This window comes from Pinus tabuliformis, chromosome 8 (genome assembly GCF_031772625.1).
Source record: "Pinus tabuliformis cultivar Carrire ecotype Pingquan chromosome 8, CPIR1, whole genome shotgun sequence".
Lineage (NCBI taxonomy): Eukaryota > Viridiplantae > Streptophyta > Pinopsida > Pinales > Pinaceae > Pinus > Pinus tabuliformis.
Window position 1 is genome coordinate 802,075,872 of NC_142294.1, and position 72,089 is coordinate 802,147,960.

General features: G+C 37.0%; 1 pseudogene; it reads right to left on the minus strand.

Moving 5' to 3' along the window:
- Nucleotides 1-2,009: 2,009 nt before the first annotated feature.
- LOC149238011 (uncharacterized) lies at nucleotides 2,010-46,172 on the minus strand (annotated as a pseudogene).
- Nucleotides 46,173-72,089: the final 25,917 nt, after the last annotated feature.

The window sequence follows — 72,089 nt, forward strand, 5'->3', positions numbered from 1 at the left end:
TATTGTTGTGCCCTTACATTATTAATGTTATGTCGTCTCTGTATTGTGACCCCTTAGACTCATATATATAGAAAGGATGTTTTGTCATTGGATTCAAGAATTGTTCATTTGTGTAATGTAAAGGAGTTTGCCCCCTCGGAGAGGTTGATTTTGAATTCGTTGATCTATCTTTTCTATATTTATGTGAGTTGGTTGCATAACAAAGTCTTAGTGAAAACACTGAAATTAGATACCTATTGGGTGTATCTAGCTTATCATATATAGCTCCCTCCATTGAATTTTTATATGAATCTGGTGATCTTAAAGACACTAAGCTAGGTTTAATAAAAAAACCAGTCTTCCTACCCATCTTTTTTCTCCCCATATCATCCTCAATCAATCCATATACAAAAACAAAGAAATTTTCTGACTTAATGATGCATTAGCCTGAAAGTTGGTTGCTAAATAATGTAGCATGGACTCAATCTTAACTTTTTCTTTTGGTGTAAGTGTTCTATGAATATTTCATCTAATAAGTACTAGCAATGAACTAGCATGCATAGAGAAAGTAATACTCCGAGCAATTAACCACGAAATTTCAAAAGATTTGGTACTCCTTGTCTCCTTCATTTTGAAGGCAATTTTTCAACTTGCTTTTCTTCAACAACTTATCCCATGATATCATTTTTTGAAACTTCTAGAAGTTGTTGCACACAATAATAAATATCTCCAATGTCCAAGGAAGATGAAACTTTCGATAGGATGAAATTGACAGTATATCCTAAAACATGCAATTCATAACCCCTTGTTAATATTGTATGTAGTGTTTTTACAATGAACTGCAAATACTGCGGTCCTAATTCCTTCGCACATGTAGCTAAGGAAGCCCTGGCCTCATCTCTTACAAAATGAGGGTGGCTATTCAACATATTTACAATATTTTTTATAATACAAGCAAACTCTAATTCCATTGTTTCCAAAGGCATAAGTTTCAATAACTTCACTGAAAAACGACTAACTAAAATATTAACCACATTTGAGTGAGATATCATCAACTTATTTATCTCAGGTAGAACATACTTTTGCAGACGTTCTTGTATTTTAGGGGAGATAATATTTTTGTTATCACTATTCCTCCTTAATTCCATATATGGCTTATCAAATTTTGTTTAACCACTCTCAATTTGATGATCATGTTTTTCAGGTTCTACACTTGAGGACATTCCATCAATAAAATGAAACTTATCCTTCATAGAACAAATCAACCGTATAAGTATATTTTTATTATCTTCCTCAGGGAAGCCATCATTTGAAATGCTCTCATCAATAAACTAAATTAAGAGTCCCATATTATGAACAACATACAAGCAAGGGTTTATAAGAAATAATTCACAACATTTCCCTCCCTCACAACATTTTGGTGAGTTCATGTAAAATAACATCAGTGGAGCAATCCAAATACTCTAAGCAAATTAAAAATATGTGAGTTGATAGTTTATTCTCAACAAATACGTTGGATATAACATCTTTTTAGCATGGAAAATCTCAGTGGTCATGTGTAATTTCGTGCTTATTAGGCACACATATTTTCACAAGCAGAAGCTTATGAACTCCACAATGCTCTGCTTGTGAACTACGCAATGCCCTTATTTTTCCCCAACTAGTTTCAGGATTAATTTTTTTTTTACAGAATCCCATTCACAATAATAGAAAACAGCCATAAATTTAACAAGATAAATGGCATATACCTAAATCTAATATAACTTTGATATTTATTTCCAGATACTTCAATTAGATGCAGCTAAAGAATGAGTTCTTTTAAGGTTAAATTCATACATAGTAAAAGAAAAGCTAATGTACATAGAAATAATTGTTTTATTTAACATCACTATTGAAATTTCAAAGGAACGAAAAATGTGTCTCAATATAACATACTTGCTAATTGAATTAATTTTGAACTCATGTTGCAGTGGGGCACTCTAAAAGAAGTTGCAAGGTTAGAAATAGTGAAAAAAAAAAAACAATTGCGATTAGAAATGGTTTGACCAATATTTCCTTGTTCCAAAAACAATTTTTCCTTCTTCAAGCATGATCCCGATGCAATGAAAAGAGGTTAGAATGTGCCATGCTATTTGACCTGCTCATTTTTTTCATATGGAGTGCACTACTAGTCAGGTCATGTTGTGGTGATGAGCATCCATCAAAAGATGACATAGAAATTAATGATTTCTATTGTTAGAGAGAAGAATCAAAATATGACATAGAACTGAATGACTTCTTTTGTTGGAGAGGAGAATGATGGGGTTAATTCTTAGCTGGACAGGAAAAATTTGCAGGAACCCTAAAATCAACAAGAAAAATAAGGGTTTTGCCTTAAAGAAAATGGGAAAAGAAGCAAAGAAACATGGATTAAGTGTTGTATCAAGAAGACAGGTAAACTAAACTAATTAAACATGGTATTAATATTACAGAGCTTAATCAATACCTTCCATTACGATTTTCCATAAATATTTCCAAGGATGCTTTGCATGCTAGTGGTAGTGCTGGCATAAAACAAATATCAAATAAGATAACAATAAATGAATGAAATTCTATTAATATCTATGTATACATATTCTCATTCATTGTCCACTTAACACCTACTGCCGAAAGGCAGGCCAACCTATTATTATATCTACATTAGTCCCCATATATTGTAACCCCCCATCATGGTTATAACAAATTATGACACCATGAGCTAAGTCTAATATCCTAGGAATATAGAGCTAAGTAATTAGTCTTCTGTATCGTCGTTACCTATTGGTACGACAACATTGGGTGTTGATTTCAGGACAAATTTTTTTTTTTTTCACATTCTTGTTGGTTGCTACTAGCCTCATTTTTTTGATTTGATTCTAATTCACCATTACTTGATGATACTCCAATAGACTGGCCAAGTTCAGAACATAATTGGGTCTTTTGGGGATGAACTTGTGGAATATGCATAAGGGGCTTATGAGGTGGACCATGTGGAGTCATTGAAGTCAGTGCATTTAGCCGGACAGAGAAAATATTAGGTGTGGTTGGTGTTGGCATTATGATACAAGTGTTGTCCTTGGTGGCAACTCACTCACAAGTCAGTTCAGTTTTGATGAAAGGCAATCCACGGTGTAACAGGTCCATTCAAATGTAACAGGGCATTGGTACAGAAAAACAGGAAGATGGAACTAAAGTATACTAATCATAATGAGGAAGTTGAAGGTAAAGGATGGTGAAAAGTAGTTCAAGTTGTATACTCAGGTCCACTTAGCCAAAATAGCATATACACGCTGGTTCACAAAACAAAAAGATCGTATACATATACATGCACTTTCAAAAGAAGAAAAACGTGTATATGTTGGAAAATCAAGGAAATTCAAGAGGAGACAATACCAGGGGTCAATACCATGGTATTAGCCCATAATATTGAGCGGAATAATGACTATTTGATCTTGTCCAAGAATACCACAGGTCTAAAGTGGTTTTGGTCCGAAGTATTGAGAAAGGCCTAAAACTATATAAGGAGGAGAAGATCATGAGGCTAGAGTGTGCAAGTGAAAAGGGTTTCTAAGGAATACTTATATTTGAAGTATATTTTATGTTGCGGGAGCTATGTTTGTGATTTGATCTGAAATTTTTTTTGCACCTTGAATTCAATGTTGGATGAGGATCATGAGACCTAAAATGAATTATCATTGAATGGTCTGATATTGGTTGGGCCAGATTTGATTGTGTACACCTGTTTTATTCTTTAAATGTCATGATATGAGTTTATCTGAAGTCTGCAATAGAAGCGAAGTTATGAGTTAATATTTGAATATCTATACACTGGTTTGTCTTGGTAAAAGTGCGTGTACATGCAAGTTATACTCTTCCAAGTAGCGTATACAAAATGAAAGCCTATTATTCAAGATATGATTGATATATCTGATCAGTTATGGTGTTTTATTATTGTCTGTCGATGAAGTCTTCTTAGATCTGAATGTAAAACTGAATGCATAAGGAGTTTGATGTTTGATTGATTGATTGTATAAGTGAGAAGGGTGATCTTTGCTACTACCTGTGTAAAGCTATATAGATTGATAGTAGATGTTCAGTATATTGCTGGTTGGTATAGACTTGATTCAAAAGTTTTTAAGTTTCAGTAGTTTTGAAGGTATATGCAGGTTTCATTGTAGGAAGTAGCGTATACACAAAGGTTGGGTTCAGTAAAGTAGCGTATACATTCTAATGCATTATTTTTGAGGTTGAAACTGGTTCTGAATGATAATGTAGGTTTTTGGGTTCAACACAGTGTTCTGGTGACAGTGATCTCATTGTTCATATTAACTGATTATTAATGGATGCAGTTTGAAAGTTCTGATGGGTCCAACATGAAAATTTGATGAAATGAGGCCTTCATGTGTATTGTTGTGTACCAGGAGCATCCAATGTGAAAATTTATGAAATGTGGTCCCCGAAGGAAAAGAGAAGGTCATAGCCTTTTGTAGGCCGGTGCCTACGTACTACTAAACACATTGGCTAGTACAAGAGCTAGGGGGTTGTAGCTACCTTCCAGTAGAAATTGGAAAATGAGAGAATGTTGTAGCCTTCTACAGGTGGGTTCCTGCATACTAGTATGAGTCTGCACCAGTACAAGATTATAAACTGATTTTCTTATTATTAAAAGAAGACAGAGACGATAGAAATGGGTGGTTTTCACCCACATTGGGTTTCCACCTTAAATCTTGGCGTTCATGTGTGTTGCTTATGTGTCATGGTTTATTATGTTTTTACTGCATTGTTTAAAAGTTATTGATGCACTGGTTAAGGATCAATGCATGATAAATTAACTATATCACATGTTCTCTGGGTATATGTTGGTTTCACTAATCACACTAGCATGTACACACTAGTTCACTTCACAGAAGTAGCATATATAAATATGTTTTGGAAATGAGAAATATTGATCTGATAATACTGATTCATCCCCCCTTTCAGTATTATTTCCAACAATTGGTATCAGAGCAGATCCTTCAGAAGAAGCTTGATCGCTTGAAGGAAGATCTTTCAAGATGAATAATCACGAAGGCATGGGATATACGAGACCACCAATATTCAATGGGAGCAACTTGGTATATTGGAAAATAAGAACCAGAGCCTATCTACAATCGCTTGGAGCCGATGTTTGGAAAATTGTGGAAGGAGGATATCAATTTCCAGAAGAAATACCTACAAACTCTGCAAGTAAGAAGTTATACAAAACCAATGCCAAAGCTATCAATACATTATTGGGAAGTCTATCAGAATCAAAATTTGTCAAAGTCATGCAGCTCAAGGTAGCCAAAGAGATATGGGACAAAATCATTCAGAGCTATGAAGGAGACTCTCAGGTAAAACGTAATAAACTTCAAACTCTTAGAATTCAATATGAAACTCTTTAGATTCATAGTGATGAGAGTGTTTCTAGTTACTTTTTACGTATAGATGAGATTGTTAACTGTATGAATAATCTGGGTAAAGAGATAAAAGAAGCTACTTTAGTTGAGAAATTTTTAAGATCTTTGTCTTCCAAATATGAGTCAAAAGTGTTTGCTATAGAAGAAAAACATGATCTTCAAACTATTATTGTGACTCAACTCCATGGAATCCTAACTTCCTTTGAAATGAGGAAATGAGGTCCATCAAATATAAGAGAAGCTGGCTTTAAAGCTTCAACAAAGGGAAAAGAAAAGGAAGAGCACAATGAACCCGGATACATTTCAGAAGAAGAAGATGAGGTAAATTTTGCCAAAAAGCTTCAATGGGTTTCCAGAAGATTTAGAGGTAAGTTACCATTCAAATGATTTGCTTGTGGTAGAGTTTTCCATTATGCTTCCAAATTTCCTCATAAAGATAAATATGGAAAGGGAAAGGAATATGCAAAAGGAAATAGAAAACAGGTTGTCAATAAAAGGAGTTACTATACGCATGAAGATAGTGATGGTTTATCCAATAGTGATGAAGATGAGAATGAACAAGATTATAGACTACTCATGGCTTATGAAAATTATGATTTTTTGGATTCCTTAGAAGAGGAAGATTTTCTTGAAGAAATCACAAATCTAAAAATCTGCTTAGAAGAAAAGAATATGATGATAGATATGTTGACACACCAAGTCACTGAAAGAGAAAAACACAATGAAAATCTAGAATGTGAAATCATGGGTCTAAGAAAAAAACATGAGAAGACAAAATCTCTTAATCTTAGATTTGCTAAAGGATCTGAAACTTTAAATGAAATCATCAAAGTTCAGCATTCTCTTTTGATAAAGACAGGTCTTGGATATACTGAAGAATCATCTCAATCACAAAAGTCATCAACCTCCACCAGAAGCTATCTTGATGTAGAAAATACCAGTGAATAGTATGTTAATCATCAACAAAGACCTAAAATTATCCATCAAGTAAATCATACTCAATTTACTCCAATGATGAATATTAGTAGAAGCTTCAACAAATAGGTAAACAATGCCAAAAGCTTCTATGATCGCAAAAATTTCTTCAATGGGAAATGATTTACATGTCATAACTTTGGGCATAAGGTTACTCAATGTGTTGTTTACAAAACCATCATGACTAGAGAAGCACAAAATCAAAGGAGTGTAACAGGAATCAAGAAAAGTTCTTATAATAACTTTTCTCCTCTTGAAAATGAAATAAAATGTTTGATTTGTAACAACTTTGTTCATGAAGAATTTGAATGCAGGAGCAAATTTCAACCAACACTTCAAAAGGAGAAAACATCATTAAATTCCAATATATTGAGAAAGAAGGAATCTTAATCAAAAAGATGTGGCACAGCTTTGTATGCACAAGGACAAGAAAATCAGTGGTACATCGACAGCTGATGCTCCAAACACATGACAGGTGATAAAGAGAAACTTCATTCATATAATGATTTAGAAAAGGAAAAGAATGTCTCATTTGGAAATGACACTCCAGTAGTCATTAAAGGTAAAGGTTATGTTTTCTTGAAAGAAAAGGTTAAAGCTGGAAATGTCATGTATGTAGATGTTTTAAAACATAACTTTTTGAGTGTCAGTCAAATGTGTGATCAACGAAATGAAGTTTTGTTTCGATCAAATAGATGTGTGGTTCGTGAGCTTGATACAGGAAATATCGTGATCAAAGGTACAAGAACTCCAAATAATTTATACATACTCAAAGGAGGAAAAAAACAATGTTATCTAAGCAAAATAGATGAAAACTGGCTATGGCATAGAGAAGATTAGGACATCTAAGCTTTTCTCAGATAAGAAAAGCATGCAGGCTCAAGGCAGCTCATGATCTTCCAGATATCAACATCCTAGAAAACACCATATGCAAACCATGTCAAGTCAGTAAGAAAACCAGAGTTCACTTTAGTGAAAAAGAAGGATCAGCAAGTAAGCCTCTTGACCTCATCCATACTGATTTATGTGGTCCAACAAGGAAAAAGTCACCTCATGGAGAAGAATACTTTATTTTATTTATTAATTATTTTTCCAGGATGTGTTGGATAGGTCTTCTAAAGCATAAAAATGAAGCATTTGAAAAGTTTAAAGCCTTCAAAGCTTTAGTTGAAAATGAATCAGATCAAAAAATCAAATGTCTCAAATCTGATCGAGGGGGAGAATTCATATCAGATGAATTATTTGACTTTTGTGAACAACATGGAATAAAAAGGCAATTCTCCATCGCAAGAACTCCTCAAAAAAATGGCGTGGTGGAAAGAATGAACAGAAATGTTCAACAAATGGCTCGAACTATGCTTGATGAATCTGGAACTCCTGCAATCTTCTGTGGTGAAGCTACATTTGCTACTGGGACTACTCTTAACAAAGAAAATGTTTAGGTAAATAGAAATCAAACTCAATATGAACTTTGGTATGGTAAGCCTCCTACTGTAAAAAAATTTAGAGTTTTTTGAAGCAAATGTTTCATCAAAAGGACCGATGAAAAAGTTGGTAAGTTTGAACCTAGAGTAGATGAAGGAATTCTTCTTGGTTATTCATCTAGAAGTAAAGGATACAAATGCTATAATAAGATACTTTGGAAAATTGTTGAAAGCATTGATGTTGTAATTGATGAAGCATGCAGAAATCTGGAACAAATGAAATCAATAGAGGAATATGACAATGAGGAATATGGGGAATGCTTTCCCACATCATATCAAAATGATATAGAAGAAGAAACCAATGAAGCACCAGAAGAAGATACAATAGATAGGGAACCATCCAGGTATGTTCAGAAGAATAATCCAGAATCTCAAATTTTAGGAGAAAAAGGGTCTAGAGTACAGACAAGAAGAACTCTTACAGGGACCTCAAATTATCTAGCATTACTATCCTCCACAGAACCTCAGAATGTAAATGAAGCCTACAAAGATGAATGTTGGGTCAATGCCATGGATGAAGAACTTGACCAAATTGAAAAGAACGATACTTGGGAGTTAGTTCCTAGACCTCATGATAAAAATGTTATAGGAACAAAATGGATTTCTAAGAACAAGCTGAATGAAAATGGAGAAGTTATTAGAAACAAGGCATGACTTGTTTGTAAAGGGTATGCTGAACAAGAAGGTATAGATTTTGAAGAAACTTTTGCACCTATTTCCAGAATTGAATCCATAAGGATGGTTCTTGCTCTTTCTAGTTTTTGAAAATTCAAAGTATATCAAATGGATGTAAAATCAACCTTCCTTAATGGAGAGTTAGAAGAATAAGTTTATATTGAACAACCAGAAGGATTCATTCTTGGGAATGATGCAAAACTTGTATGCAAGCTTAAAAATTATCTCTATGGTCTAGAATAGGCTCCAAGGGCTTGGTATTACCGCCTTGACAAATATCTACAACAACAAGGTTTCACAAAAGGTTTTGCAGATAGCAATTTATACACAAAGATTGAAAATGATAAACTTCTAATTATTGTTGTTTATGTTGATGATATAATTTTTGGTAGCAATGAAGAATCCATGAGTCATAATTTTGCTTTAGTAATGTAGAAAGAATTTGGAATGTCCTTACTTGGTGAACTTACTTATTTTCTCGGTCTACAAGTACAACAAACAAAAGATGGTATCTTTCTTTCACAAATCAAATATCTCAAGTAGATCTTGAAGAAGTACATAATGGAAGACTGTAAACCAGTATGTACTCCAATGGTAACAGGATGCAGTCCCAGTTCTAACAATGAATCACCAACAATGAACCAACCAACTTACAGATCTATGATTGGAATTTTTGTTTCTCTAACAGGTACCATACCTGATATCATGCATGCAGTAGGAATTGTTGGAAGGTTCCAAGAAAATCCAAAGGAATCACATCTTCAAGCGGTAAAAATAATTTTAAAATGTGTTGGGTTGTTGGGGTCTGACCCAGGTTTAGAGTTAATTAGCCAAAAAAATCCCAGTATTACTGGCCCTTTCAGCAACAGTCGGTGGAGGGTGGACTGAGGTCTCACTCGCAGTAGTATGGGAGGGTGCTAGAACCAAGTTTCTACACCCTCGAGATGTTTGATGAGTTCAACTAGTCCGTGGTTTGTCCCTGTGCACAGGTTGCTTTGCGCACTTTCCCGTTCCTCATGGCCTGATATACTGCCTTCGTGCATCCCTACCTAGGCGTTGAGCATCATGATCTATGTTATTACCCAAGACCTTGCTTATATACCAATGTTAGTTAATTATATTCGCCTACTTGAGTGATTTAAGTTATACTTAACCACATAAAAAATTCATACAAGTGCGTGTAGTAAATAAACAGTATAATTGAAAATTATGTCAATCATGCATTAAACCAAGAATAGATACACAAAATTATAGCAAAAATTCTCTTTATTGATTCTTTCCCCAATTACGGACTTGACTCACCCTACGCACTCAGTTGCAGGGCTCCGTGGACTCAACTGCGGACTACTAGGCCTTTGCACACTCAGCTGCAGAGCCTTCTCCTACTCTACGACCCAAATACACACTTTACTATGCAACTCAATCACTCAGACTTCTCTTGCTTCCTTCATTATTCCTTGGTTATCTTATACACTTAGAGCCTCACTCTATTTATACAATCCCATATTCCGCGAACCATGGGTGGGTCTATCCAGCCGACATTACATTACAAAACTAGGGTGGACAACCCTGTGACTTTATTATGACTTTGTGCACCGCGCTCGCAATTCATGAAGCTTTACAACAAGATTCGGTCAAAACATGGGCTTTAAGCCCCAAAACACGCCTTGGGGGGATTCCATGCCCAAAAATCCCCCAACACAAACATTGTGACTCACTCTCAAGTCACTCTATCAATGCGATGATCTTTGCATGGAGTCCCTCCAACTATTCTCGAACTGCGCAGAGGTTAGCAATGCATTAAGATGTTGCTTGATGGATTTGCTGCATTCATTGTTCTAAGACCTCTGTGTCCGAACTACTTCTCTGTGTTTGTGCCAGCATCCCCTGCATTTGGTTATAGTCCTGCGCCTTTGTCCGGATCCTTGGAGTGTGAAGACTGTGCTTTTGCCAGCTAGTCAGATAGCCTACCCCCCTTGTAGGGCTTTAAGCGGCTACCATTCACTTTGCCTAGGAAAGGTTCTCCATTTAGTTTGACTAGTTATACTATGCCTCCATCTGTGACCTCTTTAGAAACGTATGGTCCCAGCCAATGCATTCCGAACTTTCCCAAGAATTTTTCAAACTTACTGTCATACAGCAGCACTAAGTCATTTACCTTGAAGGTGCGCAACTTAATATGGCGATCATGCCAGGAATTTCACACTGCTTTTGTACCTACTAATGAAAACTAGCCAGGAACCATTCCTCCTCGAGTTATTCCAACTACGCGAGCCTTTCTTCCAGAGCTTCGTTGTCCATCATACCTATGAGCGTTGCTACGCACAGACTAGGTATAATATACTTCATTGACATGACAGTTTCCACGCCATAAACTAACCGAAATGGTGTTTGTCTCGTCAATTTCTTGCACGTTGTCCTGTAAGCCCATAGTACTGCAGGTATGTGCAAGTCCTAATCATTTCACTGCTCATTTTACACTTTGGTTAGCGCAGTCTCCAGTATTTTGTTGAATGCTTCTACTATCCCATTGGCTTGTGGGTGATACAATGTGCTTTTCTGATGATACACATGGAACTCTTTTGTTACCACGCTGATGGTTTCATTCAGGAAATGTGAACTGCAATCACTCATTAAGATTTTTGGACAACCAAATCGAGTCAACACATGTTCAAGCAAAAAATTTGTAGCTGTAGTGGCCGTGTAGTCTTTGACTGGCTGCGCTTCTGCCCAATGAGTCAGGTACTGCATCGCGGTGATGATGAATCATGCACACGCTTTTCCCTGAAGTTTGATAGATCCTACAAAGTCGATTGCCTACTTTTCGAAGGGCTGCATCGTCATTTGTGGATTCAAAGGTATCTCATCCCTCCATGATGGTTTACCTGTCCTTTGACATATATCATAGGCCTTACAGTGTGCTTTTGAATCCTGATGAAGAGTTGGTGACCACAGCCCTGCGCAGAGAATATTTTGCATGGTTTCTCGTCCTGCATAGTGTCCTCCTGCAACACCCCCATTTTCTTCTATGAGGATTTGACTCCGTTAAAATTTAGGTATGTATCTTCACAGTATCTCATCATTTCCCATTTTGTATAGGTGTCTTGTGATGACAGAAAAATCAGCTGTGCGCAGCACCAGTTCCTTCTTCTGCTAGACGGAGTATTCCTTCGGTGCGGTCCCAGTTGTCATAAAGTGGATTATATCTTCAAAGTGCCCATCCGCGATGTGTACAACAAAGAGCTATGCATTAAGTAATCCTTCCTCCAAACTGGTAGGTTCCTTGCCCGTCTTAATACACGACAGGTGATCCAGTCCTCGGTTCAGGCATCCAGGCTTTACCAGGACTTCAAAGTCATATTCTTGGAACAATAAGAGCCACCTGCATATGCGCCCCCCCAACATAGGTTTATTGACCAAGTATTTCAATGAAGAATGGTCTGTATTCATCTTGAAATGTCCTCCTAGCAAATAATGTCAGTATTTTTGGAGCACGTACACCATAGAAAACCCCTCGAACTTGGTGGTGGAATAGTTCTTTTCCGCTTTGGACAACTTGTGACTTACAAACGCGATAGAATGATCCAAGCCCTCTCAACCCTCTTGTGTGAGCACTGCGCCCAACACTATGCATGACACATCAACATGGACATGAAATTCCACATCCCATTTTGAGAAGAGCAAGCTTGGAGCGGAGGCCAATTTCTCTTTTAGTACATACATACTCTTCATGCAATCATCATTCCAACAGAACGTGACATCATTTTTCAATAGTTTCTCCATTGGCGGGGTGATCTGGGCATAGCTTTTAATGAACTTCCTGTAGTACCCCATATGTCCCAAGGTAGTGCGCAACTGTTTAACGCTTTGCGGTACTTCCAAATTTAGAATTATGGCAATCTTCGCAGGGTTTACCATTAATCCCTGTTTGCATACCACATGTCCTAACAAGTTCCCAAAGGGAACGAGGAACGTACAATTTTTAAGGTTCAACGCAATTTGGTGTCGTCGGCAAGTATCCAGCATCAAGTGTAAGATCACTACATGGTGCTTGACCAATCCAAATACAGTGCAATCATCCAAGTAGACCTCCATAAATTTGTGGATATACTCTTTGAATGCTGCAACAACTATGAGCGAAAATATGGCCGGTGCATTCTTTAACCCAAACGACATAATGGTGTATTGAAAGCAACCCCACTCAGTCATGAAGGTAGTCTTGCTCCTATCTTCTAACACGATTTTGATCTGGTGGTACCCTGAGAACCCATTAGTAAAGGAATATGCTTCTTGCCCACCGACATTTTCCAATACTTCGTCTGTGAACAGAGTCGGGAATGGGTCGTGCACATAGGAGTCATTCAATTTCCTAAGGTCCACGCATATTCTTATCTCACCCTTCTTCTTCTTCTCTTGTACTACCATAGTGCTTACCCAATCAGATTCTTCCACTGGCTCAATGATTCCCACGGTGAGCATTTTTTCTAGTTCTACACAAACCTTTTCCTTGTACTTCGGATTCAAGCAGTAATGCCTGTGCTTAATTGGCTTCGCGTTGGGTTTGAGGGTGATCTTCATCATCGCTAAATCACCAACGATTCCCTTTAAGTCCATGATCTTGGCTGGGAATAAGTCTTGGTACTCGCAGAGTAACTCAGTGACCTTATCCATCATGGCATCATCCCAGTAGTCATTGAGCATTGCATACTTTGGTTCAGCCTCCATATCAATGTTTACCTACTTTGTTTTTACCAACACGGTAATGTCAAGGTCTCCAACTAGTGGCCCTTGAACCTCACAATATCCTTCAGTTTCTAGAATGTTAACTTTGCATGGATCTTCATTGTCTTCCTCAATGTTTACATTGTAACACTCCAACACATAGCTCAGCTGGGTCTCACATTCAAGCTGAAGCACTTCCATTGGCTCCTGGGGTATTTTAAAGATAGTTGCTTTTACTGCTTGCAACGCATCATCAACAATATCTCACCATCAATCCTCAAATGTGAAGGTTAAAAGGAATCCTTTGCGCAAGATATCCCATTCATTTGTGCCATGGTGGAGCTCCATTTCTATATACCAATTCATGGGTATAATATTCAGGGTATGATAGAACATGTGCACCCACTCAGGTTGGGCTCTTCCCCATAGACCTTGGTCCACTTCACGAGGTGTGCTCGTGGGTCATCTCATCCATCATACTTGCCTTTTAACCTCATCTGAGGCTTCCCAAATTGTAGGTGCATCATCCTTCTACATTTGTGCCAGTCCTCAAAACTTTGCTGGTGCGTACCCCACCACCTTGTGGGCGTAGCACGCAGTACCCATTTAAAAGCGTTGAAACACTATTGTTCTGGCACTTCTTTTTCAAATTTGTTTAGGAACTCCTTGACTTCACCTAATCCATCATATGTAGGCAAATCCCTTACCTCTCTTGCTACGCAGTGCAGCGACCTTGTCATCATGTTACAGTTGAGCGTGGTTACCTCGTGTAACCGGTTCTGCCATCGTTCTATTTCTTCATCACAATCTGATGTGCAGGAGCTTTCACGCTCCCAAGATATTCAACTATCCACAGTGGGATTTACCTAGTCTTGTTCCCGTGCGATTATCTTGTAGATGCAGTCCAAATTGTCATCGTTGTCGTTGTCGCGCACTAGTTCTGTGTAGTGCGATCCTTCTGTCGGGTCTAAAGGTACCACTACACGCAGTGAATTTTTCTCAAAAATCATCTTGCGCTTCTTTAGATTTATCACTCCATTCATGTCAGTGGCCCAATCTATTCCTAGTAGCACGAGATAGGGATTACTGTCATCAACAATCTCTATCACTTCGAAATCTGCTAGCGCACTCACACCTTCGATATCTACTGTGATTCCCTAAAATATTCCCATAGGTAGTATCTTTTGTTGGTTCGCCATTTTCAGTTGGATAGGAGACCATTGCAGTGCAGACCTTCCCATGTGCTTCCATGTCTGCTTTGGCAGGACGTTCGCATCCGATCCTAGATGCAAAATCACTTGATCCATTTCATATTCCCCAATCCGCGCGAACAATCTCATCTCCCTTCTTGTTTGCGTCGTGTACTTCCCGAACTTCCAGACTATGCATGGTTCTCCTAGCGTAGTCCCGACACATCTAGTGATGAGTTCTTGCAGCCCCTTCACAACTTTTCTATCGCGCAGCAGCTTCATGCATGTCTCCAAGAATGTAGTGAGCATCAATGGGTCCATTTCTGGCTCCAGTCTATCTTTACTACCTAAAGTGGAGGCATCTGCGAAACTCCTCTTAGCTTCCATGAATGTCTCCTTAGCGCACTCCAATTAAAATTTTGGTTCCTTTGTTGGAGCCTTGCGAACCCAAGTACTCTCTCCTGACTGCCTACCTTTGTCATCCCCTCACGTGATAGCACTCCAGAGCATGATATTTACATTCGGGTCTTCCTTGCGCACCTCAAACCTCATCATTTCCAGGTTCTAAGTCGGGGGAGGTTGGAGTGCTCCTTTATCATGTAAACTTGCTATCAGTGTGGGATAGTCCTCTGTCTCATGATCAAACTGCGTACAATATAAGCATGATGGTATCGTTGGATTTGTACAATCAGGGCATAATTCCCCTATCCTCCGCAATTATAACATATCAACCATCCTCGACCTCTTCCCGGTCCCATTCAACCTTGACCTCGTCTATGCCCCTGAAATCCAGTGCCTACCATTCCTGCATTTTGATATAGGGGTTGTGTTTTGGCCTGAACTCTGTAGGTAGTTGTCCGATCCAGCATCATTTCATAACTTCTATAGGTGCGCTCAACATGGCCTATTGACTTGTAGAAATTACAGAACATCTGTTGGGAATTCTGCATATAATTCTCTAATAGATGGTAGTTATCTACAGTGTACTTCCCTCCTATCTGACAAATCGTGCACCACAATGCAGGTGTCGGGCTTGGTCCTACTTATGCCTCTAGTCTCATTGGCATTGGTCCTCCTCCCGTGAGGTAATTTGCAAACACCGGGCAATGGTCCTTGTCGTGTCCCTGGCCCTTGCACTTTACGCACCATACCTCGTTATGCACTTCTAGACGAGCCATCGTGGCTTGTTTCAAAATTTGCATCTCAAGGCATAAGTTCTTCAACTGCGTGTGAATCTGTTGGGCTCCTAGGATAGGATCTTGTATCGGAGTCTCGTGCAATCTCATCACGACCTCCAAAGCTTCAGCTTAAGCTGTTATCCTCTATTGTGACAATGCATTCCATAGATGCAGGGTTAACAAGGCTACAAACCATTCACAGTGTTGCCCATCTGTTAAAGTCATGTTCGCTTCACGAATTGTGCACTTCAGTCTTTGATCCAACTCCCATGGGGTTTTGCTTGGTGTCATTGTGATTTCCTTGAATCTAATGATTGACTATGCCTCCTATTTTGGCCAACTGAATTCTTTGTTTAGTGCAGTATAGATATCCACTATCCCCGCATTCAGATTGTCATTGGAATGCTTAATGTACCAATTCAGCGCGCGATCCTTCAAAGCGCTGGCCAACATTACCTTCTTTATATTGTTGTCCATGACACCCTGTGCTTCCCATACCGCTTTTACCACGAACCAAAATTGGTCTGGATCTTCATTCCCTACTCCCTTGAACACTGGTAGCTTTATCGCGTTGGCCATACTGCTTCGTGGTGGTGGCGGAGGTGGTATGGGCAAAGTTGGGGGTGAAGATGGTGAAACTGGTGGTGGTCTGGGTGGGGGTGGTATGCATGGAATTCTCTGCTTTATTAGATTGATCACACTTATTGGTGAAACCTTCATGAGCTCTTCTTCGCCTCCTCAAGGAGGTGATATCAAGGGGCTAGTTTCTAGTTCTATGCTACCTTCATTTCTGTAGATCTTCCCACTCCGGATAGCCCCAAACATCAATTTATTCGCATAACCCGCTTTACACACAGTAGCAATTTAATCCAAGTGTTCAAAGATTTAACATAATTACCTTGTGATCCCTTGAAGAAGTGTCATTCTGCCTTGCTATAGCTGACTAAAGTATTTATCGTGAATTCAGTGATGAACCCTCCTATGATCCGATCCATCCAGTGATCGATAGTGCGCGTGATCTTATCTTTCGATGCTTCTAGTTTGCGCACCAATTCTAGAGTCCACACAATAGGTTTGTCAAGTTTACACCTTCCTTGGCCATCTTCTAGCTTTGCAATCCACTTGTACAACTCAGTAGGGAAGGATGCAAAGAAAATTTCATGGATTTCCATATATAAGAAGCAATCCAACCACTCTTCCTTCTTTAGTCACGGATTCCTATTTTCCTGCACCACGAACTCGTGAATCTTTCTGTCCAACCACTCTTCAATTCATTTCTTGGTCGGATTCCAATGGTATGACATTAGACATCGCTATGCAGATCCCAGTCCCGGCAACGGAACCATTTGTTGGCTTGTTGGGGCCTGACCCAAGTTTAGAGATAATTAGCCAAACAAATCCCAGTACTACTAGCCCTTTTAGCAACAGTCCGTGGAGCATGGACTGAGGTCTCACCCGAAGTAGTATGGGAGGGTGCTAGAACCAAGTTTCCACACCCTGGAGATGTCTGATGAGTTCGACTGGTCCACGGTTTGTCCCTACGCGAAGGTTGGTTTGCGCACTTTCCCGTTCCTCATGGCCTGATATATTGCCTTCGCATAGCCCTACCTAGGGGCTGAGCATCACGCTCTGCGTTATTACCCGAGACCTTGCTTAGATTCCAATGTTAGTCAATTATCTTGGCCTACTTGAGTGCTTTAAGTTATACTTGACCACATAAAACATTCATATAGGTGCGCATAGTAAATAAACAATATAATTGCAAATTATGTCAATCATGCATTAAACCAAGAACAGATACACAAAATTATAGCAAAACTTCTCTTTATTGATTCTTTCCTCGATAACAAACTCAACTCGCCCTGCGCACTCAGCTACAGAGCCTTCTCCTACTCTATGACCCAAAGACACACTTTACTTTGCGATTCAATCACTCAGACTTCTCATGCTTCCTTCAATATTCCTTGGTTATCTTATAGACTTAGAGCCTTGCTCTATTTATACAATCCCATGGTCCACGGACCATGGGTTGGTCTATCTAGCCAACATTACATTACAAAACTAGGACGGAAAACCTTGTGTCTCTATTATGGCTTCACGCTCCACGCCCGCAATTCGCGGAGCTTTACAATAAGATTTGGTCAAAACTTGGGCTTTAAGCTCCAAAAAATGCCTTGGGGAGATTCCATGCCCAACAAAATATCTTCCAGGAACTCAAGAATTTGGTCTATAGTATCCTAAAGATACAGATATTAGTCTTCATGCTTATACAAATGCAGATTGGGCAGGAAATGTGGATGATCGAAAGAGTATGAGTGGAAGAGAATTCTATATGGGTTCGTGATTGGTGTCTTTGCTCAGCAAGAAACAAAGTTCAATTTCCTTATCTACAATTGATGCAGAATATGTGGTTGTTGCATCTTGCTGCACACAAATATTTTGGATGATGCAAAAATTGCAAGACATTCAAATCACATGTACTCCACCCATCTCCATTCTATGTGATAATACAAGTGCCATCAGTATTTCGAAAAATCCTGTCATGCACTCCAAGACCAAGAAAATACCCATTAAGTACCATTTTCTATTAGAACAAGTGCTTGAACAAAGGGTTAAATTGGAGTATGTTCCCTCCAAAGAACAGGTTTCTGATATATTCACTAAACTGCTTCCTAGACATTTGAATATCTCAAACAAAAGTTGGGAGTACTTGCTGCATCATCATGCTGTTAAATCCAGTTTTGAGAGGAAGGTTATTATACGCAGGTTTCATGAAGTATAGTCACGTATACACGTGGGTTTCTATGTTTAAAGGAGCGTATATGTTTTCCTAATAGAAACACAATGGGTCAGCCTCTGATATGGGTGCTCTATTTAATATTCATGATTACAGTCTGACGATATGCATTGTTCATTGATTTTTATCTAACTAACAAAGATGCCTTGATGAATGACTTGTTGAAAATGCATAGGTAGCATAGGTTCAAGGGGAGCATTAACCTTCACACATATTTTTCATTGTTGGCATCATGGTTGCTAAATTTAGCTATGGCTTCAGATACTTATATCATTTATTGCATAAGCCATGTAAAGATCTAGGGTATGATATGACTTCTTCTGTCATAGTCTATGTTTGAATGATTCCTATTAGACATATGATGTAATTTGTATCCCCACTTTGCATGGGATGCATGATGTAATATTTGATGTATTTATGTCATGTATAAACAATTGGTATATCCCAACTTGGTTGGGTGGATGAGTCAAATATGGTGTATCCCGACTTGGTTGGGTGATTGATGTATGTATGAGTCATTGGTCATAGGGAGGTCATACTCAATTAGTTGAGTTATAGAGTCATGTTATTCTCTTGAAAAATATCTCTACAAACTCGACATGTACTTAAGGGGAGCATGGACAACATAATGTATATCAAATGGGGAGAATAGATTGGTCCACCCTTTGCCCTTGATGTCAAAGGGGTGAGTATTTTGGTGTTGCTTCTTATCTCTAACAGTTTCTACAACCTACAAATATCAACACCAGCATGGTTGCCATCAAGTCCAAAGGGGGAGATTGTTGGCATTATGATACAAGTGTTGTCCTTGATGGCAACTCACTCACAGGTTAGTTCGGTTTTGATGAAAGGCAACCCACAGTAGAACAGGTCCATTCAGATGTAACATGTCATTGGTATAGAAGAACAGGAAGATGGAACTAAATTCTACTAATCAGAATGAAGAAGTTGAAGGTAAAGGATGGTGAAAAGAAGTTTAATATGTATACGCAGGTCCACTTATTAAAAATGGGGTATACATGCTGGTTCACAGAACAAAAAGAGTATATACGTATACATGCTCTTTCATAAAAAGAAAATCACGTATATGTTGGAAAATCAAGGAAATTCAAGAGGAGTTAATACCAGGGGTCAATACCATGGTATTAGCCTACAATATTGAGGGGAGTAACGACTATTTGATCCCGTCCAAGAATACCAATGGTCCTAAGTGGTTTTGGTCCGAGTATCGAGAAAGGCCTAAAACTATATAAGGAGGAGAAGATCATAAGGCCAAAGTGTGCAAGTGAAAAGGGTTTCTAAGGAATACTTCTATCTAAATTATATTTTATGTTGCAGGGGCTATGTTTGTGATTTGATCTGAAATAATTTTTGCACCTTGAATTCAATGTTGGATCAAGATCATGAGACCTGAAATGACTTATCATTGAATCATATGATATTGGTCGGGCCAGATCTACTTGTGTACACTTGTTTTATTCTTTAAGTGTCACGATCTGAGTTTGTCTAAGGTCTGGAATAGCAGTGAAGTTATGAGTTAATATTTGCATATCTATACGCTGGTTTGTCTTGATAAAAGTGCATGTACACGCAGGTTCCACTCTTCCAAGTAGCGTATACAAAATAAAATCCTATTGTTCAAGATCTGATTGATCTATCTGATCAGTTCTAGTGTTTTACTATTGTCTGTCAATGAAGTCTTCTTAGATCTGAATGTAAAACTGAATCATAAGGAGTTTGATATTTGATTGATTGATTGTATAAGTGAGAAGGGTGATCTCTATTACTTCTTGTGTAAAGCTTTGTAAATTGACAGTAGATATTCAATATATTGCTAGTTGGTATAGACTTGATTCATAAGTTTTATGTTTCAGTAGTTTTGAAGGTATACGTAGGTTTGATTAAAGGAAGTAGCGTATACACGCAGGTTGGGTTCATTAAAGTAGCATATACAATCTGATGCATGATTTTTAAGATTGCAACTGGTTCTGAATGATAATGCAGGTTTCTGGGTTCAAAACAGTGTTCTGGTGACAATGATCTGATTGTTCATATTAACTGATTATTGATTGATGTAGGTTGAAAGTTCTTATGGGTCCAATTTGAAAATTTGATGAAACGATGCGTTCATATATATTATTGTGTACTAGGAGCGTCTAGTCTGAAAATTTATGAAATGTGGTCCTTGGAGGAAGAGAGAAGGTCGTAGCCTTTTATAGGCCGACGCCTACGTACTAGTAAACACATTGGCTAGTACAAGAGCTACGGGGTCATAGCTCCCTTCCAGTAGAAGCTGGAAAATGAGAGAAGGTTGTAGCCTTCTACAGGTGGGTGCCTATGTACTAGTATGAGTCTGCACCAGTACAATATGTAAACACATTTTCTTATTATTAAAAGAAGATAGAGACGGTAGCAACAGGTGGTTTTCACCCACATTGGGTTTCAATCTTTTTTTTTTTTGTAGGCTAAGGTGGTGCTCATTCTATTACATCGATCAAAAAGACATTACAACAGTTCAGAAAACAGTAAATGCCTGCCCTCTAGGGGAAACCAGGTCATAATGCCATCTGAAATACTTGATGGCAGCCCAAAAAAAATAAGTCCAAAGTCTAACGGAGTTTGCTAAATAAACGATGCAATCCTGCATCTTGCTACGACTATTACAAAAGCTACTGTCATAATGGGTATGCATTCTCCTATTTTTGACAGAAACAGAGCTAAAACTACAAAAATTATAACTAGTTCCAAACATATCTCGAATTAGACATGGTCCTTTGCAGGTTGCTGCAGCGCCTCTTCCACTTGATCCGTCTGGTCTCTGATAAGCATGTTCTGGATGACGTGCAGGTTCTCCTCCATCCTCATCATAGCTTCCTCTTGTTTCAGCATGGCCACTCTCAGAAAACTTAGCTCCAAGCGGATGTCCGGGCTTCCTTTGGATAAGTTCACCATCTCCTTCGCCACCTGAAGCAGCGCTTTGGCCAGGATTCCCTTCATCACCCAGTAGAGATGAAGGGACTGTTTGTAAAGAGACATTCGGCCTCTGGTTTGACCCGGGTCGTGCAACAGGAAAGTCCAGTCTTCAACTTCCTCATCAGACTGGTCTTGAATGGCTTCATCCTCAAGCTTCTGCATAACCTTACGAACCGCTTGGTTTGAATAACGAAGGAAGGCCTGTTCGGCTTTGCGCATCCGGTCCGTCACCGTCTCCTTCATCTTCCTGCTTCTTCCCGAGCCCCGCTTAGAAGATTCCCCCGCCTCCTTACCCTGGCCCTTACGACCGCGGGCTCTCTTGCTGGCCCTATCCTCCCCTTTGTCATCACCCTGCCCGCGTTGCCTCAGCCCATACCGTCTAAACGTCATTTCCTCGGCGCCCGCTGGTTTCGCATTCTCCGGCTCCGTTTCTTCCTCAACCAGGTGTTCATGCTGACGACCATTTTCCATCATCCTATCCGGGATAATGTCTTCATCCGAATTGTCCTGAACCTCCCAAACAGAGGAGGAAGGCTCCTCCGGCATGAGATTCTTGCCCTTTCTATCACTGGTATCCTTCCCACCGCCCTGTTGCTCCATCGCCTGACGCTGTCTCTGCCTGGTCTCCATGATTCCCAGGGAATCGTCACTCTTCAATCCCTGGTCTCCCGGACTATTCTCTGCAGTTTTATGGTTCTCAATGTAATCCGCCCCTCTTGCCAGAGTGTAGACCTCTCGTAAATCTTTCACCATCTCCCCGTTTCGATTATAAGGAGGTTCATTTGACGCGGAGGCGCAAGGGATACTGGTTAACAAATACCGCCGGTCACTCCCCGGAGAGCCACTACTCCTTGCCGTCTTGTCATTACTTATTTCTTCTAGTGTGAATTCTGAGGAGCCGTCTCCACCGCCAATCATCGAGCACGCTATAATAATCTCGCGTTGGGTGAACTGATTCCCAACCGTTTCTCCTGCCACCATAGTCCTGTCACCCCGGGCTAAATCCTGCGTCCTGCTATCTGGCATGATGGTTTTGATAACACCTGGTTTTATCATAATCATTCCTCTGACTCTCCACGAATCCTTATTAGGCCGATCCACTGGGCCAAGCATTATCCTCCGTGGCATGAGCATGATCCATCTTAATGAGGTCTGCCAGCTCCTTCCACTCTTGATTATGATCAATGGCTCTCCACTGACTATCAATTGAACTACCGCGACCATTGCAGCCCCGATTCGCCAACCAGTCTGCAGCCTGATTCCCTTTTCGCCGCACATGACTGATGATGCTGTAATCAATGCGTTTAATCAGGCTGGCTATTTCCTGGACGATGCCTGCGGTCCTCCAACTTTTGGTAACTTTCTCCCATCCCTGTCCGTTGTTGAGTCGCCTTATTATGTCCACAGCCAACTGCGAATCCCCTGTAATTTCTAGTTTGGGGTAGCCATTCCTGATAACGATTCGTAGACCTTGGTGCAGGGCCCAAAGCTCAGCCTCATTATTAGTCATTTGTCCCCCCCATTCAGCAAAGATCCATCTGACTTGGTGGTTACTGTCCCTGAAGATCCCTCCAAATCCAGCATCTCCCGGGTTGCCCTTCGAGGCCCCGTCAAAATTAAGCTTCATAAATTGCTCCTTCGGGTACGAGAATTTCTCTGGGCTCTGGGTTCTCATACCATTGCTGACCGCGCCTTTGTAATGGACCATTTCCAGTTTTAAATTGAGTTTGTTTAGAATGTCTTGATCTGCCTGAGTCGTCTTCCAGTCATCCGTTTCCCATTTTTCAACAAGAATGGTCTCTCTGGTATACTCCACCACCTGTGCCCAAACAACTTCTGAAGGTTTAGCCCCATTCTGGAATATCCTCCTATTCCGTTCTTTCCAAACCGTCCAGAGAATAAAAGTAGATATCAGGTTCCAAGCCCTCTGGACAACCCGGCAGTGGAACGTTTCCTTATTCCATTGAAGGATTGTGTCCTTGAATTCTCTTATGTTAAACCCTGGTTTGTTGAACAATTGCTTAGTTGATATCCATAGTCGTTCAGTATATGGACACCGAATCAGCAGATGATCTCTGTCTTCCTCGTCATTGTTGCAAAGATGGCATTGTGAGGGACCAATGAACCCCTTCTTGCGAATGCGATCCCATGTCAAAATTTTATTCTTTGTGGCTAGCCATACAAAAATAGACACCTTAGGCCACCATTTGGATTCCCATATGGTCTTCCATTCAAGTTTCTGACTTCTCTATTCTGAGATCCCATTAGAAAATAGGCCTCTTTGGTAGAGAAAGTCCCCTTCATTGAATTTCCCCACCGAAGTATATCTTGCCCCTGTCTAACTCTGAGTTTCCTTGATCCCATTTCTTTTCGGTAAGCCTCTTGAATATCAGGGGAAAAACCCTGATCCCATCTAGTCAGATCCTCCCAGACTCTCCAACCTTCCAGAGTATCATTTTCTTTCCAGTAATCCTTTACTTTCTGTCTATTCCTTGCAGTTTTGTCACGGACTTGGAGAAGGACTTGAATGTTGTTAAGCCTTTCTCGTTGTTGCCAGCTATCCTCCCAGAAGTTTGCCTCTGACCCTCCTCTGATTTCCCAGAAGGTGTGCTTGCCAATCAAATCTCTGTTTTGAGAGGCAAGTTCCCAAACATTGGAGCCTCGGGGCATTTCTTGCATTTTTAAGATGTCAGCCGGAGAGTTGGGTATCCTGTATTTAGTCCTCCAAATGGTTTTCCATAGATCACTTCCTCCGCTAAGCCATCTCCACCATAGCTTGGCTCCCAGGACTTTGTTTAAAATTTCTGGGTCTCTTAATCCTAACCCTCCTTGTTCTTTTCTTTCGGTGAGTTGATTCCATGAGACCAAAGCCCACTTTTTCTTTTTATCAGCTCCACTCCATATGAACTTACGGATAATTTCTCTGATTTTAGCACAAACCCCAGTAGGGGCAGCCATAATCGAGAGCGGATAGATAGGTATAGCCTGAAGAACCGACTTGGCAAGGGTAACTCTTCCCGCAATATTCAGTACTCTGAACGTCCAATTGGCAATCTTTTTGTTAAGTTTGTCCAGCACTCCCTGCCAGTTTTTCAACTTTTTAGAAGTGAGGTCAAGAATATTACCCAAGTATTTGGAAGGTAATTCCCCCCTTTTGAATCCCAGCATTCTGATAAGGTGAGATTTGACTTGATCTATAGTGTTGAAAATGAAAACACAGGATTTCTCTTTATTAATTTCAAGTCCCGAGGCGGCTGTAAACAGATCAAGGATCCTCTTTAAATTTTTTATTTCTCTTACCGTTGGTTCCCCGAATAGCATAATGTCATCAACAAATTGTTGATGGGTTAGGGGCAGATTACTTCCCCAAATTTGCAGACCTTTAATTCTATTAGCTGCTTTTTCTTGTTTGATGAATCTCCCTAATCCTTCAGCAGCTAGGATAAATAAAAAAGGGGACAATGGATCACCTTGACGAATCCCTCTGGAGGCATTGAAAGTTTTGGAAGGGCTTCCATTAACCAGGATAGAGAAATGAGGAGTAGAGATCAGATTGTGAATCCATGCAATCCATCTTTGATGAAAACCAAATCTTTCCAGGACAGTGTCGAGGTAATTCCAGTTAAGTCTATCGTAGGCTTTGGATAGATCTAATTTTACCATCATACCTTTTTGTTTTGTGGTTTTCAAGGAATGAATCACCTCCTGGGTTACAACTAGACCGTCCAGGATTTGCCTGCCCTCCACAAAGCCCGTTTGTTCAGGAGAGATTAAGTTGTCTAAAAGAGGTTTTAAACGTTTGGCAATCAGGGATGTGATTATTTTGTAAATGACATTGCACAGAGCTATAGGTCTAAATCCACTAGCTTCCTCTAGGTTATCTCCCTTAGGAATAAGAGCATAAAAGGTAGAGTTGAGGGCTGGCCATACCTTTTGATTCATTCTTGATTCTTCAACTATCTCCAGAATTTCTTGTCCCAAGAAGTGCCAGCCAGCCTGGTAGAAGTCCACCGTGAAGCCGTCCGGTCCAGGGGCTGTCCCTTTCTTCATTGCCTTCAAAACTTCGTTCAGCTCCTCTAGGGTCACAGCCCTCATGAGCGCTTTGTTCTGGTCCTCAGTGACCAATCTAGGGATGGCCGAGCAGATCTCCTGGATGGCTCTCGTTCTATCACCAGGAGGCTCGGTTAAAATTTCCGTATGATGATCAATTAGAACTTGTTCAATTTTATTCTATTCAACCACTCTTTCTCCATTCCTGTCCTTGATTGATAGTATTCTATTTCCCTGCCTGTGTTTGATCATGGCCTGATGAAAGAATTTTGTGTTTCGTTCCCCCTCCCTCAGCCATTTTATCCTGGATTTTTGGCGCCATAGGATTTCTTCTTGCTTCCTCCTCTCTTCCAATCTACCAAGGATTACCCCTTCCTTGAGAGCGTTTTCTTCCGTTCGTCCTTCTAGAATTATCTGTTGTTGAAGATCAGTCATTTCCCCTTCTAGCTTCTGTTTTTCCTCCAGAATGTTACCAAATTCCTCTTTGTTCCATTTCTTGATTTTGCCTTTCAACTCCCTCAATTTAAGCTGGAACGTTTGCATTCTGCATCTGCCCTGACTAGTGCTTTGGTTCCACCATTTCTCAATTTTCTTGATGAACTCTGGGTTCCTTAGCCAGAAGGCTTCGAATCGGAAAGGCCTTTTCCCCTGGATCTTTTTAATGTCAATCTCTAGACGGATTGGCCAATGGTCAGAACCCAGCGCTGGGATGATCTTGGCTTCCACGACACATTGGGTTTCAATCTTAAATCTTAGTGTTCATGTGTGTTGCTTATGTGTGATGGTTTATTATGTTTTTACTACAATGTTTAATAAGTTACTTATGCATTGGTTAAAGATCAACACATGATAAATTAACTAAATCACATGTTCTTTGGGTATACGGTGGTTTCACTAATCCCAATAGCATGTACATGCTAGTTCACTTCACAAAAGTAGCATATATAAATCTGTTTGGAAACTAAAAAATATTGATCTGATAATACCAATTCACCCCCCCTCTCAGTATTATTTCCAACAGTTGGTCTACTGTGACTATTTCTTAGCACTGGTGTTGACATTACAAAATTTTGAGGTGATAAATCTGTCATCTTTGTAGACATTGAACTTCCATTTTTAGTAGCTAGCATGATTGCATGTGCCTGCAATGAAAACCAAGAATTTTATATTAAATTCAGTAGAGCCTTTTATAGAGAGTCCAAGTGAACAGATAGCATAAACTACCTAAATAGTAAATAGCCATAAAGATGAACAAACATCTCAACTATCCACAAATAGAGTTCTAGGTCCCTACTCTTTATTATTAGCACGTAATACAACCAAAGAGTAGAAAGTCCAAGTGACTAGAAGGAAGAAACTATCTAAATAGAAAATACTCATTAAAGGTGAAGAAACATCTCAAAGACACATGGATAGAGTTCCAGGTCCCTACTTTATTATTAGCATATAACAAAGCAAAAGATTTGGGTATTCCAACAGGATGGGATTTTAGGAAATAGAAAGTTTTTAAAACATTGAGTCTTTTAATTCATGCTAAGTGCATTTCAATGCACTTAGGCCATACTGTGATGGATTCCCCTTGTTTTTTTAATGATCAACCAGTGGGAATCCAACAAAGGCCTCTGCACCTCCTCCAAGATCAAATATTTTATAGGACTTTTATAGAATGTGATGCTTTTCCATCATTCTCCCAAATGGTACACTACAACGAACAATGGAAATGAAACTTGCTGAAAATGATTCACTTTTCTTTATATTCATGGTAAGATCTAACAATCACCACATTTTTATCAGATTCTGTGAAATATATTAATCAAACAACAAACATACCTCAACACTGAACAAGCTTGATATTTTCCCAGGTTCATTTTTTATTCAAATGGTATATCCATCTTAATTAAAAGACCTATATTTTGTGTAGGAGATTATTAAATGAATATTAGGGACCTAAGAATGTTATCACTAATTGCCAATCGCCCCACACAAAGCACCAGACCAAATATACTTTAATTATCAAATTTGAACGAGTTTAATTTATTAACTTTCCTAATCTTGTTATAGCTTCTAGGCCCCAAAGAATGTATACCTTGTCTGGAGGAATGTTATCATACACATTTTTTGTGTCAACATAGAATATTGTCAGCTAAGCCTTAGCTATTTTTCTAGGTAAATTAGAATCGATCATGCAAGTACAAGTTAAGAAGAATGTGTCGTATTATAGAATAAAATAAAACCTAGAAAAGAGAAATAAGAAACAAATCCAAACCAGCCTGAAGTCTGTTTATTTATGATAATGCTTTTGCAAACCCACTCAAGCATAGAATTACATTGAACCTGCCTTTGCATGGATAAGTTGTATTACCTCATCGGTGTGGTACCAACTAAAGAGGAAACAACACCACACAAGACATAAGGTTGTATCGTAAAGGGAATGCTTGAATTAAGTTTTCCACCCAGAGAAGTTATTGAATCTTGTCCCTTAAAAGAAGCAGGAGAGCTGAAATGCTCCCTAAAATTAGTTGGAGAGAGGGAGGCCTTTTCTCTAGGAAAAGCACCAGCTTGTTCAATGGAAGGATTAGAAAAGGTTGTATCATAAAAGACTTTTCTCTAAAAGGATGAAGGAGGCACTTCAAAAGCTATCTGTCTTAGAAAATTGAAGTTTATTTTTCTAGGGATTTGCATGTAAATTTGAAATGCATACTGACCAACTTGATTTTTTGTTAAAAGAACTAATTCACAAAATGATAATGATTTCAGGGGAATACAACTATAAATCTCAACATGCATTGGCTGACATCCAATTCCAATATAAAATTCTAGTGATCCAATATTAACGTTGTTGGATAAACTTGTTAGTAACAAGAGAATTGGGAAATAATTTTCTTAAGACAATAAATCGAATGGTGGAAATTCCATCTAGAAAATTTGAAAATTTTCCATGTTAAATAGACTAACAAATAATGAGTCAAACTTCTCATGATCTAAAGATGTTGAAGTAGACAGACCTACGGAAAACAGGTTGATCCCCAACATTTTCTCTTTGGAGACAAGCATGCAATTAAAGTCCCAAAATGGAGGGATGCTACCCATATTTACTTATCATAAGGATGACCTTGGATTGCAAAACATGTAGGAAACACTCAAACGAAATGCCAGAAGGAGCACCATGATTACAGGGAAATGATCAATCTAAAGCTAGAAATTTAGAGTAAATGTATAGCTATGTTAGTTCCAAGAAAACATGTTCCATATGCCATGGAAATATTGTGCATATATTTTAAAGTAGGAAATACAAATTCAAAGTATATGCATAGGTTAGTTCCAAGAAAACATGTACCATACGACATGGTATTATTGTGCATATCTTTAAAATGATGCATGCTACTATACACCTAACACAAAATTAATAATGAACAGTAAGGATCAACATATTTGTAATTAACTTGAGTCGAAAATAATTACTTGAGATGCAGATGTACTTCTATGATTTCATTTGAAAGTATTTACAGTTGCCATTGGCTGAAGACCCAAGGCAACAAGCTAGTTGAACTTCCTTTTTTCAGGTTTCTCATCCTGATAACTTTTGAAAGACATGAACTTCTACAATGCAACAACTTTGGTCCGATAAGTCCATTGCATATTTGTGTTTGGCATGGATACTACAAGAGGAAGATCACATTTATCTTTTATGTCACTTTTTAGAGTATAAACATCAATTCAAATTAACTTGGTTTGATTCAATAAGGCCACTGCAAGCTATGTTAAGAATGCATATTATTTCTTATATCATCTACATCATTTCAAAGTGTATCTATTTTAATTTGAAGTTGTAACCTAAACGATGTTAACATGGAATCCCAAGCACAATGCAAGGCCATACAGTGAGATTAATTAGTTCTTTAGCACATAAATCAAGATTTTTTGGTCTTCAAAAAATATTATAAATTGTTTTGATCAAAATATTATTCAATGCAATCCTAGGGAAAACCAATTATACCAACATTTTAAAGAAGATCCAAGCACTGATTTTTGTGGAAAATGATACTGTGGTCAAGAAGTTGTCCTATAGTGAAATGATGGGCAATAATTTGTGGCCATCAAGGATTTCTATGGATAGATAAACTGAAAAATATGTGAGCTATGATAGGTAAGACACTAGAGTGTGCAATAAATGTGCTACTAGGAACTCAAGATGATATTTGAAGTCTATTTCACAAAATGATGAGTTGCAGTACAAGTAGCCCTTCACCCAAAAGAATGGCACTCTTCCTATCAAATTCTACCCACCTTTTGGCCTGAAAAGTTCAAACATATAGGAAACTCCCCAGACACAGTTCTATATTTTCCACAAAGAAATCCTTTTATGAACAAGTAATCACTATTTTTAACTCCATAATATTCAATAGTCCCAAGAAGCAATTGTTGAATTTGATGGACATACTAATGAAAGGAAAAACCACAAATTTGGCAACCCAAAATATTACAAAGGTAAATGGGGCCTTAGTGCACTGGTGTAGTCTTAGAGTGCTAAGCCATCCATTGAGGTTCTATTATTGGTGTGTTATACCCCAACAAATGACATGTCTCAATAAAGAGATGAGGTCAGGTCCAACTCCAACAATTTTGATAGAATAGTTACCCCTCACACCTAGCTCCTAAGCCAAAGGACAATTTCCCCTCACACGTGGCTCCTATGCCAAAGGAACTATGTATTGTACACTTAAACTCTCCACCTTCTTAAAGTAGATTCCAAAAAGTAAAAACTACAAAACATTGAAACAACCTCTTCTATAAATTCCCAACTGGATTCAACGCATCCTCCCATCTCCAACCAAGAAAACTATATCTCAACACCTTACTATTATTTATTATTATCTATAACTATTCCCAAAAATAATGGTTATTCATAAGGGCTCCGATATTATCTTTAAACCAAAAATATATCTATAATAATAGATAATAAGGAAACCTTAACACAACTCATAAAAAAATAAATCTCCCTTCAAAAATTGAATATGGCTACCATGCATTTGAAAAGTGAAAATTCATAGTCTCTTTTGACTCGGACAAAATCTTCATATGGGTAAACTTATCTATCCAGGTATTCTGAGTTGATCCATTCCACATACCTCGATGAATAGAGTCCTTTGTCTAAACCAATTATATGAATAAAATAAAAAACAATGAAGTAACTCTAGGAAGGATATGAATCAGTACTTACCCTTAACAAATCCATTTTCATTTCCAACTTTAGAAATAGCCTCACTTAACCCACAAAAACTGCTTGATGAAATCTGTGGTTTAGTACTTTTCTCAACTTTCTAAAAGAGATTTAGGCTCACAATTTTTTCTCTTTCACCATGTGGTTTTTCATTGGTACTCATCATCTCAACTTCAATTTCATTACCATTGCATCTACTGAATCCCATAAAATCTCTTTCTATTCTGCTATCCATATATCCCCAAAATGATCTATCGACTTCAATGAGCTCTGATACCCAAAATCCTAGGGTGTCCTGAATAGGATATTGTGCTTCTCTGAATTAAAACGAATTCCTGTAGCTAAGGCCCTCTTCATTTCCCATTAAAACCATGTGGGTATTTCACACAGATTCTGTGAGCACCACAACTAGAGAAAAAGTTACGGGAGGACCAATCTTGATAAAAAAACAATGCCTAAAACAAAGTCTTTGAAGAAAATTGAGCACAACTTCCGAAATTGACACCCAACACAGGGAGAAAATCAACGAAGATGCCAAAACTACAACTGCAACAAATTGATGATCTCGTCCTTTTGAAAACTTCTCCAGGAACAATTTGTTCATTGACCATCAAGACACTTGTTTATTGGCAGGAAGCTCAATGATGAGGAGGATTGTTTATACAAATTTATACAGGCTAATCAAACTGCAAACCCCGAGAAACTAGGACCCTAGCCTCGATTTCCAATAATGGTAGAGGGTGAAAGAACCCCTAACTAGTGCCATTCCTGAAAATCAGGGGTGATTGGAAGAAAATCCAACTTGAAAACCATGCTAATTAGGGCTTGGAATGTTTATCAGCTTATTTTTTCATGAATAAAAATTAATAATGATTTATTCTTAAAACATTTTTTGGGCTAACTATAGAAAATGAGTGTAATATAAAAAATTCACCCCTATAAAACATAAAATCCCTTAATTTTCTCCCTTGGGCTAAGATTCACCTCTAAGATTTTCTATGATCTTAGTTAGTTGAAGGACCACCTCCTCATACCATAACCTCATTAGGGTCATGAATGGAACAATAATAAGGAAAATATTTCTCTAATACCACTAACTTGAATTATATTGAGAATGAAAAAAAATAGAGAAAAAGATTTAGAATAACATAAGGATATTGCAAAGAGCACAATAACATATTGAAACCCAAACTCCATTAAAGAATGAAAGAGTGAAAATACTACAATATGAAAAACAATAGAAACTTTTTATAATAGTGCTAGTTGGTATCCAAGGAAAGATTTCTTTGTGATACTCATACTCAAAAACCCATTCACAAGAAGTTGAAACCTTTTTAACATAAATTATAAAATCCTAAGAGGTAAAAACCCCAAAGTATAAAACCATAACCCTAGGAGATGATGTGTTTTTTCATACTATGGGATGACCAAAGTTTTGACAAGTAAAAGAATGCTAAGTTAGGATAAACAAACAATGTGAAGAGTCAAAAACACTTTGCTAAGGAAGAAATATGTTTCTTTAGTGACATGAGGCATTAGATATGAATATATTGTGTAAGCATCCAAAGGAATCCAAGGAAGACTTTACTGTTTTATTATTTGGATGCCCTACCTTGATTTTAAAATACCTCACCTCCTACAGAAGATTTTGGTATTAAGGTCCAATCTCCTTCCATTATCCATGTAAAGACCATCATAATTGAAATAAACCAATTAAAAATAAAATAAAATAAATAAATACCCTAACCTGAATTTAGCTTAATATAGGCTTATATTGTATTCTCCTTTGTCCAAGTTGAATCCCAAATTATACTAGGTTGAAATGTTTTAAGGCTTCGCAAGGATAATGAGAGAATTTAATATATATTATGTCTTATATTGATTGCACAATATAACTCCTAAAAGGATTAATAATTATTCTGGTGATATGATATATTTAGATTTATTTCCCTTTTCGGATTACAAGATCAACTATGGAGGCATAATCATACATAAATGAATGCAAGATGAATGTCAAGTGAATCATGGATAATTGGGATTATGTTAATAATTATCCATGATAATTTAGTTGGAGGAATTAGTCTCATTTGATACTTTTGCATAGAAGAATTTTGAATGGTAAATATGTTTAATTATAATGTAATGACATAGTATATCTCCTTATTAGAATAGAGGGAATCTTGATCCTTTCCCCTTTATTTTTGGTGGGTTAGTGTTATTCATTGCATGAAGGAAGGAAGATATCCAAATGAAATTTTCATCTTTTTACATGGTAAAAATTGGTGTGGAATTTGGGTTTATGATATAAAGCTATATCCATTCCATATTCATTAAATTTCATTAACAAAATGTATATTTATTTATTTATGTTTATAATTTTGTGTAATAAGTATTCTCCAGTTTGAAACTCTCACCAAGTGTAGATATTGTGGAATGGGGAAGATTAAGTCAATATGGAGGATGGTAAGTGTTAAACATACACTAGAAAACAGACTAAGTATGGGAGTGCAATTTAGATGACATGGAAATTCAGCACGAAAATTGAGAGCTTGATTATGAGCAGTGCAAATTAAATTACCTGAAAATGTAGAGGTAAGAAATTAGGGGAATTTTGAGGTCTAAAATGGGCCTCCAATGGAAAGTGATAAAATAATAATAAAAATAATAAAATAAGGGATTATTAATTTTAAAATAAAATGAAAGGAAATTACATTGTTTATTGTATTTGCAACTTATCTCCCTATAGGTTTATTAAAATGTCAAGTGTAGAAAATTATTGGATACAAAATTAAATTTCACATCCAATGAGTACCTACTTTGCATACTTCTAGGCAGAAACACATCGAAAAAAATTGAAAATACATGAAAAAAATGTGTTAACACACTTTTTTCATGTATTTTCAAATGTTTTTCAATGTGGCTCTACCCAAAAGTATTTAGAATGGGTTCTCATTGGACACGAAATTTAATTCTGCATGGAATGGTTGTCTACACTTGAAAATTTTAGTAAACGTATATGGAGATAGGCCAGAAATAACACACTTTTTCATGTATTTTCAATTTCTTTCGACTCTACCTAGAAGTATGTAGAGCAAGTACTCATTAAATGTGGATTTTATTTCTAAATCCAGTAGTTGTCTACAATTGATATTTGAGTAAATATATAAGGCGATAAGCCGAAATATAATTAAAGAAACAATTTTCTTCTTTTCCCTCCAAAATATTTATCCCTGAGGATGAAATCATCATCTTGAATACTATTGCTTCTTTTAAAGTCAATTTTGTTAATATATATTTTGTTTTGAATTTCATTTTTTACGCCAAAATTCCCCAAGTGGGTAAGTTTTGCAACTTGACATAAGGTGGGGCCATATTAAAATACTAATTGTTTTGGATGATAATCCAAATCTTTTGACTTTGATGTCATTAGTAAATAATAAAATTTATGGTGAATGAAGCGAAAAAAGTGGGTAATAAATTATTACTTATTTTTATTTTGAATTTGGCTCAATTGTTTAAAATAGCCATGAAATCATAAAATAATTAATATTTCGGGGGAAATGGTCCCACAAGGAATTTCTCCCACAATTGTAAATGATATTTTCAAAGATTTTACATAAAATATCTTGCTCAAACTAATATAAAAATAATAATGTTAAACTATGAAAAAGGTAAAAATCCTTGCAAATAAGTGACTAAAAAGGAAGTAATTCATGAGGAAGATAAGGGATAACATTACAAGGTTCAGTGACTTTAGGCATTGACAAGGAAACAATCATGAGGTGACATGTGGCACTAGTTTCTGCATCATCTGCGACATGTTATATGTATAGGCATTCTGACATGATGCTAGTATAAAAATATTGTAATATCCATATCATATGGTCATAGATTCAGAATGGGGTAAATTTTACATTTTAAAAAGTTCTTCATGAATAGAAGATGGTGAAGGCATCATAGTGTTGTTTGAAATGAGTGAAATAAAGTGAAAATCCTCATAAGTTTGGTTTGAAATTAGTGAAAGAAATTCAAAAGCCTCATAAGTGTAGTTTGAAATCAATGAAATCAGTGAAAATTTATAACTCCCACTTCCTTAAAGTGACTTAGGGGTTTGGGTGTGTTACAGATCTAGAAGAGTTGTTAAAGAAATGATACATATGCGCAAGCATCTCACCATGGGGAGCACTAGTTCCTTTTGTGAAAAATAAGAACGAAATATTGAGGTCGTGTATTGACTTTAGATAACCAAATGATGCCACGATAAAGAATAAATGCCCTCTACCTAGAATTTATGATCTCTTTAATAAACTGAAAGGAACAAAGGTATTTTCAGAAATACACTTGAGATTAGGATATCACTAGGTTAGAATTAAGGATGAAAACATTTGTAAGACAAATTTTAGAACAAAATATGGGTATTATGAATTTGTAGTGGTGCCTTTTGGATTGACCAATGCACCATTTATATTTATGTTCTCAATGAATGACATATTCATAAAATATTTGAATATGTTTGTCATTATTTTCATGGATGGCATACTTGTCTATTCTAAGTTAGTGGAAGAACATAACATCACTTAATATTTGTGCTACAATGGGTAAGGGATCATAATGATATGCCATTCTAAGAAAGTGCATTTTTTAAAAAGATAAGATTCACTATTTGGGACACATTATTCAAGGGAAGGGATATCAATGGATCTAGAAAAGATTGAAGCCATCACAATATGGCTAGCAATAAAGATTTTTTCATAAATTAGATCCTTCATGGGACTTGCAAGTTATTATAGGAGATTTATTAAATGGTTTCTCGGGATTTCTCATGCCATAATTTCCTTACAAACTAATGGAACTAATATTTAATGGAAAACACAGTGTGAAAAAAAAAGTCATATATTGAAAGAGTTACTTACTAGTGCACCTATTTTAGAAATTGTCGATCCAAATGAAATTTTGTGTATACATGTAAGGAAGGACTTGGTGGAGTTCTTACCTAAAATGGACATATAATTAGTTATGAATCCATTTGATATGAATTGGATATTATTTTTTATCTATCTATATGCTTTCAAAGTGGAAAAAATTGGAGGAACCATCTTGCAAAGTCATTCTAGCAATGGGTTTTTGTTTGGAGAATTGGGGTTTGTATGAAAATGTTACGTGTCTTGCAAGTTGATATACCTTGTTGACCACCATGGTACAAGAGGATGCCACATTATCCCCCCTTACTCATGCAAATGGGGCTAGCCACGGGTGCAATTTCAAGATGAATCTAGAAGGTCTAAAATTGTACCTCTATTTTAGGTTTGAGAAAGTTAAAACTTACCTCTAGTTTGTTATCGAGCTATATTAAATAACAAGCCACCAAAAGGACTAGGGATTCCATTTTTTTCTATTTATTTTGTTCCATAGTTGAGTAGAGTAATCAAGATTTGGAAGTTAGAGAATATAAAATAGGAGGTTAAGGTTCTATGGTAGCCTTATTAGTCACTAGTCCCAGATAACTCCATAGAGAGTACCTCTTCCTTTGTACTTGCATATTTCCATACTAGGAAAAGAGAGTAGAAGCCTCACCTTCTAGTTGGATTTTCTCCCATATAGGTTTCCCAAGGTAAAATTTATGTCTATTTTGGATGGTGTGCGTGTGTATTTATCTGTGTTCATTGTTTATCTAATTTAGGTTATTTTATTCATTAAAGAATAAAATCATCTATTAAAAATATTGATATCTAAAGGAAAATTAACTTTTATTGTATAAATTTAAGCTACTTTATCAAATCTATTGCGATGAATAGTTCTAGTGGAATATCCACAAGAATTTATAAATATTTATAATGATTAAAGAAAATGTGATAAATTATTCGATACATATTTTGGAACTTACTTCCATAGTGCATGCATTGAAAATATGGTGTAATTAATTAATAGGGAATAAATTTGAATTGAGGATAGATCATAAGGTTTTGAAATATTTTTTCAAACAACTGAATTTAAATGTTAGACAAACAATATGGCTACAGTTTTTAAGTGAATATGACTTTGAAGTCAAAAATATCAAGGAGAGGAAGAATGAAGCTATGGATGCACTTAACTAAAGAGTAAATTCCATGCATGTCACAACCATTAGTATACATGCATCAAATTTAAAGTGCAACATTTTAGAGATGGATATTGCAAACCTACATTATATACAAGTAAAAGAGGGATTATAATAGGAAGATGTAAATTAGAAATTTAGAGAGTATTAGATAAAGGAAAATGAAATACTTATGCATAAAAATAGAGTGTATGTTCCCAATTCTGAAGAATTTAGGAAGCTAGTGTTAAAGGAAATGCATAGTGTCCCATATGCAGGACATCTTAGTTACCAAAAAATAATTGTAGCAATAAGAACACAATACTATTGTCCAGGGATGAAAACATATGCAACTGATTATATTGTCAAGTGTATGGGTTTTCAAAGAGTTAAGGTTGAGCATAGACACCAAACATGTTTGCTACAATTGTTGCCAACTCCATAGTGGAAAAGGGAAGTGGTAACCATTGATTCTATTAGTAATTTAAGAAACGTGATTCAATGATGGTTTTGGTGGATAATTGAAAAAGGTTGGTCATTTTATTTCAGTAAAACTAAGTCAAAAGTAAACTAATATTGTCACAAAGTACACATGAATAAAATTTCTAAGTTGCATAGAATACCTTAAATAATTGTTTTAAACAAAGATCCAAAGTTTAATTCAAAGTTTTGGAGAGGATTGTTTAAATGGTTTGGTACAAATATGAATTTTAGTACAACATATCATATAGAATTATACGGGAAATCATAGAGAGACAGCCAAGTGATTGAGGACATTTTAAGAATATATGTGATGGATAAGCCATCCAAGTGAAAATATTATTTACATTTGATTGAGATCTCCTACAATAATGGGTATTAGGTATCAGTGAAGATGAGCCTATTTGAAGCTCCATATGGTAGAAAATGTAATACTCTAGTGAGTTGGGACAATCCAATAGATGAAACAACAAATAAATACCTGGGTTAGAATTGCTCAAGGATATGGAAGAGAAAATGGTTAAATTAAGCACAATTTAAGGGTTTCTCAAGATATATAGAAAATTTATGTAGATAAGAATAGGAAATATAGGGAACTTAAAGTGGGAGAGCATGGATTTTTAAAAGTGAAGCCAAAGAAAAGTTCCTTGAAGTTTGAAGTTGTACTAACCTAGTAGCTAGATTTTGTGGTCGATTTCAAATATATAGGACTAGTTGCTTACATTTTTGTATTTCCTACTTCCATGAATGTGCATAATGTGTTTCATGCATCTTTGTTGAAAACCAAGGTGCATGATCCTAATCATGTGATTGATTGGATTTTGATTCAAGTGGAGAGAGAACGAGACTTCTAGGTGCAACCAATGTGTATAATGGATAACATGGTTACATTGCTATAAAACAAAGCCATCATGCGAGTGAAATTCCAATGGACTAGCTACAACATTGAATAATTGACATGGGAGCTAAAAGATGTATGTGGGAGGCATACCCATAATATTTTTTGAATTTTCGATAAAATTTTGTATACTTGCATGATGATTTGTAATGAGGATAGTGAAAACATAAGGGGGAGAAAAACGTAATACCCCATTTTTATCCCTAAATGAATAATGTATGCTTGTACATGATGAAAGACCAAAGGCCCTAATAATATAATAGTTTTTTATGAAAGACCAAAGACCCTAATAATATAATAGTTTTTGGATATTATTAATAAAAATACATCATCCATTGTTGATGAACAAGGATAAGAGTTATAGGGGATGTGATTCCATGAGGGTGGGGTAGCTAGAGAGGATAGACTAAATTTTATCATATTTTGTTAATCTCATATTTAAATTAGTTGAGAAAAGGAGTGACATGATATTCTTATTTGGAATTCCACACAACACTTTGTGAGTATTCATATATTAACCCTATTTTTGGATGGTTAGGGGGATTCCTCATCCATTCTTTCTCTTTCATTCTAGTTCTTGCTTTCGAGAGACAAGAGTTATATAAGAGAGAGCCATTTCTATTTGGATATGTGTTAAGATTAGTTATTGTTAAGCATGTGAGGATTCTTGAGTGTGTGGATGCATTAACATCATTGAGGAAACTTTTCATGGATGAGAATATTTGGATCTTCCAACATTGAGATTTCCTTACCAATGCACTAGAGCCCTAGAAGGAAATGGAATAACCTCAGGGACTACATTATGAAGAAGTGAATTCCTTTCCTTGGTTTGTGTAGGCTGAAGGGGAAAGAGAACGAGAAGTTGAGATGGCTATGTGACTACTTGAGTAAGCTATGATAACATGGGATTTTTTTGTGGCTCTGTAAGCTAGGATAGCATGATATTTATGACTACTTGTGTGAGAGTAAAAGTTAGCCTAGTCTCTTGTCCTTATGGATTCATAGGCTCAGATGGGGGGTTCCCTATTGTTGAGAGATTTCTAGTAAAGTAAATGGTGAGGTAGAATGTTTGATTTCTATAACCAATCATTGAAACCTATTAAAAAAAATAAGTGTTCTTTATTAATCGTATTCATACTCTACTCACCATACCCTTTCCTACTATTATTTTTAATTATATTTGTTAATGTTATACATTATGTCATGAATAACGTATTTCATGGTTAATGCGCATATTCTTGATGGTTTGCATGAGTTTCTTTTTTGCAACATATTTCTTGATTCATGTACATCATATTACAGCTTGTAAATTAGTTCAGTAACATGAGTTCTTGATGTACCCTATGATTTGGGTAGGATAAATTGGTATTAGAGATGACGTTTTACCATGACATGAATCAAACCATATATGGATTTTTTTCCTTGATGCACAAAATTTAAAGTCAAAAAAATGAAATGAAATAACTATGGAGGTACCTTGACTATTATTGAATGGACACTACTCAAGGATTTTCTAGGGAGCTTGAAAAACTATTGTGTGCAAGAAATTTGAAAATACAAGCTCTTCTTTAGCATTTTATCTCAAAAAGAAAATACATATCAAGGAATTTTGAGTTCTCTAACAATATTGATTTCTTAACAATAATCACTAGCCTTTTAGGGATAGCGCCTAACATCTACTTATGTTAAGAGGTTATATCAATCAACCCTTCTATAACAACCTTGCCTTTTTACCCCTATTTTTGTATGTGTGATCATAAATATGAAAGCCAACATGGAAGCCATGACTCGATGGGATAAATATTATGAATAATTAAAGTATTAAATTATTTTCTTGAAAATTAATTAAATGCCTTCCTGGAGGGAGGGACACATGAATCCAAGTTTGGGGGAGAGTAGAGAAGTGGAGGAGAGAGCCCCTCACCCTCGAAGATGGAGGAGGTGACACAACCAACAGTGAAAAATTTTAATGATGGAAATAATCTGAAACTTTATCAAACTTGGAAAATCTCAATAGTCCTTTATATGCAAACCATAAAATTTGTGTTGATATGTTTGTAAAAGTATTCAAAATTATAATGATCGTGTATATAGTCTCTATAAAATTTTGGAATTTTGAAGGTAAGATAATTTTATATTATAAAATTTGCACGAATCATTTAAAAAAATGGAAATTGTTGAATCTTTCTTTGGAAAACTCATGGAAAATCAGCCCACCTGTGAATATTAGCCCCTAAAATTTTTGTTGCAACCTATCAAACCTCCACTAAAAATAATGTAAAAGATGGCATGGGAGAGTGGAGAAGTAGAGGATGATGCCCCTGACCCTTGAATATGGAGGAAGTGGCACAACGAATTAAACCACTTCCTGACATATAGTAAGAAATGTGATTAGAAAGTGGTGGGAAGTGCCCATAGTATTATTTCCCTTCGAAAGGTAGAAAAAGGGGTCAACACTCTCTTAGGTAAATGAAGAGATCCAAGGAAGGAAAGAGAAATAAAAAGAGAGACATCATCCAAAGTTGAGAAAACGACAATGAAGGAGGACACAATAGAAGTAGAACTTGGTTCGAGAGAGAATTCCTTAAAAGTTGGGGATGGAGTGCGTAAAGTAGAGATGGAGTTTTTGACTGAGCCATATGCTCAGATATTATGAGTTGAAGCTTAATCCTAGAAGAGTTCATGAAAGAAAATCCCCTCATTTAATGGAGAAATAAAGAAGGTTGAAGAGGCAGAATCATGACTGTTGGGACTAATGAAATACTTCAAAGTCCATGACTACTATGAAAACATGAAGGCTAGGGTAGCCATTTTTAATTTGAAATTCAAAACTAGTATATGGTGGGAAAATTTGAGAAATTTTAATGAAATTATAGAAAACAAACTATGATGGAGAAAATTTTAAAAATATTTCTATGAAGAGTACCTGTGTGAGAGGTACTATGATAACAAAGTTAAGGAGATCCATGAACATAAGCTAGGGAAGCTTACCTTGGATGCTTATACCAATAGAATTTTGGAGTTGTTATCGTATGTCCCATATATCGAGGACAAGAAGGTGAGGATATAGAGATATATCAGTAGGCTATTGTAGTCCTAGCAAAATAGGATTGAGTTTGATGAGCTAAGGACGTTATAGGAAACCATTTGAAAGGATAAGTATTGATATGATCAGTCCAAACATAGGTTGAATTCTAAGCAGATTGGAAGAAGAAGGATAGAAATGGTTTCAAAGGAAAAGGGCCAAAATCCCTAAGACACAAGCAAGGAGGGAAATATGTTAAGTTCACCATGTTAGATGTGGAGCCTGATTATCTTCATGATTCAGAGGTCTTGTTTCAGTCATGTTTGGATCCCAATCCCTGATGGGGGGGTCTTTCCCCCCCACTATTGCAATCTTGGGGGTCTCGGGGGGGGGAATGCATGTTTGGAGCCCCCTGCCCTGGTGGGGGTTCGGTGGAAACACCGCTGAAGCTAAAAAGAAATGAAAAATTTCCTTGTAAAATATTGTAATTTCATAATCAATCTTGGTCATTCATTAGGCAGATGATATTAGAATAGAAGTTATGTTATAAGGTTTTTTTCCCTAGAAGGAAACACTCGGTTTATATGAGGGAATTGTATTGCGACTGTGGATTATTATTTTGAGTGAGAAAGAGAGAAGATATTGTGTAAGAGTGAAGAGGAAATTACAATGGATATATTGTAGGTTGTATATCTTCATTTTGCTAGATAATATAAAAGGAAGGATTGGCTGTTTCTCCATGGACATGGTCCAAATTGGGTGAACCATGTATATATGTGTCTCTCTTGTTCTATGCATTTCTATATTTATGTTTCTAAAATATTTTTTGTATTTCATTGCTCTTTTAACTATTTTCTAACAATTGTTATCAGAGCCGAAGGTTTATTTTTCTGATAAACTCATAAGAGAGAAGGGTTCCTAGTTCGAGTGGGAGCAATGGAAGAAGATGGAAGGTTTAGCATCTAGAAATTTAACATCCAAAACTACCAGTTGTGGAAGTGTTGAAGCCTTGAAATTCATTGTGACAACATGGGGGATAACCACCCGGTCCGGACCTTAAAATCATCTCCTTTTCCATTTAGTATAGTGGCTCTGACTGGGGATAATTGGACCAGTTTCCCAAATAGGATTCATTTGATAATGTTGTTGGGATGATTTAAGATATAACAGATAATGATTCAACTAAGTATAATCTAATCTAAATAATCAACACATGCATATATCTTAATCTAGCATTATCTGACTATAAATATACCCGGGAATAAACTAAAAATATGTGATCTACAGAGATGTCTCAAAGCAATTGGTAATAAAGATCATTCAACTACCAAAAGAAATAAAATTGTTCAAGATAATTGTTTTCGATAAATAGTTAGAAAAAACAATTGAGAAAACTATATGGCATATAATAATTGTTTACGTATTCAATACATAATCAGAGCTAAAACATCATACAGAAGTGCAATAATGAAGAACTATAACTCGTATTTTCATACATAAGATAATCAAAGAAAGAATATTGCTAATGCATAAATAAAACACGATCATATGATAAAAGTACAATATATGAAAGGTCCTACTCACGGGTTCAAAAATATTGATCCAATTTCATCTAATCAAATACACTCCAAGAGTATAGAAGTGTAATTTTAGTAGAGCATGTTCGATATTCAAAGAAAAATAGATCTTGTTCCAATAATTTCATCAAAACCCCCCCAAGAATATAGAATTGTAATGTCTTGAAAAGTTTTTTTGATAAAATTATGGACACCTCTCTAAATGCATGAGAGGGGTTTAAATACTAAAATACATGCCTCAAAAATAGATTATTACAAAAAAAGTTGTGGAGGTTTCAAACAACCTTCCTCAGAGCAAGCAAAAATAAAACTAAAAATTGAATTAAACTTTTGATAAGCTCCTTTCAACTTGGACTATCTTAGTAGACTAACTTGATCTTTGAGATTTCAAATGTCAATCATTAGTTTGAGCTGAGCCAGTTGGTCGATTGTGGATTTTAACGGTCCTGCAAATATGGCATCTGATAGCGCTGTCACAATTTTTTGTGCAGAGGTAGTTAAACATCGCAGAGTCATCCACTTGCTATGTGGTTTTACCAAATACTGCCAGTATGTCTCCTAATCTAGTTTGGTCAGATGTTTAATTGCTTCCTCCTTGGTCTGAGCTTTATGCTTCCACTGTTGTTCCAATTGTTTGATATCTACGAGAGAACCTAGTATGCACTCTTTGACAAGGTTGGCACTGTGGAGGTTTTCATTAATGGATTCAATTATACTTCTTGTTGCACCTGTTGTTGTCACTATAGCCCTTTATGCTTGCTTTAACCATGTATCCCAATCTGTAAATAGAATGTCTCTCTGGGATTCTTCTATTTTTGGTAGATCAACCTTTCTTCCCTCATCAAACTCCTACCAGGTAATAAATTCAGAAACCGTTTATGGATTTCTTCATATTCAAACCTCATATCAATCACTTGGTTTGTCAATTTATCACTTGTCTCACAATAAGGATTGATTTGTGAGATTTTCTGGCAGAACATTTCTTGTTGCTGTATTAATAGGGAATTTAGCTTGATTGATTCTTTGATGAACTCATCTATTTGACGGTTATCTTTAAATCTATCCACCATGGCCTACATTTGGCGAATATACGAGTCCTTTTCTAGTATGCTTACTTGGTTTTGTAACCTCATTTTCTTGAATTCCCTCTGAAGATCAGCTACCTTCTATTCTACTTTCTGATTGGCTCTTTCTATTCTAATTGTTGTTCAATCAAAATAATTCTTTGTTCTTTTTATTTTAGTAGCAGTCGGACTTTCATTGCTTTATCAATGGTTGTTGTGGCATAAGATCCTGCAAACTGCGACAATTTCGTAAGGTTTTCTGATGGGTCAACAGGAGTATATTTCCACACAACATCCATGGATTCATTCTCTAGAGTTGCAACAGACGTGGTGTCTAATTTCCTCTTCTTTCATTGTCTTTTTACTACAACCTTATGAGTAGGACTGTAGAATACATCTAATGGAGTTATCTCTTTAATTCTGAAGACAATTTTAGAAGTGGGAAAAGTCAGAATAACCTCAATATCTTGAGTGCTTGTAGCCCCTTGCTCTATTGTCTCTGGATTTTCTTTGTGATGAGTTTGTTTGGGGGTCTGAAATTCAGATGTTTCCTCAAAATTTGTGCCTCTTTGGAGCTTCTTATTGAATTGCTCCCATTCCTTGTCTATGTCAATGACTGGAATATTCCCTCTTTGAGCTGAAGTGGAACCGACATCTGTCTGTTTCTTAGCCAAGGCCTATTCATCCATTTCCTAAGTATTTCCTTTTGGTGTCTTTCTCAGAATCTTTATTAGGATTTCCTTCTCCATTCTAAGATTGTTGTTTTTATTGTTCCGACTCATGAGTTGATTTCTCTTGTGTTTCCTTATAAGAATTTTCCTTTGAACTTCCCTCCATGCTCATGTTAGGAGTCGGTTCTCTTACTGGTTCAATTTGTAATAGGTCCAATTGGACCTTTAACAATATTTTATTCCTATATACATGAAAAGGATTAATATCATTTGGGCTTAACTGAAATGATTCCAAATGTAGAACCTGTGTGAATGTTTCGGCTCCTTAAAAGATGTCATCAAAGGCATTATCTTCATGAGTGAACTATTTGACTTTAACCATAGTGGTAAAGTCTTTAACAACTTAATTTGAGTCATATTTTCACCCTGGAACTATGACCAATTTTAGAGACATAATAATCTCTAATTATTTTACTGTGTTCCCATAGTCATGTAGTGCGAAAGTGCCACATTGTAATGGGAAGGCTAGCCAAATGGCTTTCTTTTGTTCCCTCAGGGATTTGGTTAAACCAGCCTCCCCTATTTTCTGGTAAGATATCTCTCTAGCCAATAACTTGTTTAGAGCATAATATGGGAGGACATGTGGATCAGTAATGCTCCCAAAAACTCTGATATAAGTGAATGTTTCTTCACTGAACCATCTTGCGACTGAAAATATGTCAATATTGGCTTCTTCAAAAATACTGGGGGTTGTTCTATCAAAAATGGTTTTATGGATAGGCAACATAATACCTTGGCAGGTTTTGTAAAAATGGGCATTGAATTGGGATTCCCACAAGATTTTATGGTGTACATGGATGGGGAGAGGGTTCTCTACAGTCCACTTCCAACCCATGTTCGGAAATTGAGAAAAGAAACAAATGGCATCCATTACATAACCACTCATATAAAAAGGGGGAATATCTCTTGAGGAAATATTTCTCTTTTGGCTATATTCCCTAATATCCATAGCTAAATTTTTTGATAAAATCTCACTCCAGTTCATAATCATCACGTTAACTGCTACATCAATTAATGGAAGCAACTCTATGGAAAATTTTGTACTATCATCTTTACCAAATAACATACACATCATCGTAGCTATGAAATTATGTGGGGACGAGAGGGATGCAATTGGATACATACTAGATTTCTCCTGTTTGAATTTGCTTGAGCCTGACCTCCAGGTTTGTGTAACATCCAACGGGTCCTCGTTCTCTTTGGCAAAATGCTCCAGGAAATCTTTGTCATAGAGCTTTTGAGGCTCTGGTAGATGGTACATCTGGTGCAAGTTGTCTGGTGTGAAAGACCCCATGACCTCATGTCTCCCATTCTTGAAAGTTTTGTCTGAGATATTCACATTATCAATCACCCATTTTACCATATCTATGTATGGTAATATCTTAGGTCTTGCTGCTATTCTATGTAAAAATGAACATGCTGCCTCAAAGTAGGAAGCGTCAAATGATTCTTTTGCATCAATTGTTGCCTTCATTTCCAGTGGCCTGGGTTTCTCTTCTTCCAGTAGGTTATACATAGCTTCCCATGATGTGGTTCCTTTGTCTTTGTTGCAGGTGGTATCAGAGAAGAGTGGCTTCATGTCTGATTTCTCAGACGCAGTAGATTTTCCCTTCTTTGCCATCTTCTCAAACGTTGTTTCCTTCGGAGGTTCCCTGAAATTGAGAAATGGATATTATCGGATAAACACAACGTGAAAATGACAATGAAAATTCAATGATATTGTTAATTCTGAAAGGTGACAAGGAAGAATCTTTATTTAAAAATGCATATGAAAGATATCAAATCACGTCGAGCCGTTTTAAACATAAATTGCATTAAAACTTATTAAATACGCACCAATATCTTTTATTATGGCCTTTATTATTCATTTAAGTCATCACATTGCAAACGTGTAAGGAAAAAAATTTAAGTTGATGAGTTTTAAAGTGCAAAATTCCGATTATGCGATTGCGATAAAGATTATCACAATATCGCAACATCGCACTTTAGGTTATGCGTTATATGGAAGAACTAGTTATCTCTGACAATTTTTTGAAACTTCTAAAACTTCCAAAATAGTGATAGTTCATAAAATAGGAATCACATGAAATTTAAGATAAGTAACATTTCTCTGAATAAGAAAAAAAATTCACCTAATTATCATCCACCTGATATTATCTTCAAAATGAAAATTCCTTTGTCTACATCAATCTTTACTTGGTTTAAAGATGAAGCAGGGGGCTCTTGCAGATTAGCTTTTAGATAGACTCATTTGTCACAAGTGCAGCCTCTGTTGCCAGCATGTATCCATAGCCTCGACAGGGTTACCTTTTAGCCATCAATGATTCGATATCACATCCAAATAAGAGTGCAATTTTTAAAGATAAATTTAGACTCGTATACTTATTCTCTTCTCTTTCTCTTTTAAATAGTTTATTTTTCTTCTAAAAAATTTCCTTTTTCCTACTTAAAAGTCATTATCTTGGTTTGGTGGCCAAAAATTGACAATGCCATTCACTGGTTGTAATTGAACTGAACAAGCTAGCTCATTATGAGACCCGTTGTCTTTTGATTAAAATAATCTCAAGCCATTCCATGTTTTTATATGCAGTATTGGTAATGTTAGTTTATTATTTCCCTATGAACATGGTAAAACAGCTTTTGATGAGACCTCTTATCTTTTAAGTTTTAGTATATTTTAGAATTACACTCTAAAAAGAGAAAATTTTACTAATGGGGAGAATCATTGACTCCTTAAGATTTTCTAGATGACAATTATAGAGTTAAAGGTGCTTATCTGTAGAGAGTCTTTTCTTTGTTAAAGATACTTTTCTTGACTGATAATAGAACAAAGGTTTCTTTATAAGTTGGGGTTTAAAAAAGGATAAATGATTTTGGTGGAAAACAAGAAAATTTCAGAGAAATATAACTGAGCTTATTTCTCAAATGTCATAATTATCTTCTTTACAATATCTACTTATACAAGCGAAACATCAAAATATAATAGATGTTTTTTATTGAAAGGCTAAGAATAAATGTTATTTAACTTTTATTTTCCTAGGAAAAGTAAAGGCAATAGTGTACAAGGGATAGAAGAGGTTATCTTCTATGAAAAATATTTCTTCAAAATCTTCCCATTCATAGAAAAAGAATCTCTCTTGCCTGATAAATCTTGCAATAGAAACGTTGATGGGCCAATTTGTTCTACAATCTGAAATGGGCAAAGCCACATTCTTTGGAATTTGGTATGCTTACCTTTTTCCTCATGTGCTTTATCCCACTTCAATATAAGGTCTCCGAGTTGAAAAGATTTAGGACTTACAGAATTTGCATCAAATGAAGATTTGACTAATTGTTGATGATGTGCATGTATGATCATGGCTTTATCTCTTTCTTCTTCGAGTTTGAGGATTTGCGATTGCCTTAATTGCATGGAAGAGGAATGATCTTCTTCAATAAATTGAACCAGGGCTAGAGAGGGAATAGCTACATTTGTAGGAGGAACAACCTCTTTCCCATAGACCAAATTAAAAGGAGAAGTTCCTATTGAGGCCTTTTGTGTTATTCGATCTACCCATAGAGCAAATGTTAAAGATCTATGCCAACTTTTTTTGACTTTCATCAATAGCTTGTTTGGTTATCCTTATGAGATTTTTATTCGTTGATTTTGCTAAACCATTTCCTTGAGGACAATAATTAGCATCAAATTTAAGATTGAAACCTCTTTTAAGAGAAATTTTTTCATAGCATTGCCTATGAAATAGGTTGCATTGTCAAACATGAGAGCAGTTGGTAGGCCAAATATGGTAATAATAAATTGATCAATAAATTCAATGATGCTTTTAGAATTGGCTACCCTGAGTGGAATTGATTCCACCCACTTAGTGAAGTAATCAGTTGTTGTAATGATATATCTATGCTGCTTTGAAGAGTGAGGAATGACCTCACCTATTACGTCCAGTCCCCATTGTCAAATGGTTGCTCAATGTTGACTAGTTGTAATGATAATGCAAGATTCCTTTGTTTTCCAACATTTGTTTGACAAATTTTTCATTTCCTTACATATTCGTGTGCATCTTTGAATAAGGTTGGCCAATAATAGCCGACATGTAGGATTTTATGCGTTGTTGTGTCTCCTCCAAAATGTCCAGCAGCTGGTCCATCATGGAGTTCCTGCAAAACTTTTCCTGCCTCATATTTTTCAAGGTACCTAAGTAGAACAAAATCATAATTCTTCCTAAACAAAACATCATTGATGATCTCATATTTCTTAGATTTTAATCTCAAAGCCCTTTTTATTTTGTAATTGAGCTGCATAGGAGCATATCCATTTTTCAAATAAAAGATGATATCAACATATTTACATTCAGTAACATTGAGGCTTACCTCACATATTTGTATATCATCACCTGAATCTTTTGGTGATGGTAGTGTTATGACCTGGATTGAACCTCAAGTTGGAGGAAGGCAATGCTAGGGTAACCATAAACCACGCTTAGACAAGTAGCTAGCCCTACCAGGCCAGGAGAGGGCTCTCTCCATAAGGATCTTAGCCGAGATGACTGGATCAAGAAAATGATATTAGGCTAGGTATAGTAGCACAAGGTTTGATTTGGTTTTGAAGGGTTTTACTGGATTAGGAGGAGCCAAATAGTTAGGGCAAGGAAATTAGGTCAAAATTGCAGGGTTTTGATGGGGCAAGGTAGGCACAAGGCTCAATACTCTAGGGTTTGATGGGTGAGGTGATTCAAGACATGTGAGGAGCTAGAAAGAGCATGTAAGCAACATGGATCCTTCCTAAGTTGAAGAAAACATGGACTGTGAATATTTTCCCAAAACAGAGCATAAATATTATGGGTTCTGCCTATCAACATGAAAACATCCACTTAAAGAGTATGAAATGATGAAATGGAGTCAACAATACATTTTAACACATGGAAAAACTGAATTGAACATCATACCACATGGATCACAAAGAAATAACTGCAACTTTTCATTAATCTCTTGCTAAAACTAATACAAAATGATGTCTACTCAAAGCACAAGCATCCAGCTGAGTCCAACCTTTTAAAATGAGAAAGAAGAAGAAGATATAGACATTGATTCAACCTCCTCCATCCTCAAGTGTTGAATCCCTAATATGAGGAGCTAATCTAAGAAAAATTCATCAAGAAACTGGAATCTAGGCATCCTAACAACTTGCCTCTAAAAGTGAGGAAACTAATTCATTTGTCGTCAAGATGACTTTTAATCTAATGAATCTACATTATAGTACTTATTATCCATCATATTTACATTCCTAGTCATCATTTACATTGGTAAAAAACCATCTATGAGAGGAAACCCAAAATTACAGTCAAGGCACAGTGAAATGGACACTCAGCATAATTTTTTTCCTATGCGAAGTGCCCAAGCTCTATGTGCAACACTTTTTGCAGGGCCATTTTGGAGGACTTCCCTTTGTCCAAACTGGGCCTAAAATAGCTTTTTGGAAATATATTCAGGTCTACTTTCTAGAACATCTTGAATTTTTTCATTTGGAGTTCATTCGACCCCTCAAAAACGGATTCTCCCGGGACTGCTTCTGTGGCTCAAAAAGAGCACAGAAAGGTCATTTTTTGGGTGTTTTTTAACCTTTTGGTTGACCAGTTTTTCTCCAAAAGCTTATCAAATGCACATGGTGCATGTAATCATCATTGTGAATCCAAAAATTCTGACCATTTTCTCATTGGATACCCCTAGGAAAAGCGCAGCGCCAGTGGCATTGCGCATAGAGCCAAAATTTCTGTGTCAAAAACTACTAAATTATTCAAAAATGCAAAAATTCTCAAAATTGCTCAGAATTTGTGCGAGACCACCACCACCAAGTGTCTAGGTCAAGAAAGGAAGCTTTAGAAAGAAACCTAAGCCTATCACCCTCCTTTTTGCCTTTGAGTGCTTGTTTTAGCCTTGTCTTCATTTGCTTGACTCTTATGTTACAATTCTTGTTCCGAGTCTTTTTCTCTGTCCCTGTTCATCATCCGGCTATACATAATCTCCATAGGCCTTATCAAGATGAAACTTGGCCTTCTCATCCTCCCTCTTTGCCTTGATGTACTTGGTTTGCATCAATTCTTGCTTGACCTCTAGCTGCTTGTTCTCTTGCTCATAAAAGGGGATGATATTTGGCCCTTTGTAGACTGGTCTCAAGCTTCCTGATTTTAGCATCCTTTGCTTTCATGTCAGCCTAAGTGATTTTATCTTTCTCCTCATAATCTTTATCCTCTTTATCCATGTTTTTGAGTTTGAAGCTTTAGAAACCCTAGAGAAGGTAATCAGGAAGTGGGAGTTATGGTGGATAGGGATAGGGGAAGGGGAGAGGAGTTTGAGTGATGTAGGATGAGATATGTATGATGTGAGAGTGAGAAGGATGGGGTATTTTTTAATAGGGACTATTTAGTAAATAGGGGTTTAAGGATTTTTTTGGGGGGATAAGGGTATAGCGGATAGGTGGAGAGATTTGACAAGAGAATGTGGGAATAAGGGATACAGTAAGTAGGGAGGGTTTTTAGACAACCTAGGGTTTAAAAAATTTAATAGAAAACCAACTTAAAAATCTTGAAATGAGTGCCGGGAGGATAGTTCAAGAAGTGTACTTACTTGTTTAGAGGTTCTAGGTGGAAAAAGAGCAATTTTGATGGTTGATAGGGTGGTTTTGGTGCTTGCTAGCCCTATGCGCAGCACCTTGTACAGCTGCACAGCGCTCCGGCTCTATGCGCAGTGCCGTGCAAAAATGCACTGGAAAACAGGCCCTATGTGTAGCACCTTGTACAGGTGCACAATGCTCCAGCTCTATGCGCAGTTCCATGCAAAAATGCACTGGAAAACAGGCTCTATGCGTAGCGCTCTATCTCTATGTGCAGCACTCCCTGCTCTATGCGTAGCGCCTCCTGCTCTATGTACAATGCCTTGTTGCAGGCCACCTTTTGAGGCTTTTCCGGTGTCCAAATTGTGCCCATGATAGCTCGTTTGAAAGGTACATCTCTTGGCTACACAATGGACATATCAAGAACTGAAAATGATCAATGATATCCCCTTAAAAGTCAATTCTCCCAAGACTGGTCAAAACGTGGAGAATGAGGGTGCAAAAATGAAGTGCTCTCTTGCAGGAAATTTTTGGAGGTCTTCCTCAACTCCAAATTGAGTGCATGATAGCTCATTGGAAAGCTATGTTTGTCTAGTTATCATTTGACTCATCAATAAAGTCATTTGGAGACTCTAGATAGAAGAAAAAAGTTATTTTTCCAAAGTCACACGAGAAGTGCAACAACTCTCTTGTAGAAACTGTATTTTTTTCATTTCTCTAAAACCATGACACATGTGTAAAAAGAGGAGGTTTTTCATCCTTGGCCTAAAATTGACAAAAAAAATCTCTCACTTTTTCCAAATTCATCCCTGTTTGGTCTAAAACATAGTTTGAAGAAAAAACGTCCATATGTGTGGCAAATGATTTGTCCCTTGGAATGACTTATTAAAAAATGATGGAGACATGATGTGTATGAGTTGGAATGGCCTCATAATTTTTGAAATGACATCCCTTATACCTCATATACTTAGATGTCTCTGATTCAATAGCCAACCCTAGCTCAATGCGTGAGGAAATTAAGGTTAAGTGCTAGTGGAAAATGATGATTTGGACACCCTTGGGAAAAGACAACTCCCTTTGGCATGCACTTAACCCTTTGAAACTTTACCCTTTCACTTGACTATTTCCTTTGACAAATTGATCTTTTGAAGGTTTGGCATCTTTGGAACACTGAGTTAATAGCTTGGGATGGTGAAATTATTACATTTGAAAGACATAAAATTACATAATGAAATAATCATTTCTCTTTACAAATCATCTTCACATGGTGAAGGGATGTTATTTGATCACCCTTTACTTGCTGGTATTATGCAATGGAATGGAACCTTGGCAACCCTAATGAACTAATGAAACCTTGAAAAACCCTAAATACCTAATGAGACCTTGAAGGACTGAATTTCAAGATGACATAATGACCTCATGATTGATACAAATGACATGATAAAAATAACTTTATGGATGATTTACAATCAACAAGATATGAAACTATGCTAGAAAGTAATCACGTTTAGGGAAGAGTGATGCTTTTGGACTAGGACTACCATCACTAACTAATTTTTTTGCGTGACCTAGTGGAATGATAAAAAATTCTGAATGGGACCCTTAAAATGATATGAAAAGAGGATTTTTTATCACTGATGGAAACATGAAAATACTGACACTAACATCAGCCTTATTGGGGATGGCAGCTCCTTGGAGGTGTCAAGAACACTGTAGACTAAGTGCCTAACCATGTGGGCCAATACGGTCAAAAACTTAAATTGAAATGCAGGACTAAATGCTGACAATTTCAAATGACACAAATTGACTCAAAACTGACTTGACATTGACTGAAAAAATGACTCAAGACTTACTTAATTGAAACCAGTACTTACAAAACCTATTAGTGGAAACAGACCATCGAGATTTGAGGGCTTTAAACACTGATGACAACCACCTACCTACTGAATAAATATGTAAAATCATGTGAAGTGAACCTTCCAATGTAACCAATCCAGCAGATGGCTATTCACTAAAATTATGCTCTCACTTTCCCCGAGTAGGCAGAACAATGTACTGTAGGCAACTCACAATAACAACTGAAACTAAGGCCTATGCTAACAAACCAGACAACCTTCACCTTCTGCAATGCTTTCAAAAGAATCTCAAAGGGATCTTGAAAATCCTAAAGCACTAGCTTGTCTTGAGATCTAGCAGCAAAAATACAAGTACTCCCTTCATTTTGATTTGAAAGAATAGTTGGTTGCTAATTGATAGGAAGGCATAGAGAAGTATAAGCTTCTGCTATTTGAGTGTTGGCTGTAAATTCCTCGAGCATGAGAAATTCTGACTCGGTTTCTGGCATAATGTCTCTCTCAGGCTCATACTCCTCAATTTCATAGTCTAAGTCATTCTTAAATAGAAAACATTCTTCAAGATTATCAAACATGACAGCCCTATCATTTTCATGAAAGAAAGCAGTATCTGTTCCGTGATCTATAAATCTAATTTCAAGATTGTCCTCATTTCCAAAAGTGGAAGAAGCTTCAGTAACACCTTCTTGACGATATGAACACTAAAAACCTGCATTATCTTGGGCTGTAACATGACCTTTCAGGAATTGATCTTTGTCATCTTCAGATATAGGAGATAGTACCTTTTATTTTCTTTTGCTAAAACAATAATTGTCTTCTTTCCCTCCTAAAGTTTGACAAGGATGTTGAATATCTTCATTAATTTCAAGCAAAGGAGTATATAAATTTTCATCAGACTGTTGATTCATTTCATGTGCCTGTTGACTATCAAAATGCAAAATCCCTTCATCTTGAAGCAAAGAGGAAGCTACTGTATGATGAATACGATCTTGTGTATTGAAGTGACTAGCTTTTTGAGAATGTTGTTGAAGGGAAAAACCAGAGAAGACTTCAATGATTTCTTCATCATCACGATCTGAATCTAGATCCGAAATAGCCAACTTGACTTTATCACAATTTGAAATTGGAACTTGATTTTCCTACATACTGTCTTCTACTATGAGTAGATCTGAAATAAGACCTTGTTTTCCATCATTTTCAATTGTACTAAGATCTTGAACCTGCTGAAAAATTTCCTGAGTATCTTGATAAGTATCCTCTAAGCTCTCTTTATGCTGCTAAAATGGATTTTCATACTGGGCTTCCATGATCTCATCGTCCATGAAGTCATCATCTTCATAAACTTTATCAACATTTTCAATAAAACTATAAACATGTTTACAACAGTTCTTAGCTAATATTAAGGATGGACAAGATTCTTTATACCTTTCAAAGAACATGGTATGAAAATCCTTTAAACAGTAAATACAAGTAGGTGGAAAACTTTCATACCAAGATCAGGCTTCACCTTCCAGAGTGGCCATGAATATCTTCATCAAGCAGTCTTCAAGAAAATCAACCTTCAACTTGCGAGTATGCATGTGAAATCTAACCAGATGTAAAGCAGTATTCCTATCATCATCTTTAAACATAGGCAAATTCCTTTGCCAATCTAACTTAGGAATTTTATTTGGGAAACCTAGAATGTTATCTCGGTTCATGGGAGAATACCTTCGAGCCAACAAATCCATTTTGATAACAATGAATTCACCAAGAAATTATTCATGCTACTAGTTCTTGAAGAGTGTAGTTGCCATAAAAATTCTGAACCTTGGGATTTTTCGACACTAGAGTCGCTAAGTGAATGATTTCAGCCTTCGCATGCATCTGATGTTCTTCACCATCAACAATCAAATCTAAAATTTGATGATATTTCCCGGGGAATATGAAACCTTTCACTCGTTCCCCAATATGGTCACCACTATGTTATCACCTGGATTGAACCTCAGGCTGAAGGAAGGCAATGCCAAGGTAACCAAAAACCACGCTTAGCCAAGTAGCTAGCCCTACTAGGCTAGGTGAAGGCTCTCTGCATAAGGATCTCAGCTAAGATGACTGGATCGAGAAAATTATATTAGGCCACGTATAGTAGCACAAGGTTTGATTTGATTTTGAAGGGTTTTGTTGGATCAGGAGGAGCCAAACAGTTAGGGCAAGAAAATTAGGTCAAAATTGCAGGGTTTCGATGGGGCAAGTTATGCATAAGGCTCAACACTGTAGGTTTTGATGGGTGAGGTGATTCTAGACAAGTGAGGAGCTAGACAGAGCATGTAAGCAACATGGATCCTTCCTAAACTAGAGAAAACATAGACTGTGAATATTTTCCCAAAATAGAGCATAAATATTATGGGTTCTGCCTATAAACTTGAAAACATCCACTTAAAGAGTATGAAATGATGAAATGGAGTTAACAATACATTTTAACACATGAAAAAATAAGAAAAAATGAACTGAACATCATACCACATGGATCCCAAAGAAATAGCTACAACTCTTCATTAATCTCCTGCTAAAACTGATACAAAATGATGTCTACTCAAAGCATAAGAATCCAGCTGAGTCAAGCACTTTATAATCAGAAAGAAGAAGAATATATAGACATTGATTCAACCTCCTCCCATCCTCAGGGGCTTAATCCCTAAGATGAGGAGCTAATCTAACCAAAATGGAACAAGAAATTGGAATCTAGGCATCCTAACAACTTGCCTCTAAAAGTCAGGAAACTGATTCATTTGTCCTCAAGATGACTTTTAATATAATGACTCTACCTTCTAGTACTTATTATCCATCCTATTTACATGCCTATTCATCATTTACATCAGTAAAACACCATCTATGAGAGGAAACCCAAAATTACAGCAAGGCACAGTGAAATGGACACTCAGCACAATTTTTGTCTTATGCACATTGCCCAAGATCTATGCGCATCACTTTTTGCAGGGCCATTTTGGAGGCCTTTCCAATGTCCTAACTGGGCCCAAAATAGCTTGTTGGAAATATCTTCAAGTCTACTTTCCATAACATCTTGAATTTTTGCATTTGGAGTTCATTTGACCCCTCAAAAACGAATTCTCCCGAGATTGCTTCTGTGGCTCAAACAGAGGGCAGAAAGGTCATTTTTTGGGTGTTTTATGACCTTTTGGTTGACCAATTTTACTCCAAAAGCTTAGCAAATGCACAAGGTGTATGTAATCATCATTTTGAATTCAAAAATTTTGACCATTTCCTCATTGGATGCCCCTAGGGAAAGCATAGAGCCAAAATTTATATATCAAAAACTGTTAACGTCTTCAAAAATGCAAAAATTTTCAAAACTTGCTCAAAATTTGTGGGAGACCACCACCATCAAGTATCTGGGTCAGCCAAGGAATCTTCAGCAAGAAACCTAAGCCTATCACCCTCCTTTTTTCCTTTGAGTGCTTGTTTTAGCCTTGTCTTCATTTGCTTGACTCTTATGTTACAAATCTTGTTCCGGGTCTTTTCTCTGTCCCTGTTCATCATCCGACTCTCCATAATCTCCATAAGCCTCATCAAGCTAAAACTTGGCCTTCTCAGCCCCCCTCTTTGCCATGATGTACTTGGTTTGCATAAATTCCTGCTTGACCTCTAGCTGCTTGTTCTCTTGCTCATAAAAGGAGATGATATATTTGGCCCTTTGTAAACTGGTCTCAAGCTTCCTGATTTTGGCATCCTTTGCTTTCAAGGCAGCCTGAGTGATTTTATCTTTCTCCTCATAATCTTTATCCTCTTTATCCATGTTTTTGAGTTTGAAGCTTTAGAAACCCTAGAGAAGGTAATCAGGAAATGGGAGTTATGGTGAATAGGGATAGGGGATGGGGAGAGGAGTTTGTGTGATGTAGGATGAGATATGTATGATGTGAGAGTGAAAAAGATGGGGTATTTTTAATAGGGACTATTTAGTAAATAGGGGTTTAAGGATTTTGTTTTGGGGGATTAGGGTATAGGGGATAGGTGGAAATATTTGATAACAGAATGTAGGAATAAGGGATATGGTAAGGAGGGAGGGCTTTTAGACAACCTAGGGTTTGAAAATTTTAATAGCAAACCAACTTAAAAATCTTGAAATGAGTGTCAGGAGGATAGTTCAAGGAGTGTACTTACTTGTTTAGAGGTTCTAGGTGGAAAAAGAGCAATTTGGATGGTTGATATGGTGGTTTTGGTCCTTGATGGCCCTATGCGAAATGCCTTGTATAGGTATGCAACACTCCGTCTCTATGCATAGCACCATGCAAAAATGCACTAGAAAATAGGCCCTATGTGTAGCGCTCTGTCTCTATGCGCAACGCTTTGTCTCTATGTGGAGCGCTCCCTCTATGCGCAACGCCTCCTGCTCTATGTGCAGCCCCTTTTTGTAGGCCACTTTTGGAGGCTTTCCCGGTGTGCAAATTGAGCCCATGATAGTGCATTGGAAATATCTCTTTCTTGGATACACAATGGACCTATCAAGCACTAAAAATGATCAATTATAGCCCCTGAAATGTCAATTCTCCCAAGAATAGTAAAAAATTACAGAGTGAGGGTGCAAAAATGAAGTGTTCTCTTACAGGAAACTTTTGGAGGTCTTACTCAACTCCAAATTGAGTGAATTATAACTCATTGGAAAGATAGTTTTGTCTAGTTATCATTTGATGCATCAAGAAAGTCATTTGGAGAGTCTAGATAGAAGAAAAAAATGATTTTTCCAAAGTCACTCCAGAAGTACAACAACTCTCTTGTAGCAACTGTATTCTTGTCATTTCTCTAAAACCATGACACCTGTGTAAAAAGTGAAGGAGTTTTTTCATACTTGGCCTATTATTAACGAAAAAAAATCTCTCACGTTTTCCAAATTCATCCCTGTTTGGTCTAAAACATAGTTTGAAGAAAAATCGTCCCTATGTGTGGCAGATGATTTGTCCCTTGGAATGACTTATTAAAAAATGATAGAGACATGATGTGTATGAGTTGGAATGGCCTCATACTTGTTGAAATGACCTCCTTTATGCCTCATATACTCAGATGTCTCTGATTCTATAGCCAACCCTAGCTCAATAGGTGAGGAAATTAGGGTTTAGTGCTTATGGAAAATGATGATTTGGACACCCTTGGGAAAAGACAACTCCCTTTGGCATGCACTTAACCCTTTGAAACTTTACCCTTTCACTTGAATATTTCCTTTGAAAAATTGATATTTTGATGGTCTGGCATCTTTGGAACACTGAGTTAACAGCTTGGGATGGTGAAATTATTACATTTGAAAGACATAAAATTACATAATGAAATAAGCATTTCTCTTTACAAATCATCTTCACATGGTGAAGGGATGTTATTTGATCACCCTTTACTTGTTGGTCTTATGAAATGGAATGGAACCTTGGCAACGCTAATGACCTAATGAAACCTTGAAAAACCCTAAATACCTAATGAGACCTTGAAGGACTAAATTTCAAGATGACATAATGACCTCATGACTGATACAAATGGCATGATAAAAAGAACTTTATGGATGATGTACAGTCAATAAGATATGAAACTATGCCAGCAAGTAATCACATTTAGGAAAGAGTGATGCTTTTGGACTAGGACTACCATGAGTGACTAATTTTTTTGCATGACCTAGTGGAATGATAAAAAAAAATTGAAGGGGACCCTTAAAATGATATGAAAAGAGGATTTTTGATCACTGATGGCAGCATGCAAATACTGACACTAACAGGTAGGTTGGATGCTCCAGTTAACATTCTACAAAAACCTTGACCTCTAACAATTTTAGTTGGTCTAATCTCAGTGTCACATTCTTGCAACATTGTTACCCAATTTTTTCTTTTCTCACCTAATTCTCTTTGCAGTAGTAAATTTCGTATTGATTACTTTAGTGCGAGTTTTAAGAAGAAAGGGTTTGAAATGTTTTATTGATTTGAAAATAGCAGGAACCTATTTTTAACATTTGAATAATTCAATTCAGTACCCTGCAAATTGGATCTAAATAAAGAAATTGGCACGTCATCTTTCTCATCATTGACTTGTGTCAATATAGCTGCATATGATGTTTCAGAAGAAAAAATATATAAAATAAAATGATCAGAAAATTTTGGAGTTGCTAAAGAGGGAGCATTTATAATTTCTTGTTTGATAAGATTGAAAGCTTCATGTTCAGTATGTCCCCATTTAAAAACATAATTTTTATTGTAATAGATTATAGGGGTAAAACAATTCGTGAAATGTAAGGGACAAATCTTATGACAAAATTTATCTAACCTAGGAAAGATTGCATGGATTTTTATTGTGAGGCAATGAGATTTCAGATATTTCTCTTATCCTATCATGATCTATTTGAATGCAATCTTTAGATATAATAAATCCAAGGAGTTTACCTTCACTTAAAGCAAAGAAACATTTCTTTGGATTTAGGGAAATTCGATATCTCTCACAACGTTCAAATATTTTTTTAAAGTCCTTTAAATCATTACTACGCTTTTTTGAGTACACAGTTATATCATCTAAATAAATTACAATTGTTTTATTTACCAAACCTTTGAAAATTGTATCCATGGCTCTCTGAAATGTTGCACCAACATTGATTAATCTGAATGGCATCTTTTGGTAAGCGTATGTTCCCCATTTGGTTCTAAAGGTGGTCTTTAGTTAATCATATGGATGTACAAGAATTTGATCATAACCTGATAATCCATCCAGAAAAATATTAAGTCTGAGCCTGCAACCGACTGCAATATATGTTCCATAGGAGGCAATGGAAAGTTTTCCTTCTGACAAGCTTTGTTGAGATTGCGAAAATCTATACAAATTCGAATATCACCATTATTTCTCCTGACTGGAACTAGGTTAGAAACCCACCTTGAATGTTTGACAAGAAAAATTATTTTGGCTTTGAGAAGTTTATTCAGTTCAGATTTGATTTGACTTTCTAAGTTTGGTTGAATCTTTCTCAACTTCTGTCGTACAGGCTTTTCATCAGATATGATAGGAATGGTATGTTGAATGATGGAAGTATCATATGTCTTAAGATCTTCATAATTCCAAGCAAAAACATTTTTATATCTCTTCAATAAATGAATAAAGGCTAATCTCTCATCGGGTGTAAGACCAAGACCCAGATTAATATTTTGAGGCTTAAGGTCAGTTCCAAGATTAACTAACTCAAACCTCAAGGTTGAACTTTGAAGCTTTAAGTTAATTGGTTTCTTGAATCTATCCTTAAGATCATACAAATCCTCTAGCTTAACCATAGATTTAGGTATGGGATTTACGCTTGTTTCTTGCTTAAGTTGGTTATCATGCTAGTATTCATCTATTATCTGGTCATCATAAGAGCCTTCAGATGTTAGAAAATTTATGATATCCAGATCATTATTAAAAACTCGTCAATTGGTGATGTTATCGGGAATAGAAGGCCTAAAAATTAATTCTATAGAAAATCGATTAGGACTATAACCTCCTGGTTGTATGAGCTTGGATGCAACATTAGCCAAATAATTGACACTTGCATTTTGAAGTCTTGGGATCAAGGAAATGTTGAATGCTAAGAAATGTGAGGTGAGGTCCTGGACTAATGATTGATAATGTTTCAAATGTCCAGAAAGACAGTGAATAGTATTCCTCACCTGTTTTATTACAATTTCCGAATCTCCAAATACTTGAAGGTATTTAATATCGAGGCCAATGTATTTATACAACCCTTGAACTAATGCTTGATACTCTATAGTGTTATTTGCGCATTCAAATTCAAGTCTGCATTCCAACATAGTTTTTTCTCCTTCGGGCCTAACCAATATGAAACCTGCCCCAACTCCATCATTAGATTTGGATGCATTAAAAAAGAGTTTCCAAAATAAAGAATTGACTACATGTTTATCTACAATATTGATACATTTAGAAGAATCCATTTGAGAATAATTTTTTATTTTTGATGTAACAGAATTTTCCATAAAAGGTGATGTATGGACATTAAAATTGCCTAAAAATGATTTGACTTAATAATTTCCAATGATATTACTACTGTATGTGACAAGCTCATTTTCTCCATCCAATTCTGTGACTGCATACTTCAAATGTTTCTCATCGTCGACCCTTATTTGATTTGTCTTACCATTATAAGGAAGCCACATATGGGACCATTCTGTTGCGAAATAGCCATGAATCTTTTTAGACCAATCTCTACTAAGGATCAAGCTGTAGAATTCAGGGATGTTGGCCACAAGAACATCAATCACTTGACATACTTTTGGGTTTGATGAGAGTCTAATGGTAACCTGATTTATTTCTCCTATGACTTCGACTTGAGATCGATCTAACTGTAAAATGCGAACAACAAATTTCTGGGGTTCGACATTCAATTTTGCACAAACAGTTTTTGGTAAAATGTTGGATGAGGCTCCAGAATCTACTAAACAATTGTGAAAATTCTTATTGAAGACTTCAAAAGTCAAAAGAAACGGAGGTGTATGGGATTTATATCTACCACCTATTAAAGAAACATCAGTTGACCTCATTTTGTCTGATGGAGTATAGGGAGGCCTACCCATTTCTTGAGCAACCTAAGAAATTATAGTAGAAGGAAGAGGAGGAGAAGTAAGAATTGATTTTAATTATTTGAGCAATAGCTTTTGTTGATGTTTTATTTTGCTAAGCTCATGGAACGTGATATTATCTCTAGTCTTCTTCATGTCTTCGACGATGTTGTATTCCATCTCATCAGATACTAGCAAGGTTTTAGCTGGAGGTGAAGAATTGGATTGAGGAGGAGTTGTTTGAGTGGATTTGGGAGAATATTTCTTACCTATTACTTTATCTTTGAGAGTAGGAGTTGATGATTTTTATTTTTGATTTGTTTGTGGCAAATCAATAGTGCTCTTGATTTTGGTATCGATAGGTAATGCTTCTTCTGATTCTTCGTTATCTGACACAGGGAGAATAAAATCCCACATTCCTTGTACTTCAACTATTTCTTCATCATCGGTTTGTTCTTCAGTTATTGATATTTCTTCTTCCTCCACATCTGATTCAACATTTGATATTGTATTTGGAGGTTTAGGATTAGAGGGGGAATTTATTTTGTAAGGTCTAAAATATTTTCTAGAAGAAGTGTAAGCTACCTTTTTTTAATGTGGATCATTTCATTAGACATGGTTTTAGGTACCTTTTGCAGACCTTCAAGATCGAAAGGATATTTAGGTGCTTTCTTCTTAGATTCATCCTTGAAAGTGACCTTCTTGGATTTTCTTTCTTTTAATGCATTCTTCTTTTCTAAAGTTAAAATGGGTTTTTTCATAGCCATGGCTTCTATCATGTTTTCTGTCAAAGTTGGTTTGGAAACTTTGTCTACAAAAATAGTTGCATTTGAGGGAAGAGCAGAAATGTACCATTCATTTTGAACTTCACTACTTGGACTGGACGTTGCTGGAATTTTGTTTAATAATTTTTTAATTCGGGAATTGAAGTCCTTAATTGGCTCTTTATATTATGCCTTTAGGTTGGAGAGATCATTAAGAAGAGTAGTTGTTGAATGGTCATCTCCAAAATTGGTTAGGAATTGTTCCTGAAATGCATTCCAACTATCAATAGAACCAAATGTTAATGAAAAGTACCAGGATCCTATTGATCCTTGAAAAGCATAAGGGAATAATCATACAACTGCGTCTTCTTCTACAACTCCATTTAGATTTATGGACAGCATGAAGTTGTTTATGTGTTCTTCGATAGGAAGACCATCATCAGGATTGAATTTTGGAAACCATTTCAATGGATGAGTAGGTACTAGATGCAATGGCCCTTCCATTTTAACAATTCCTAGATTTTTCCATGGTGTTTGAGCCATTATGGGTATCTGTGTAGAAGAAGGTGTACCAGTGGTTGAAGGTGATTGGGTAGAGGAGGTTTGTGCTCCTATACCTGTGTAAATCACGATCTAAGATGGTGAGGTGGATGATTGAGTTTGTGATGAAGATGATGAAATGAATGAGGGTGTTTCCGGTGATGATGAAAGAATCTCACTATGAGTTTCAGAGTATGATTTCTTACTTTTCCTTTGAGGAGGAGACAAAGGAAATTCAAATGGAGGAATTCCAAATTTTTCACTCTGTGATCTAGTTAATCTTCGAGAGGAAGGAAAATGAGAAGAAACATTGGCTTGAGATAATTCAGATTCTTCTTGAGACAGAGAAATCCCTTGTAATTTGTGAATTAAACACTGAACTTCAGGAGTTTCTACAGAAGAAGGTTGATCTGATTTCCTTGGAGAAACACTATTGGATTATAAAGATTTCTTCACAACTTCTCATTTAGGATTTATGGATTTGGAATGTGACTGAGAAGTTGGAGGAGATGGTGAGGTAGTTTTACTCTTAGAATGGCTTTCGGATTTAGGTTTTCTTTCCATTCACAGTCATGGCCCTCCTTCTAGCACCAAAATGTTGAAGCCTCAAAATTCACTGTGACAACATGGGGGATAACCACCCAATCGGACCTTAAAAGCAGCTCCTTTTCCATTTGGTATAGTGGCTCTGACTAGGGATAATGGGACCAGTTTCTTAAAGAGCATTCATTTGATAATGTTGTTGGGATGATATAAGATATAATGGAGAATGATTCAACTAAGTATAATCTAATCTAAATAATAAACACATGCATATATCTTAATCTAACATTATCAGACTATAAATATACCTGGGAATATACTAAAAATATGTGATCTACAAAGTTGTTTCAAAGAAATTGGTAATAAAGACCATTCAACTACCAAAAGAAATGAAATCTTTCAAGATAATTGTTTTGGATAAATAGTTAGACAAAACAATTGAGAAAACTATATTGCATATAATAATTGTTTACGTATTCAATACAGAATCAAAGCTAAAACATCATATAAAAGTGCAATAATGTAGAACTATAACTCATATTTTCATACATAAGACAATCAAAGAAAGAGTATTGCTAATGCATAAATAAAACATAATCATACGATAAAAGTACCATATATGAAAGGTCCTGCTCATGGGCTTAGAAATATTGATCCAATTTCATCCAATCAAATACACTCTAAGAGTACAGAAGTGTAATTTCAGTAGAGCATGCTCGATATTCAAAGAAAAATAGATCCTATTCTAACAATTTCATCAAAACCTTCCCAAAAATACAAAAGTGTAATGTCTTGAAAAGTGTTTTTGATAAAATTCTAGACCCATCTTAAAATGAATGAGAAGGGTTTAAATACTAAAATGCATGCCTCAGAAATAAACTATTACAAAAATCGTTGAGGAGGTTTCAAACAACCTTCCTGAGAGTAAGAAAAAATAAAACTAAAAATAGAATTAAACTAATGACAAACTCCTTTCAACTTGAACTATCTTAGTCAGCTAACTTGATCTTTGAGATTGCAAATGTCGATCATTGGTTTGAGCTGAGGTAGTTGGTCAATTGTGGATTTTAAATGTCCTACAAATATGGCATCTAATAGAGATGGCACTTTTTTTTGTGCAGAGGTAGTTAAACATCACAGAGTCATCCACTGGCTATGTGGTTTTACCAAATAATGCCAGTATGTCTCCTAATCCAATTTGGTTAGCTGTTTATTGCTTCCTCCTTGTTCCAAGATGTTCGTTTCCACAGTTGTTCCATTTGTTTGATACCTGGGAGAGAACCTAATATGCACTCTTTGACAAGGTTGACACTGTGGAGGTTTTCATTAACAACTTCAATTATACAACTTACTACACCTGTTGTTGTCATTGTAGCCATTTCTAACTGCTTTAACTATGTATCCCAATCTGTAAATAGAATGTCTCTCTGGGATTCTTCAATTTTTGGTAGATCAACCTTTCTTCCCTCATCAGACTCCTGCCAGGTAATAAATTCAGAAATCTTTTAATGGATTTCTTCATATTCAAACCTCATATCAATCACTTTGTTTGTCAATTTATCACTTGTCTCACAATAAGGATTGATTTGTGAGGTTTTCTGGCAAAACATCTATTCTTGTTGTATTAATAGGGACTTTAGCTTGATTTCTTCTTTGATGAACTCGTCTATTTGAGGGTTATTTTTAAATCTATCCACCATGGCCTACATTTGGTGAATCTACGAGTCCTTTTCTGGTATGCTTTCTTGGTGCTGTAACCTCATTTTCTTGAATTCCCTATGAAGCTAAGATACCTGTTGTTCTAATTGTTGATTGGTTCTTTCTTGTTCTAATTATTGTTCAAGCATAAGAATTCTCTGTTCTTTTTCTTTTAGTAGTAGTCCGACTTCCATTGCTTTATCAATGGTTGTTGTCGCATAAGCTCCTACAAACTATGACAATTTCGTAAGGTTTTCTGATGGGTCGATAGGAGTATCTTTCCACACAAAATCCATGGATTCAATGTTTAGAGTTGCAACAGTCGTGGTGTCTAATTTCCTCTTCTTTCGTTGTCTTTTAACTATAGCCTTATGAGTAGGACTGTAGAATGTATGTAATGGAGGTATCTCTTCAATTCTCAAGACAATTTCGGAAGTGGGAAAAGTCGGAATAACCTCAATATCTTGAGTGCTTGTAGCCCCTTGCTTTGTTGTCTCTAGGTTTTCTTTGTGTTGATTCTATTTGGGGGTCTGAAATTCAGATGTTTCCTGAATATTTGTACCTGTTTGGAGCTTCTTATTGAATTTCTCCCATTCCTTGTCTAGGTCAATACCTGGAATCTTCCTTGTTTGAGCTGAAGTGGAACCGACCTCTGCCTGTTTCTTGGCCAAGGCCTGTTCAGTCGTTTCCTCAGTATTTCCTTTTGTGTATTTCTCATAATCTTTATAAGGATTTCCTTCTCCATTATGATATTATTGTTTTGACTGTTCCAACTCGTGAGTTGATTTCTCTTGCCTTTCCTCATAAAAAATTTCCTTTGAACTTCCCTCCAGGCTCATGGTAGGAGTCAGTTCTCTTATTGGTTCAATTTTTAATAGGTCCAATGGGACCTTTAACAATCTTTTATTCCTATATACATGAAAATCATTAATATCATCTGGGCTTAGCTGTAATGATGCCAAATTTAGGACCTGTGCGAATGTTTCATCCCCTTGAAAGAGGCCATCAAAGGGATCCTCTTCATGAGTCAACTGTTTGACTTTAACCATCGTGGTAAAGTCTTTAGAAACTTAATTTGGCTCATATTTTCGCCCTGGAACTACGGCTAATTTTAGAGACATAATAATCTCTACTTCTTTTACTGCATACCCATAGCCATGTAGTGCAAAAGTGCCACATTGTAATGGGAAGGCTGGCCAAATGGATTTCTTCTGTTCCCTCAGGGATTTGGTTAAACCACCATCCCCTGCTGTCTGGTAAGCTATCTCTCTAGCCAATAGCTTGTTTGAAACATAACATGGGAGGAAATGTGGAGCAGAAATGCTCCCAAAAACTCTAATATAAGTGAATGTTTCTTCACCGAACCATCTTGTGACTAGAAAGATGTCAATCTTGGCTTCTTCAGAAAGCTTGGGGGTTGTTTTATTAAAAATGGTTTTATGAATAGGCAGCTTAATACCCTGGCAAATTTTGTAAAAGTGGGCATTGAATTTGGATTCCCACAAGATTTTATGGTATACATGGATGGGGAGAGGGTTTTGTACAGTCCACTTCCAACCCATGTTTGGAAATTGAGAACAAAAACAAATGGCATCCATTACATAAGAACTCATATAAAAAGAGGGAATATCTCTTCAGCAAATATTTCTCTTTTGCCTATATTCCCTAATATCCATAGCTAAATTGTTTGATAAAATATGACTCTTGTTCATAATGATCGCGTTAACCGTTGCATCAATTAATGGAAGCCAATCTATGGAAAATTTGGTACTATCAACTTTACCAAATAACCTAGACATCATTGCAACTGCAAAATTATGTGGGGTCGAGAGGGATGCAATTGGATACGGTATGTATTTCTCCCATTTGAATTTGCTTGAGCCTGAACTCCAGGCCTGTGTAACGTCCAAGAGATCCTTGTTCTCTTTGGAAAAATGCTCCAGGAAATATTTGTCATAGAGATTTTGAGGCTCTAGTAGATGGTACATCTGACACAAGTTGTGTCGTGTGAAAGACCCCTTTACCTCATGCCTCCCATTCCTGAAATTTTTATCTGAGATATTCACATTTCAATCACCCATTTTAGCATATCTGTGTATGGTAATATCTTAGGCCTTACTGCTATTCTATGTAAAAATGAACATGTTGCCTCAAAGTGGGAAGCATCAGATGATTCTTCTGCATCAGTTGTTGCCTTCATTTCCAGTGGCTTGGGTTTCTCTTCTTCCAGTAGGTTATACATAGTGTCCCATGATGTGGTTCCTCCATCTTTGTTGTAGGTGGTATCAGAGAAGAGTGGCTTAATGTCTAATTTCTCAAACGCAATAGCTTTTCCCTTCTTTTCCATCTTCTCAAATGTTGTTTCCTTTGGAGGTTCCCTGAAATTGAGCAATGGAGATTATCGGATAAACACAAAGAGAAAATTCAATGTGTTAGCACTTGAAATTTCACCTCAGGCTGAAAAGGCAAATCTCAAAAGCTACATCAAACCATTTAGCCTCGTAGCTAGCCCTACGGGGCAGGAGAAGGCTCTCTCCGGTCAATCGCGATAAATTTTCAATAGGAAGAGATGACCAATCAAGGTAACACTGATATTAGGCTAGTAAACTGATTTGAAGGTTGATTTGGGGGTTTTTTGGGGTTTTTGATGGCAAATTGAGGAGGTGCAATTTTAGGGTGCGGGGATTGGACACAGTTTCTGCAGGGGGGTCTTTGGGGCAAGGTAGGAACCTGTATTGATGTCTTTAGCTGAAGTGGATGATTAGGAAGAAAGAAACGAAGGCTAAAGAGAGCAAACAATGGATTTGAATTCTCTTTAGACAACAGAAAACATAGAAATTAAACAAATTTAAAAGTAGAGCATGGCAAGCATGAATTCTGACTTTATCACTTCATTTGTTTAATATGCAGCAGTATAGAAAGGAAATGAATCACATAACAAAGCTTACAATAACATGAAGAAACACACCATCAACACTTGAGTCCACAAGAATCCCAAAGATAACTGCAAAACCCTGGTCTTCCTTAGCCAAAAACTGCAGAGATACAAGTGAAATATACAATGATAGCTCCTCCCTCAAGAGTCCAACCATGAAAATGAGCAAGAAAGTACATAATATAGATGATCTAACCTCTTTCCCTGCCTCCATGGGTCGAGCTCACTATCCTAGGAGCTGTTTGAACAACTTCTAAACTAAGCACTACAAAATAGGCAGTCAAAACAACTTGCCTCTATAAACTTGGAAACCAGTTCATACAGCCAATTTTTACCCTTTACATGAGAGAAACTTCTAGAAGAGTAAAACAAGAGTAAAAGTATCCAAAAAGTGCCACAAGTACAGTCAAGAGGACCACCATCGACCTCAGAAAGTCAAACTGGAGCTAAACTGCAATTTCTGGGCTGAACTGGTCAAATCTGGCACAAATTCCTCAACGGGTCGCGCACATCTTCCTCAACGGGTCGCGCACTTTGGAGCCCTATTTGGAGGCCTTCCTGGTGTCAGAATGAGGTGAAGAATAGCGCGTTGGAAAGGTCTCTGAGTCTACTTTCCAACCCAACCAGAAGTTTTGGATTTGGAGGTCATTTGCCTAGTAAAAAGTCAATTCTCCCAAGACTACTTCTGCAGATCAAAAAAGGGGCAGAAAGTCAAAATTTGGCTGTATTTTGACCTTTTGGAGGCCCAAAACTCCATGAAAACTCAAATCCATCCATAGGCATGTGTAACTTTGCATGAAAAATCCAAAAATGTAGAGTTTTTGCAAAACGGAAGCCAAAACCTGTAAATTTCCCAAAAATGCCAAAAATGAGCCAAAACTTCCAAAAAATTTTGTGCTTGGTGCTGTGAAGAGGCTAGTGGGTGTCATGATCCTTGAGGGACACCTCAGCCAAGATACGGAGGGGGTTGGTCTTCTTCTTCCGCCTAAGAGCCTCGGACAACCTCCTTTGGAACATTTTCATTTTCGCCTTGCAAACATGCATCCTCGCCCAATAGTGATTCTTCATGTTCCTTAGCAGCGTTTTCTCTTGGTTGGCCTTAGCCAACAACCTCTCCAAGTGGGCATTCTCCTGAATGAGCAATGACTCCCGGTCAGCAGGCAATGGATCACCTGACCTCCTACGGTTTAGGACTCGGTCACTACGAATCCTCCAAAGCTCATCAAGCGCCTTCTCCCCCTCCAGCTGTGTGTTCCGCTGCTCTAGATAGGTGATGGTCCATTGGGCACCCTCAAGTCTCCGCTGCAAAACATCATTCTCGGCCCTGAGCTGCTGAATGATCTCCTTTGCTTCTTGGCTAGGAGAACTGACCTCGAGATCAATCACTGGATCCTCATGAATCATGGGCTCTTTGTCCCTCTGCAATACCTGTGTTGGTGAAGAAAGCGAGGCCCCTTCCACCTGTTGTGGAGATAACACTCGCTGATCTGAAGATGAAGGCGAGACCCCTTCCACCTGCTGTGGAGATAGTACTCGCCTAGCTGCTGCAAACAAGGCCCTTGGGCCTTTCTGATAGGTGACCAAAGGAGTGGAGCTGACATGTCGGGTGATGGGAGCATCAGGCTGCTGAGATGGTCCTCCCTCCTCATGAATTGCCTCCTGATGTGGCTGAGGTGGCACTGTGAAATGCTCACGGGAGATGAACTCCTCCCATGAGATGCCCTGCTGAGTCAACTGATGAGAGACTATGAGCTGGATCAAACCATAATGGCAAAGGCTCCTGTACTGCTGGGCCGGGGTCTTCCTCTGCAACATGGGCACCATCCTCTGAATGTTATGAAACAAGAAGACCAGGAGGTTCATCATCCTCACTCGGGTGAAATGCATCAACAGGCGAATGTGATATGAATACACCTATGAAAATCTGCCCTCACATGTAAAATAATGCATGATAAGTCTCATGAGGGGAGCATACTCACTCCGAAGAAATCTGAATGGGAAAACACCCGTCAACAGTCTCACAAATGATGGCCGGACATAGGGCTCAAAGTGAACAAAATCAAGTAATCTGCGCTTAGGCCACACCTCACCCACATTTGGTATACCTGTAGCCTCTGAGATCACCTCAGGTGTCAATATGAAGTTCACCCCTGCAAGAGTGACATGTCCATCATGGAGGTGTAAGACAAACAAGCGGGCCAACTCTCTATGATGCTGAATCTGAGAGATCCTCTCACAAAACTGATAGCATGACATGTACCGGAAACAATTCACTGCCAAAGGACAAGCCTGTAATTCTGCCAAAGAAGTAGGCTCCTCCCGCTTATGATGGCCTCCCTTACCCCTTCTACGAGGCCTCCTCTGTTCCTGAATCTCTGTAGATGATGAATGGTCATCACTTTGCTCATAAGTTTCGGTATCTGACATGGTTTTGGAGCAAAGTGGACAAACTGAAGGACAAATTGAACTACTGACTCTGCCTGCAATAGTACTGAACTCTATGCTATTTCAAGGGGAAAAAAACATGAGGGGAATGTTAGGGGAGGGAACTTCTTAACAAGGAATGGGAATATATGAAAATAACAGGGAATTTCAAGGGAAACTTTACAAATTGTCATGCATATAGGAACACATTTTAACATTGGGAAATCATTTGCAAAGAACATCTCATATGGGACAAAAACATGTATGATAGTGAACATGGAAGGGGCATACATGTATCAATAGGGACATAGGGAGACCATACACCAAATTTACTTATAGGAGTTCATGTGTATCATAAGGCAGATTTTGTTTTTTAAAAGGAGTACATGTACATTGTTTTAACATAGAGGGAAGGTTTTCATATACAAGGGGATGTCAAGGGTATGTAGGGGTTATGTACATGACTCTAGATATACAGCAACATTTATTTTCACATGACTCTTTTCTTTATTTGCAAATGCATATTTTCTTTTTGTTCTATTTTTGCATGTGTATGGTAGAGGGAATTAGGGTTTTGTGTGCTTGTGAGAGGGGTAGGGTTTATAGTTTAGGGATGGGGAAAAAGTCTACATTTTATGTACAAATAATATGGGACAGAGATGAAAGCATGACTGTGAATGAAAGGGGAAAAGAGGGAAGGGACCAAATGGGACAAAATCACTTGAAACAGTCACAAAACCCTAGCATTTTACAAGCATTAACAAGATGCCATATAAGTCTTTTCATTCGCTTGATGTGAGGTTAGAATCATAGCATACAAGCTTATTTTCACCACCAATATCAACAACCATGCATTAAGAGCCTACCTCGACCGATTGAGCAAAGTTGAAGGGAGTTTGATGATTTTGTGTGAAGTTTGATTGCAGACAGCTGAACAGGTCGCGCAGGCTCCCCAACGGGTCGCGCACCACCCAACGGGTCACGCCCGTAGTAAATTTACACTGCGGGAAGGGTCTAGACGGGTCGCGCACCGCCCAACAGGCGCGCACAAGCTTGAACGGGTCGCACACCTGCAAACTACCCGAAATCACTGTAATTTCGCCTCTTTCGCCTATCACTCTCTCACAACCTCTCTTGCAAGCTTTGAAATGCACAATGAGAGTGAAAGGAGGGAATATGACCTTTTATAATCTCATTTGAAAAAATTTCATCCATAAACCCACTTTATAAAGTCTATTTTGACACTTTTTAAAACACTGATTTTCTTGGTTTCCTTTATCCTGAAGTTGACTTTTTGAGTGCTTTGACCTGATTCTTTTTGCAGGGTTGTTGCTGCCTTTTGAAGACTTTTTGGAAATTTATTCTTTTTACAAAATTTATCATGACCTTGGCTTTAAAAACAGAGTTTTTAAATCCAAGGTTAGAAATGAACTGTACATGATGAAAATATCAAAGAAACATGTTTACCATCCTCCCTCTGGCTTGCTGGTCACTCAAGGACTTTCAAAGACATGACCTTGCCAAGACAAATGACCAAAACCCTAGACCTAGAATTTTGACACTAAGACCAAACAAGAGCAGCTTGAAAAACTCAATGACTGATATGACCT